Source organism: Lucilia sericata, unplaced genomic scaffold (assembly GCF_015586225.1).
Source record: "Lucilia sericata isolate MDLA Ls3-8-SP2 unplaced genomic scaffold, ASM1558622v1 Contig000068F_arrow, whole genome shotgun sequence".
Classification (NCBI taxonomy): Eukaryota; Metazoa; Arthropoda; class Insecta; order Diptera; family Calliphoridae; genus Lucilia; species Lucilia sericata.
In genome coordinates, this window is record NW_023994102.1 from 29,678 (window position 1) to 101,766 (window position 72,089).

Genomic DNA, 72,089 nt, shown 5'->3' on the forward strand with positions numbered 1-72,089 from the left:
AAATCTGTTTCATAATTGAAGTCAACAAACGTGAAAATTAAGATTTCCTTTACATTGACTAACCTCAAATTATTATGACTAAAGTACATACTATCACTGCTATATTAGATATTCAAACCCAATTAGGACAGACAGATATGTAAAAAAAAGGAGGAGTATAGTTTACACACTATAAAATATTGAAATAATGTAGAGGACTAAACTATTTTATTTATATATAAAAAATCTTTACGGTATTAACCGAAGGCAACACCGTTGGGCGCCATCTCTGTTACCAAATGCCGGTTTTAATTTTATATATTTTTTTTTTATTTTGTGTGGTTGCTTCAGATAGGTCGAGCGTGGAATGTGAGAAGAGGGCTAAGCTCGCCGGTTTGGGAGTGGTTCTTGACCAAATCGAAGCTAATCTCATTGGCAACGGAAAGTTTAAAAAAATCATTCCACTAATTAGATGATAATAGAGTTATACAATTAATACAAAAAAAAAATATGAAAATTATCTCTAAGTTTGTTTGTATTCATAATGCGATTGATGTTTTTATCGCAAGACACTTTATTTATTCCCTCCCAATACCGTCAAATGACCTTGTGTCACTAGTGTTTGTTTAGTCATTCCCAAAACTACTCACTAAAAGAGAGTTAGTTATTATCCATATTACCCTGTAACCACGATTCCCGATAAAAGGTTTCTAGTTCATTTCAAATTTTACAATAAAAATCATTTATTACAAAATATTAAGTTCCCTAACATTCGATTAAACGCTATGAAAATTAGTTTAAACAAAGTATGAGAATAATATTTAAATTCGAAAGTACGTTTGTACAAGATTGATATTTTGTATATAATAATTAATGTTAGTAAATAATTAAATATAAATTGTTTCAATTGTTAACATGTTTGATTTCACAACTTACAGTTTGTTATCCTCAAAGGAGGATTTGGGTAAAATTAAATCAAATGAATGTGTTGTTTACTTATACTTCCTTACGGCGACGATGTCTTGAGCTCAATCCATTCGCAATCGCAGTTACTAGATTTAAAAGAAAGAAATAATTAGTTTATCTGTATTGTAAATACACATCTGATTCATTAGTAAAATTTTTAAAAACCTTACAAGAACTTAACTCAGTCTTAAAACTGAAACAAAAGCTCTGCAAAGAATTTACAAAGTAAATTCAAACATGCTAGTAGTGTTAATTGATAAATTTTTCAAATTAAAAAAAAACATTAAATGCAAAAAGAATCCATTAAAATTATATTATTTTTTTTTTTTTTTTTTGTTTTACTATAATAATATTCACTTAATTATTATTGTTATTCATGTTAGTTAATAAATTTTAATAACATTTATATAGTGAAACTGTTTTATCCAAAATTTGTTTACCACTGTAATTTATTTACTTAATATTCAGAGCATTAACAGTCTCATTATATTTTAATGTTAATTGAGAACACTTATCGGCTATGTTAAATAATTATCATTATTAATGATGAAAAATCTCTGGAGCAAATTGATTATCGGTAGATCTCTCCTGTATATTGATGACGTCAGAATTTTTGGGATGTGTTTACTAGAACTCTTCACTGGTTTTTAAGTTGATCATGATGATGATGACATTAAGAAAGTACCGTAAACCAAGATGATTTTGACATTTTTCTTTTGAACATTTAAAATTACATCATAACTATCTCTTCCAGCTTAATGATCATTATATTTTAAAACCAATGATATTGTACTGATAATTTGGTAAAGTTGAATTTGGACGACAGTCAGCCAATATGTTTTTACATTTATTTATGAGGATGATGAAAAATTCACTTATTGGTGATTTTGATGAAATTTTGTGATAACTGATGAAATTTTACAGAACTTTTTCGACCGAAATTTCATTTTAGGTTATGTCATAACCTCTTTCTAGAAATTTAAACTATTATTTCTTTAAATAAACTTTTTACTTCATTTATTTATGAAACTTTCATTTAATTTGCTTTTGCCTTTTTTTTTTAAGAGTAAATGTTCATCTTATAGAAATTATTCTTTAATAGTTCATTTTAATTAGAATAAATGAATTTTATTTCAAATTTATATTATTTTATTTAAACTTTCCGTGATTACAAGATCTTGTTCAAATGAAGATAAAACCCAGAAGAAATGTTCGTCAAAAGTAATCAATAAGGTAAACCGTGGCATCTCTCTCACTGACCCAAAAGCTCACACAATTTCTCACGTCTCTCACAATTTTACATTTATATACTTTTCTTAAATAAGCATTTCTCTACAAGATATTTGAAAACGATCAAATGTACTGTATAAATATGATCGCGTGTAAAATTAACAATCCCTTACCAAAACGAATAAAAAAAAAAAAATTAAAATATAAAAAAAATGCCACACCTCCTAATTTAACCCCTTTTTAGCATATTCTTTCTTTATGAATAATACAATAATTTTACGTCCCAGATTTTTTAAATATTTTTTTTGGACGGCCAAAATAAAGAAATCCATATAGGTTTTATATCATATCGTTGTAAACTAGTGTTATTTAATGTCAAAATTGCAGCAAAAACTGAAAAAAATCAATGTGTCCTTTTCCAAATGCTCCTGTTAACGTTGCGTTCCACATTTGCTCCTATCCCCAATATATAGCCTCTTTTAGAAAAAGTTTTTCGTCAATAAATTGCTTAAATAAATCAGATTCAAGGTAATATTCAAGATAAATGCTTTATTATGAAAAATAAATCACATTTATTATTCACAACTGGCGTAGGGTATCATATGGTCGGCCAAGCCCGACTATACTTTCTTACTTGTTTTTTATGTATTTTACTAGTTTACCATTTTAATGCTCAAATTAGCATTGAGTGTGTTTGAAAAATTACGATTACCATTAGTTACTTATAACAGTACACTTGAACCCAATTTGGGTCCTTTAGAACCACATTATTACTAGTTCTAATGTTCACTAAAAGTCCCCATAATTGGTGTTTTTGCTCCTTTGTAATCCTCCTGCGTAGTTCCAAATGAAAATAAATACAAAATTAGTTTTAGTATATGGTTTTATTTATAAAAATACCAAAAAATTAATATATTTTGTAAATACATTTACCTAATAATGTAAAATAAGAGTTTGAACAAATTCTGGTTTCTATCCGTATTAACAACGATGATATCGTGGGTTATGTTATGTCTCAAAATTTTATTAAGGTATCGCCATTTCATTATAAAAATATATGTCGTACGATAAAACAAATATTAAACTCATTGCAATTTTTTAAATTTAACAGACTTACTTACATAGGGATCTGCATGCAACTGGACCTACACAGCCCTTCAATATTTATCCTCTGTATTGAAAGGAAATGTTTGCATATGTCGTCTATTTTATGCAAAATGTTTGAAAATTACATTTTAATAATCTTATAAATTTATTTCTTCCAACACATGTAAAATAAAAATCTGTCTGCAAGTGGTGCCTTTTTACAACTAGTGTCTGCTGTTCTAATAATAGTACTAGTGACATTTAGACAATTATCGATTCATTTCCTGCAGGGTATATTGACAGACAATCGATAGGTATTATTTATGGTAGATTATGCTATTTATTCAGATTAGATTATTTTAATTCAGATTATTTAAGTATGATTTTCTATTTTCAGTCATATGATCAGCCACAAAAACTACGTAAGTGTCTTTTCCAACAAAAGACAAAAAATGGACAAAGTAGTCTTAATATACATCAGCAGATGGTGGAACCGGCTCCATTTGATATATATCTGTGCGATAATTGCGATGCGGAGTTATATTCTAAAGAAGCAATATTGGTAAGAGAATTGATTGCATTCAGATTTTTTAAATATATAGAGAAATTGTACAACTGTTAATAAAATCGCCAAAATTAATTAGTTTTCTGTAAAAAATTAAATCACATACATATTGGTATTTCCACTGAAAACTTTATTTTTTGTCACATCACGTCACGCATACTAATTGACAATATCTTAGACCATTCGTTTTGATTGGTCGCGTCTTTATCCTATGCATAGAACTATTAGAGCTCTACATAAAAATATAAACAATTTCAAAACCTCATTTTATATTAAGAAGGGTTAAGCACCATTAAAAGGTCCATTGTGATATCCTTCATAGAAAATAAAGATCCAACAATAAGAAACAACACAAAACAGAGCAAAGATAAGTTTAAACAGGTTAATATCCAAAGGATTGGTTGGTATCAACTTTTATATCCATTCCGAAGAAAAATAACGCTAGGAAATGTAGTAAATATAGGCTAAACAGCCTTATGGGCCATGTATTGAAAATATTTCTAAGAATAACATACAGGAGAATATATACAACATGCGAGGAGGTTATGGGAGAAACTCAATTTAATTTCACGGAAGGTTTAGGGGCAGGAGAAGCATTATTGTCAGAACTGTCAGGATGTACAAAGGGATGTTTATCTATGCTTTATCGACTATGAAAAGGTATTTGATACTGTCAAACACGAGAAATTAATAGATAGAGATAGAATAGAGATAAAATAATTCGATGCATATGTAATCTATATTGGAACCAAGCAGCGCAGATTAATGTCGATGGGGAACTAACAGATGGTATATCAATTTCAAAGGGCGTACGACAAGGATGTATACTATCACTATTATTATTTAACATTTATTTGGAGAAGATATTCCATGAACAGTTTAAGGAGAAAACACTCCCGCTCACTTAAATAGGTTCACTGTTTTGTTTACAATCAAATTATATTTGCAAAAAATAATGGACTAATTAGTAATATTAAAATTTTTAATAATAACGTGATGTCTTAGGTATCACTAGTGAGACAAAAATTATCGCAATACCTAATAATTTTTTTTCTAACATACTACGTTTTTTAGCTATATTTTTTTTGGCTCACTTGATTAGGTTCATTCAGAATAAAATCAGTTTACTGCTGGCATTGTGTAAAATCCATTCAAATTCTAGTGTCTGTGTCTGCGTTAAGCCATTAACTAAAGAATAAAATTACAAAATTCTAGCGTTTTTGGAAACTGTTCAAAATCACACGAATTTGGCAAGAAAAATTTGGCAAGTTCAGAATGTTATTCGCAATTTTATAAGAAAACAATTTGAATATTAAGAAAACATAAATGGAACTACATATAGAGTCAAAACAAAAGCGGACAGAAGAGATTTCATAAAATTTACCTCCAAGTCAAGTGATTCTGTATCAAAAATTAGAGAAAAAGTGGGTGTTACAGCAAGCCTAGCTACAGTAAAACGAACTACAAAAAGGGCCAAGTCTTTAGAAATATTAAAAAATTAATAAAAGCCACTCCAATCCCCACTCGTAATGAGAAATCCTCTTCAGTTTGCACGTGAACATATGGTTATAAAAAGTTATATCAACATCTTGTTTTTTTGTATGAAAAAATGTTTAATTTAGAAGGTCCAGATCGATATAATCATTATTTTTATGATTTTTGAAAGGACGAGCTCTACCTGAGTCGTTTGAGTCTGTGGAGGATGTGGGATGTAGTGGGGGGCAATTTCGTATTATGAAACATGTGATCTATTATATTATTAAAGCATATTTAATTAGTTTTTCATACTTTATCAAAGCAACGATTGGGCATCACTTTTTTACGTTGCGTAGCTGTTAGTCACAAAATTTTTTTAGAAGTTTTTCACATGAACTGTCAAAAAAACGGTGCGGAAAGTAAAGTTTTTAGGAAAAAAGTTTAATTTATGCATGAATTCTATAAAATAATGAAAAAAGTAATGATGTTTTTATAATTAATTAAGACTAAAATTAATATTGTTTATTATTATTAATATTTTTTAGAAAATTGGAGGAATTTCCGATATGCATTTATTGGGATAATTTTATGAACACTTTTCATTTAATTTCTATATTTTTGCAATTTTTTGTTTTATTTTTTTATTTTTATGTTTTTGACAGCTGTTTTATTGGAAATTTGGTGTTGCCTCTTCTCACTTTAAGTTACAGAAATACTTTTTACTCACAGAAACGGGGTACTGGGCTACAAAAGTTATTACAAAAACACTCAAAATGTAGCGAAATAAATGGTATCAAAATCAATATTTCGAAAAAAATACATGGTTATAACCAGGAAAAGTACCCAACCCAATACTGAAATTGATAACGTTGATGTGGAAATAGTGAAAACTTACAAATATCTTGGAGTTTTAGTAAATGACCAATTGGATATGTCCAAGGAAATAAGATAGCGTATAGAGATGGCGAGGGATGCTCTTTTTAATTATAAAAATGTGCTGTATAGCCACGATATAAATCTGACTACAAAATCACGATTTATTAAATGCTACGTTTGGTCCGTGTTGTTATTTGCAGCTGCAAAAAACTACAAAATTACGATTTTATGTTATTGAAAAATATTTTTCATTTCTTTAAAAACAAAATAAGTAAAATTTTCCAAAAAAAAGCTCTAAGGGTAAAAAATGCGACTTTTGGATTGTTAAAAGGAGCTAAATCTAACGCCAAAAAACCAATTATTTTAACCACTTTTTTTACATATTTTACAGAAAAAGATTATGACCATTTTTATGCATTTGTTTTTTTTAATATAAACAAAACAAATTTAAAGATTTTAAGAAAGAAGTTTATTAAAGTAAAGTGAATGATTTGTTTTCTTATTAAAATGAGAAAATTACGTATTTAATTCCCATGTGAAAACTTCTGAACATTTTCGAGTAATTTTGCTAACAACCAATTCCAGTTCTATATGTATTTTGAAAATAATTACCAGTGTCAGAAATAAAAGGCTAAATCGGACATTAAAAAAGGTCAGAAAAGGCTAAAAGGATTAAAAAGTAAGACAAAACAAGTGAGATTGTTATATTCGGCTGTGCCGAATCTCATATACCCACCATCAAACCATATGCCATAAAAGGAATGTAAAGGGTGATACTTGGAAAATATCTTAAGTCAATTATTGACCGAGCTCTTTTGAATTAACAAAATATTTATTGAAAAGAAAAAAAAAAAAAAAAATAAAAATAAAATATTTTTGTTAAATTTTTGAACGGCCCTAACTAACCAAAAAAAAATTGGACTCCTCCGACCGAAAATTAGCGTTTTTATTGACAAAAAACAAAAGGCCCTATCTACAAAAACATTTAAATATTGAAGGTAAAAAGTTTATTTATCCATTTTTATATACGCCATTGTTAGCTATCATAACAACTGATACGTTTCACTATTAAATAATTTGTTTATTTACTACTAATAAATCGCGTTGATAGAAACAAACTTTTCAATTTAAATAGTTTTTTGCTGTAAAATTTTAAAAATGATAGATAGGGCCGTTTGCGTTTTAGGTGACGGTATGTACATATCTATATGGGCAGTATGGACCGATTGTCGTAAAATTTTATAGAAAGGTTTCGGTAGTGCAATACTTATTCGTTGCGAATTTCAACGCTCTACTCGTATTTTTAATGAGCGTTAATGAGCGATCCACACAAAATTTGGTGGAAAGATTTGGGCTTGTCAGAGACTTGTGAAATTTCTTCGCTATACTAGTATTTTTAAGCCAGAAATGGTCATTATAATCATTTTCTGAAGGGGACCTTATATGGGCGTAGGGTCAATTGTGGACCGTTCCCCATAAAATTTGGTATAGAGGTTTTTGTACGTTATACCGATCTACTTAAAATTTGGCTGATAGATTTTGGATCGCAAGAAACTTATGTTTGTCGAATTTCATCGCTATATTCGTATTTTTAAGACAGTAATGGATATTATAGTCATTTTCTAAAGGGGACCTTATATGAGGGGTAGGGTCAATTGTGGACCGATATCGCCCATTTTCAATACTAAGCAAACCTTAATTTGTGGAAAATGTCAATCTTCTATCTCATTCCGTTTGGGTAGATCGTCTTAGAATTTAAAAAAAAATATATATACTTTTGTGGGTCTATGACCAATATTTCCCCAACTTTTTTGATGGTGGGTATAAAAAGGCTAAATTTAGCCTTAAAAACACTGATAATTACAATATTCCATTAATTAAAGATTTTTACGTTAAAAGGTATATAATTTTTTACATATCTTGTACATATAACATATAATAATTATTATTAGAAGTATCCGAATAACGAATATTTTGCGACAAAATAACATCACTATTGCAAAGTTTCTTATTTTCATTGATATTCATATTCATTGATAAATATCTAAATCCACACTAAATCCATCTAAATACACTATGAAAAAGTGAAATAAAATGATTAGAATTTAAAAAATATATATATATACTTTTGTGGGTCTATGACCAATATTTCCCCCATCTTTTTTGATGGTGGGTATAAAAAGGCTAAATTTAGCCTTAAAAACACTGATAATTACAATATTCCATTAATTAAAGATTTTTACGTTAAAAGGTATATAATTTTTTACATATCTTGTACATATAACATATAATAATTATTATTAGAAGTATCCGAATAACGAATATTTTGTGACAAAATAACATCACTATTGCAAAGTTTCTTATTTTCATTGATATTCATATTCATTGATAAATATCTAAATCCACACTAAATCCATCTAAATACACTATGAAAAAGTGAAATAGAATGATTTTGGCCATCATTTCCAAATAGCCTAAAAATAGTGCTGGCCAATTGGAATATTGTTAAATATTTTAAAGATGACAGCCAGTTAAAATAGGTAATTGTCCTATAAAAAAGAGGACGTATGGTCAGCTTAACTAATAGCACCAGTAATACCAAGAGAAGCACACCTTTGATAACTGTCCTTTCTTAAAGCTTTTGATTTAATAACTATATCTGAGACATGGTTGAAGCCTTATGTGTCTAGTTCATCACTTAAGATACTTGGATATGCTTTAGTAAGAAACGATAGAATGGGTGCGTGTGGGAGTGGTTTTGGATTTTCTCTGATGCCTTACGTTAAAAAGTGGTCTTCAGACATTCGGAACTTGGTATTTGTGAATAAAAAGTTTGTGGTAAAAAGGCTCTTATCGGCGTTCGACATTATAATTTACTGATGAGATTCTCTGTTGTAGCTATTGTTGGAGATTTCAATTGCAATTTGTTTGATACTACCAAAGCCTTGTAAGATCAATCTGTCTGAGACGTAAACTAACGGTTTTCCATAACTCTAAACCAACTTACTTTGATGTTGCCCATTCCTCGACATCTTTATTAGACTTTTGGCTCGTAAGTAATAGTTCCACTGTTAACTCCTCAAATCAGGTACAATTTCCCTCAGTTTCACATCATGCCTTGATTTTTGCCTACTTTTATATTAAGGTGGAGAATTCTTTAAGATTTTTCGAATATAGAAACTTTAATGGAATTGATTGGGATGGTATTTCTTTGTTTTTGTCGAATTTTGACCACACTCCTTTTTTTAATTCTTCATGTGTCGATCCAGACTTTCAAGTTCTCTTAGGGGCCTAGCATATTCAGAGTTTCGGAGATCTTCTAGCAATGAGAATTAGAGAGTTTTTATACCCTACACCACCATCAGTGGTGATAGATGGTATATATAACTTTGTCATTCCGTGTGTAACACCAATAAATATTCATCTGAGATCCAACAAAGTATATATATTCTGGTTCCTTATCAAATTCTGAGTTGATTTAGTTATGTCCGTCTGTCTGTGTAAAACACGCTCACGATAAAACGAAGCAATAGAGTTTAACCAAATTCACCCAAAATGTTCTTCATTTTCCTAAGTTGTTTGGTATTGAAAATGGGCAAAATCGGTTAACACCGGGAAAAGTTATGAATCAAAATTTAAAACAACCTAGAAAAAAATAAGCATTTTTTACACATTCTGATGTAATTTTCTCGAAAACTATGCAAGATAATTCCATGAAAATCACCATACTTTCGTTTCTACACAAGAACTTGATCCCTGCTGAAAATTTCCTGGATCGGTCCACAATTTCATATACCTCCCATACAAAAGTACACATTCCCGGAAAATGGGTTTATTGTTAATAACTTCCGTCACAATGTCGATATCTTCACAAAATTTTACAAATTAAAATCCTATGTCAATAGAATTCATTCATTCTGGATCGGTCCATAATTGGTCATAGCTCCCATACAAGGTCCCCTCCCGAAAATCACTTAATCGCACATAACTCATTACTACATTAAGATATCCATATAAAATTTGGTACAGGTATTACTCATATGCACAGAAATATTACTGTGAAAATTTTTTTCGATCGGTCCATAATTGGTCATAGCTCCCATACAAGGTCCCCTCCCGAAAAACACTTAAACGCGCATAACTCATTACTAAATTAAGATATCCACATAAAATTTGACACAAATATTACTGATATGCACAGAAATATTACAGAGAAATTTTTTTCCGATCGGTCCATAATTGGTCATAGCTCCCATACAAGGTTCCCTCCCGAAAATCACTTAATCGCGCATTACTAAATTAAGATATCCGTATAAAATTTGGTACAAGTATTGCCCATATGCATAGAAATATTTCTGTGAAAGTTTTTTTCCGATCGGTCCATAATTGGTCATAGCTCCCATACAAGGTCCCCTCCCGAAAATCACTTAAACGTGCATAACTCATTCTTAATTTAAGATACACATATACTATTTAGTACAAATATTACTCATATGCACAGAAATATTACTGTGACATTTTTTTCCGATTGGTCCATAATTGGTCATAGCTCCCATACAAGGTCCCCTCCCGAAAATCACTTAAACGAGCATAACTCATTACTTAAATAAGATATCCATATCAAATTTGGTACAAGTATTACCGATATGCACAGAAATATTAATGTGAAAGTCTTTTCCGATCGGTTCATAATTGGTCATAGCTCCCATACAAGGTCCCCTCCTGAAAATCACTTAAACGCACATAACTCATTACTAAATTAAGATATCCATATAAAGTTTGGTACAAGTATTGCATATTTACACAGAAATATTACGGAGCAATTTTTTTCCGATCGGTCCATAACTGGTCATAGCTCCCATGCAAGGTCCCCTCCCGAAAATCACTTAAACGCATATAACTCATTACTAATTTAAGATATCCATATAAAGTTTGGCAGAAGTATTACTCATATACAGAGAAATATTACTGTGAAATTGTTTTCCTATCGGTCCATAATTTATCATAGCTGCTATACAAGGTCCCTTTCAGAAAAACACTTAAAGGCACATAACTCATTTTACGATCGGTCCATATTTGGTCATAGCTCTCATACTAGGTCCCCTTCAGAAAATCACTTAAATGCACAATATTCATTACCAAATAATGATATAGATACAGAATTTTGAAATTTTGTCTTTATATACATAATATTTTACGATCGGTCCATATTTGGTCATAGCTCTCATACTAGGTCCCCTTCAGAAAATCACTTAAATGCACAATATTCATTACCAAATAATGATATAGATACAGAATTTTGAAATTTTGTCTTTATCTATATAATTAATAGGCAAGACGATTTTTTGTGACCCCTTTTACTCTTACAGTATACATCTGATCTTGGCAAAAAATATATCATTTTAAAGGTATTTGTTCGCAGATGTGCACAATATATATATTAATGAGATCGGTTCAGAATTTTACGAGCTATAAGCGTTTAAAGTTGTTACTAATACATAGAAACAATAGTCACACGTACGTATTATTGAAATTAAAAACAAACAAAGCAAGAAACAAAACAAAAAAGTAAACCGTGTTGTTTACTTTTTTAAAAAAAGAGAGGAGAGTGCAGAAACGTTTAACTTCTCTGTTACCGTTTTCTTTTTGTATTTTGCATGATATTTGTTTTTGTCGTTGTTTTTAATAAGATTTTTGTAAACAAATATGTATGTAAACAAGCTTAGGCAAAGAGAAAATAGGATTTTATTGTTTTATATTTTTGTGTAAAGTGCTAAATTGTGAATGAGATAATGATCTATTTTGTTATAATATAGTTACGATTGTTACCAAATCGAAAGGAATATTTTTATAAGAATTAGGACTTCAGTTTTATATTCATATTTATATATACATTCCCGAGGAAACAACGAACTGGGAATATAAAAAGATGTGTAAATAATGCTTGGGGACACCTGAAGATATGTCAAACAATGTACTGATATTCGTATTTGACCTGGAAAAATATTGGTAGGGCATTAGTACGGAAATTCAGTAATTTTTTAAATTTTAAGTATTGATATCGTAAAGTAATGACAAATATCGGTTACATTAACGAATTTTCAATTCAATAACTTTTTAACGACCGTATAATATTTTAAAGACAAAGATTGGAAAAATACAAGAATGTCAAAAGTTATGTATTGAAATATTTTTAAAATATAAAATTATTAACGTGAACTTTTTATTGGTCGTTACACTGCCGATACTTTTCGGTTATGTTTAACAAAAAAAATCGGTGAAATAAAATACTGAATTGTGGTACATAATTATTAGTTTTGATTGATTTTGAAGATTTAAATGATGGATTAATGAATTGATTCAGTGTCAGTAAGTAATAAAAAAAGCCTGTAAAAAATATAAGTAAAGTTTAGTTGGTCATGCCGGTACATACCGCAATAAATGGATATGTATATCGCTTATATGCAGGTTTAGCACAGGGAAGATTTGATGATATTTTTCGTTTTTGGGTTATTCTAACCAATTAGGAAATAGTAGTGTAAAGTGAAAACTGTAAGTTGAATAGGTGATGGTTATATGCTTTATAAAAATAGATGAAACTGCTAAATATAAATCATGTCTTTTGGGATGAAGAGTGTTTAACCGTACTTATTTACGTTTATTATTCATTTACTTGCTATTAAACTTGCATATATTAGCAAAAGACTGAAATTTATAGTTAATTAATGTTTTCTTTCAAACAGTACTTACAAAATATATGAAAAATTAAGGCGTTAAATTCTTCTTATGCATATACAAAATCAGTGTGTAATTGGATATGCCAATGCATATCGTTATGCGCTCCTATATGAAGGCTAATAGAAGGCCCATTAGAAGACCTCATAGAATATCTACTTTTAAATTCTATTAGAAGACATTAAAATTTAATAAATGTAGGTCTGCTGAAGTCTTTGTCGAGTGTTATAAGGGAGAATTTAAACAGCATATACCTGATGGATGGTATATGCTGTAAACAGCATATACCTGATGGATGTACTACTAATGACATCCAAATAAAATTTATTTATAATTAGATAAGACATTATTTATTTTAAATATTTTTATTGTTTTGACAAATTATTTAGAACATTTCCACTAAGTGTTTTGAACAGCTAACATTTCTTTACTGGTGTGTACAGTAGAGTACTCCAGCATTGTGAACGTAGCGTAAATATGTAGGGGATAATAACTCGATAGAAGAAATGTTCGTTATTTTTTATTTTTAAAATAGTTGAAATACTTTTGTAAAACAAGTTGTATACCTAATTTTAACAATTGAGGTTTTAAACTTCTGATGGGACTTTTACTAAAACCCATCACATTTTCTAAAAGAAAACATTAATCAAAGCAAATTATACACTTTGATAATATCAATAAAGTTATTTTTTTACCACAGATTTGAACTACAAAAATATGGTTTTATTTTACACATTCATACAATTTTTCCAACATTGGTTCTGGTCGAATTTCGACCGCTGGGCGAACTCTAGTATACATAATTGGTCATAGCTCCCATACAAGGTCCTTTTAGGAAAATCTCTTAAACACACATTACTCATTACCAAATAAAGCTATTGATACAAAATTTGGCACAAATATTACGATCGGTTCATAACAAGGGTGCGGTCGGTCCCATACAAGGTTCCCTTCAGAAACCCGTATTTAACTAGTTGCATTATCATTTTGTGTAGAACAAAATTATATATATGTATTTTGAAAATCCTTAAATCTTTCACACACATGCATACATGCAAATTACTAAATATTGCTAAGCGCTATAAAAATGTAAAAGAAAATGGCGTTTGCAATGTTCAATAAATCTTGGAATTGTAATAAATTTAGGTTGTTTAAATACTGGGATTTTTCTATTTAAGACATGACAAAACTTATTTCTACAAATATTTGATCAATTAGAAAAGTATTAACATAAAAGTAGGTGGTGGAGGGTATTTAAGATTCGGCTCAGCCGAATATAGCACTCTAACTTGTTGTCGTTATAAAAATAGGGCCAAAACTATTATTCGTAGAGAAAGGAAAAAATATTTTTCATCCGCTATGAGGAAAATTGAGAAAGGGCGTGGATTTCCTGGTGACAGTAGAGCAGATTGTGATTTGAGTGTGGATGAGGTTAATGAATACTTTGTTGTCCCTATTTCGAAATATGGTACTGTTGATGACTTAAGAACCATTTCGATTTTACCTGCACTCTCTAAAGTTGTGGAGCACATACTTAAAGATTAAATTCTATCGTTTGTTAATAGTAGCATTGTTCCTTCACCATATGCCTTTCGTCCTGGTCATAATTCTACCTCTTTACTGATTAATTTGACAGATTATATTCGTGTTAATGTCAATGAGAACAGATTAACTACTCAAATTGACCTTGATTTGACTAAAGCTTTTAATTCCATCGTTTACTCGGTAATGATTAACAAATTGGGTGAAATTTTTGGGTTTTATAGATCTGCATGTAAATTGGCTTTTTCATACAATTTGTCGTTACTGATGGAGAATATTCTAGGATTCTCCCACTTTTTCAGGGTTTCCCAAGAGATTTGTTTTGGGTCCTCCTATACTTTCTGAGCAACTTTCCGCTATTTTAAATATTTTCCTTGTATTAAAATTGCTTTTGTTGACCAGCTTAGATGTTTAGGTATATATATTGATGACCGTCTCACATTTGAGGGACTTGTTGACCATGTATGTCCCAGAGCATTTGGAATATTTCGAGGATTTTTTTTTCTAATAATGTATATTTACCTTTTCATGTTCGATATAAACTTACATACGTTACTGATGCATTACTGATTACATACGTCATATTAGTTATGGTCTTGAGGTGGCGTCTAGGAATCTGCCAGGTTGAAGCGTGTCACGAATGCCATTGTGCGCTAAGTCTATAAGGTTAGACGTAGGGTGCATATTTCTCGATATGTTAGTGATTTTCTTGGATGTAGTTTTAGACAGTTTATTTAGTATCGTAATTTAATTCTCTTCTTTAGGGATATGAAAATATGTGTACCCTCACAACTTTGCTCTAGATTTGCATTTTCTCACTCTACTGGGAATCCACAAATCAATATTCCTAGGATCAGGTGTAGTTGTTTTTAGCGGTCTTTTATTGTCAGAATAGCTCGATATTGGGATAGTTTACCCTTTAACCTCCTCATATTTTTATTAAAATTTAAGGTAATTTTGTATTTTAATTAATTAAACTTTAATTGAAATTATGGTTAGAAATATGGTGTTAATAATTGAAATCACATTTCATTTTATTTCTGTTATATACATATGTAATTAAAAAACTTCCACTTCTTTCTGAGCACTCTTATTGAAAAAAGAAAACATTTTTTTATCAATGAAAATTTTGGTGGTTATCTTTTGTATTTTTCTTGTTTTGTTATGCATAATTTCTTAACTTTTTACATTTCTTTTTTTTCGATTAACAAGAAATTAAATCAATTGCACTACAATTAAAATGCATTTATTTATAATATAATTTTATAATTTTAAAATTAGTGAATGATGTAGGACATTCATTTTATTTTTCACTACATTTTTATCTTTTGTTGGGGAGCCAGTAGTGTTTCCATTGATTTAATTATTTTTTATGAGTTATGTGCATATACACTACCGCTCACTTTGTTTGTTTACATTCAAATGAATTTTTTTCAAAAAATAATGGACTAATTGGTTATATTAAAATAATAATTAATAGCATAATGTCTTATATATCACTAGAAAGTAGAGTTTCTTATTTCCCGTACATTTTACATTCCCGGGAATTCCAGGGAAATTTATACAATTTTTCGATATATGACAACCTGCAACTTTTTAAAGACACGTTGTATTTTTTATTAGTTTTCGGTATCATTCAGACGTGGAAAAATTATAATTAATTTTTACGGAATAAAATTTAATTTATTTTACATATTTCGTCTGTTATATTAAACGATTATTATATGAATTTAGTTTATTTAACTTTAATGTGTAAAGCCTTCGTTTCTGAGATCTTATTATAATTTTTAAATAGTATTTCCTATTAAATAAACTCATCACCAGTAAAAATTTTAAATTTATACAGAATTTACTTTAATTAAAATTTTTAAAAAATTTATGAAAAAATCTTCAAATGGAATTCCCGAAATTTCCCTAATAGATAGACAAACATTAGTGCAATACTTAATAACCGACGTTGAATTTTTTTTTTTTCTAAAACACGACGTTTTTCAACAATATATTTTTTTTTGGCTTATTTTAATATGTTCATCATCTTTAATTGACAAAATCAACAACAAAATGAATTTTTCATGAAACTTTTTAATTTTTATAAAAATTTATGCAAGGTTTTAGAAAAAATTTTGTAAGGAACATATCCGCCGTTACTTGATATAATTTCGAAAATTCGAGGTGATAATGACTTAAAGTAATGACAAGAAAATTTCGGTCCAAGCCTTTTTAGTTCCTCAATTTAGGCTTCTTTTTTGTCATACTGTCTGCCCGACCAATACTACTTCGAGAAAGAATATCCGAAACATTTTCAATAATAAATAGGTGAGAAAATTATCCAAAATTTTTACATTGTGGCTTCGAATCAATCCTTTTACAGCCCTGGCGGTATGGATCGGGGCATTATATTTTTTAAATATCCACGGCAAGGGTTTAAAGATATCCGAAAATGTGAAAAAAACTGTTTCCAGAATAACATTTCAATTTATTTCATTTTAGACATTTTGAATGTGGAACCCCGTGAATCAGCTATCAGGAATCAGTAAAGCTATGTTCACAATGCTGGAGTACTCAACTCTGCACTCCAGCAAAAAATACAGGTTGGAAAATATTCAAAGTGTACAAATTTTACAATTTAAAGAAGAAATAAAAAAAACAAATGTTTATCAAATCTTATTCAATTTTGTGCAATTTGACTGATTTTTCAGTTTAAATATATTTCAAAAGCGCGAAAATTTGCACAGAAATATTTATTACCGCATTTTCCACGAATTATTTGCAAAAATTTATTAAAATGAGTTTATAGTTCCTATGATAGTGAGTTTATAGTTCCACAGATGGTCTTCACACCTCTATGCAGTATGAACTATGTAAATGTGTCCATTACTCTGCAACCACCCACCCATACGTCTTCGTAACCAATTCGTAATGAAGAATGTTGAACATTGTTCCTCAGCCTGACCCAAGTCCCATTGTAACCGAAACCTGTCCACTTCTCTGCATACACATGTCTCTTTGGCTAATGTTATTTTATTATTAACATTTGTCATGTTAACAATAAAATTAGTATGTTAACTCCAGAATGAAAATAACCTACACTCTAGAGTAGAAATTGTTGGACTCTGGAGTGATTTAAAAGGAGATAGACAATTTGAAATTCTGTATATAAGAAAAAATAGAAATAGAATTTGCTGGAATTTGGAGTACTCCAGCATTGTGGACGTAACTTAAGAAATCAAACTTTATCATAAAAAAAGCAAAGTAAAAATTATATTTTTATATTAAGAACTTCATCTATAATTAAAAATTTCAAAATTAAATACAAAAAATCCATTTAGTAAATCTTACCTTAGTTTATATTATTTTTTCCAATGCCAATTTTTTTGAATTTCAACAAAATACGATGAAGCAAGAAAATCTATAAAATATGTATATCATATTAGCAATAGGGGGCGTGGCAAAAATTTGTATATCTAGGAAACGCTTAAAGCTAGAATCCTCAAATTTTGCACAAACAAATATGTCAATTATAAATTGTCATTAATAAATTGGTTAATAAATTGGCGGATTAGAAATAGGGGCGTAGCACATCCCATATGAACAAAATAATAAATTTCGTATATCTGGGAATGTATTTGAGCTAAAATTCTAAAAGTTTGTATGGGTAATATTGAAATCCATATAAACAATTTGAAGGAAAAATGGAAGGACTAGAAATAGAAATGAATTAATAACAAAAATTCGTATATCTAGGAAAGTACTACAGCTAGAATTCCTATAAGAGCATTTGGAAAAATAGTTGAACTAGCAATAACGAGCGTTGCATATAAATTAAATACTAAATTAAATATGTACTAAAATACTAAAATTAAATGCTAAATCTGGGAATCTGTAAAAGATAGAAGACTAAAATTTTATGTGGGAAATTTATGCATCCATATAAACATCTATGAAAATGAATGGACGAATCTTAAATAATGGTCATGATACCTTTCTTACAAAGTGAAAAATGTGTACAATAATAGTTTTTTCTCCCATGAATTGTAAATATGAAAGGAAAAGAGATTTTTATTTATCGTCCCTGTTTTGAATAATAGTACTATGTGGGTTTTAACAAAGTTTTCAGAAAAGCTAAAAACAGGTTAATTTAGCTGCATGTTTGCTATATCACGTTGCTTTAGAAAAATATGTATCTTTTCGGATACGTTAACTAATGTAATTAATATGTATCTTGAAAAATAACCGATTTTTTAACGCGTTTCAGCGCAATTCAAAAAACTCCACGTAGGACTTTTTGGAAAACAGTTTTTATATTGAAATATTCTTCCCATTTTATTTACAGATTTTAAGATTTCGTTCGAAATTTTTATTAGGGACTTTAAAGGGTATATTTGACCAATTATATTACCATGCATCGGATGTAAGCAATACATCTATAACATCAGAGATATTTACTTTGCAAACGTAATCTATCTAAATTAGAGGACAAATTGACCAAAATGAAGATTTAAGACGGTAATATAAAAACAGGTATACAGCATCACCTAAACAATCTAAATAAAGAACTAAAAGTCACGGTCCTAATGAGATAGTGGAAGTCAAAGATCATATGTATCAAATCTTTGCATATATCTCTATTATTGTTCGTCATACGACTTTTGATGTTTATTACAACTTTTCATTTTCCTTAGCAGTGCTATATAAAAATATCAATGAGGTTAGCACTAATACAGATACTGTGGTTACGATTCTTGCACAAATTAGCAAAAAATACTTATTTAATTCTTATTAAATCATTTATCTTAGAATTTCGACTTATTAGCACAGCATCAAAATTTCAAATAGGTTTGAAGTTGCAATTAAACTTTCAATTTGAAATTTTATTTGGTGGACTTAATCTACCAAATACGTAAATTAGTCTCAAAAAATTTCATAAAAATCGGTGTGCGAAATAAAGCCTACTTCATTATTTCATATATGTAAGTACCGCACGACACTCCAAAGGAAAAAATCGGACACTCTCACAAGATCTGAGGCAAAAAGGATCAGGTCTCCCGAGGAGTTGACAACTGAGAATAAACCTAAGAAGAAAAAGAGCTCCCCGTCTTCTAATACACAGTCGAAGCCAAGCCATACTTCACTCAAAGGAACCTCAAGTGAGAATCCTGCGAGTAAGGGTGACAACGCCAAGCCAGATATTCCGAAGACGAACACGTCGGCGAAATCAACCTCGAAGGTAAGGGTATATCAAAAGAAGGAGAAGCTAGACGGAGGAAAACGAAAAGAGCCGCCATCTTAGGCCAAAGTTGCCAGAAGTAGGCACCGGGACGATCTCCGCTATGCAGTTTACGATGCCGGTAATCCGACAGGCAAAATTCCAATAGACCAACAGAGTAAAATAGAAGACCTGGTCAACAATAAGATAGTGGACCATGCAATCGCTTCAAAGGGTAAACAACCAATAGAGAGTGAGAGCTGCGAGTTCAGCATGGGCGTGATGTTGATGAGGTTGGCATCTCATCGCACCCTAAAGAACTTGGTGGAAAGTATCCCTCCTCCCTGGGACGGCGCTAGGCTGGGACTGGCAAAGAAGAGCGAGCTTCCGGTGCTCTTAAAGTCCACTGTCTACATAAAAGGATGGGGCATTAAACTGGCTAATGAACGTATACTGGAAATTCTTGGAGGTCAAAATGCTGAGCTGGCCGTGGAAAAATAGGATGTCTTTTACAGGAAAGAAGAACCTGAGGGAACTTTATTTGTAATAGGTATCGACCAAAAATCCATGGCTAGTCTTGCCAAGAATAGAGGTAGGGCTTCTAAAGCTGTCATATTCAAAATTGGGAAGGTGCCGATTGGAAGGGCTGTTACAAAAAGCCTCGAAAAGGACACTAAAAAACCTAAGAACACAGCATCAGTATCCACTACTGATAACGTTGAGGAGTCAAATCCTAAAATCGAGGAATTTACCATTAACTCGCCAGAAGAAAGTGTAGTTGCCCTTTCCAAAATTGGGAAGGCGCCGATTAAAAGGGCTGTCAAAACCGGCCCCGACAAGGACACTAAAACACCTAAGACAGTACCCAAAGCATCATTAGCAAGTACTGGCAATGTTGAGGAGTCAAATCCTAAAAGCGAGGAGGAAATCACTCACCCGCCAGAAGACAGAACAGCAGTGCTCTCCAGAATTGGGAATGTGTCTATTAAAAATACTGCTATTCCTATGCCTGATAAGGACACCGCAGAGCCATCAACAGTACCCACTACATTAATAGCCACTTCAGGCTACCCGGAGGAGTCAAATCCAAAGAGCGAGGAGGTGACCACCAACTCGCTGGAAGACAGTTTAATCGATGACCATGATTGAGGTTATCCAAATAAACCTCCATCAGAGCGAGACAGCTACCTACGCTCTGATGGCTAAAATTAACACAGGTAAAATACATATAGCTTTAATCCAGGAACCTTGGATGATTCGCAACAAGGTTTCTGGATTAAATCACGTAAATTTCCAACTTTTCTACGCTGATACAGGGTCTCGCCCGAGAACATGTATCTTATGTCACAAGAACATATGTTTTCTCTTCTCAACAGGATTATCAACATCGGATGCAACGGTGCTGAAGCAAGGTCGTGGCAACATATTCCTTGCATCTGTTTACCTGCCCTTCGATTCTCCGACACTACCACCAACGTCGGATCAAAATACTAAGGCCACCACCAAAGCCGATAAAGTTTCGGAATAAGTCTAAAACAGCCAAGCGCAGAAAGAGAGACGCGAAGAAACTGTTATTGTAGTGGTGAGAAAATACTAAAAAAACACTTAGAAAAAATATTGCCTAATTACGCTTGTTATGATCAAATTTCATAACAAGGAAAATAGTAAATTTTACAGATAAAACATATTCAAAGAAAAGAAAAATATATATTTCTTCACAAAGATAAAGTTTTTTATTTAAAATGTGTAAAAAAAGTATTAAAAATACTGTTTTTATGTGTTTTCATTCTTATGCATTAGTAAAATTGTTTTGAAGTGTACGAGTTTTTTTGCAAGTAATTCTCTTGTTTACAAATTGTGTTGTTGTTTTTATAAATTGTTTTTGCAATTTTTGAAACAAAGCGACATCAACCTACATTGTTGAATGCTGTTAAGCAACTGAAGATCATTTTTTGTATTTTTACGCTCTTGCTATGAGTTTTGCTTACGATCGGGTAGTGTACGTGTGAATTGCCGAAAATCTTCGTAATTTGAACAATATGAACGCGCAACGCTGGTCTAAAACTTGACAATGTTCGGGACCTTACTAAAGAACCGTTTAGGTCAGGACACTTTTCAATGTCGAAATAAAGAGGATATAGATGCCAAAGTGGAAACGTTCACAAGTGCCCTAGTTGAATCGTTCGAGCAGAGCTGCCCTCTGCGATAGCGAAGATCTGCCCAGGAAAAACCCTGGGTAACTGGGGAGATCCGGAACCTTGGGAAGACTCTTCGCAAACTATTTAACCGGGCACGGCGTAAAAAGACCGCAGTATACTGGGATGAGTATCGTAATAAACTTGGTGAATATAAGAAAATCGTTCGAAAAGACTAACGAGACTTCTTTAAACTTTTCTCTCAACAGGTAGATAGCGTAAATGATGTACCGAAGATAAAAAAATTCCTATCCAAAACTCATGTCCAACCGGAATCTATGATCGATGACACGGGCAGGAGGCTTGAGGATATGGAGGAGACAATGAAACTCCTACTTAAAACCTTGGAACGGATAGTCGATAGCATGGTTAAAAGCAGTATACCATACAAAGACCTTAAACATAAGCAGCATGCTTATGTAAAGGGACGATCGGTGCAAACCGCTTTAAACGAAGTCGTCCACTACATAGGTGAATCTTTCGATAGCAAACTGTATACACTGTCGGTATGCATTGACATCGAAGGCGCTTTCAATAACGTGCACACTGATACCCTTATCCAATCCCTAGACCAGTTTTATGTTGACCGGATGCTCCGTAACTGGATCAACTACATGCTAAGGAACAGATGGATAAGCTTCGAGATGTACGATATAACTATCAGGAAAAAGGTATTTCGCGGTATACCACAGGGTGGCATTTTGTCACCTTTACTCTGGGTTACCACGATTAATAGCCTCCTAAGGACCCTAACCGAGAAAGGACTTAGACCTGTCTGCTATGCAGACGATGTCGTATTACTTTTAAAGGGAAAGGATCCAAATTACTTGTGTAGAAGAGCTGAGGAGGCTCTGAATACGGCCTTGAGCTGGGCTCACCCGAGAGGCCTCAATGTTAACCCGGCGAAGATGGAAATCTGTCTTTTCACAAGAAAGACAAAAATTTCTACATATACTGAACCTTGCTTCCTGGGCAAAAAGATACCGGTGACAGACAAAGTTAAATACTTAGGTGTAATACTTGACCGGAAATTAAATTGGAGACACCACATAGAGGATAGGATCAACAAGGCACATCGGTGCTGGACGATATGTAGGAGAACCATAGGCATGAAATGGGGTCTTAGTCCTACTATGACAAATTGGCTTTATAAAAGTGTAATTAGACCAATTCTAGCTTATGCTTCAATAATCTGGTGGACTGCTTTGGACAAAAAGTGTAATATCAAACTACTACAGGGAGTTCAGCGTACATGCTGCTTGGGTATAAGTGGCGCCATGTGTACTACTTCAACCAAGGCTCTGGAAATGTTGCTAGATATTCCACCCATTGAAACATATAAAAGATATGAGGCGGCGCTTACAGCCGAACGGCTCTTTACTTTAGGCGAAATGGCCAAAAACGGTTATAGGACACGTCATCAATGTATACTGGACACATTGGAAGGTTATACACATTCATCGGACGTGCCTGATCGCATACCAGACACAGAATATGTCGGAAACTTTGAAACGCTAATCCCAGATAGAATGTCTTGGTCAAGCGGAACATTGGAGCAACCAGTAGGAATTCGTTGCTACACGGATGGCTCTAAATTAGGGGACAAAGTGGGCCTGGGGTTCTATATCGAAGACCCAGAAACAGAAACATACCACCGTTTACCTAATCATAACACAAGCTTCCAGGCAGAAGTACGAGCAATAACGGAATGTGTAAATTGGATTAGAATAAATATGACGCCCACAGGGCTTAATATATTTACCGACAGCCAGAAAGCAATTAGGGCGATATCAGGTGATAGAACTAAATCTAAGACCGTATTAGATTGTAAGAAAGCTTTAACTGAATACTCTCCCAGAGGTAAGGTTTACATAAGCTGAATTAAAAATATGGATGAGAGAATCCCATAAGGCCTCTTGGAATAATGAAACGGTGGGTAGAACCACAAAGATTCTATGGGGTGACCCTGATGAGAGCAAGACGAAAAATCTCCTCAAAATGAGCAAGTCTGAGGTATTCTGAGTGGAAACACAGGATTACGTGCACATCTATACAAAATTGGACGTGCGTATTCAGACGAATGTAGAGCATGTGGAGAGGACAGTGAAACTCTGGAGCACTTTCTTTGCCTCTGTCAGGCATTCGTCGAAGTTAGATCAAAGTATCTTGGAAGTGATGTTATTCCGGAAATAACATTCTTAACCAACACTGATTGGAAGATTCTTAGGAATTACGTCCAGGAAACTCAGTTTCTGAACATGGAAAAATAATACATTCAGTGAACAATTTTTTTTTTCATGAATTGGAGCGCACAACAGTCCCGATAGTGGCCTAGGTGTATTTCTTCGGATTTGATGTAGTATACATCCTCCTATCAACCTAACCTAAGTACCGCAAGTACTTTAAATAAAAACTTCCAGAGGAAGGACGGACGAGATTGAATCGACCCATAAAGTGATTTTAAGGCGGGAGACGATCCATTTTTTTATTTCTATTAAATTAATATAATTTGAAACACATGTTGGAGCATTTAATATATGGAAATCACATAGGTGCTTTTGCTAAATCCTAAACCAATTAAGATATCGATAAATGCCTTTGTACACATAAATGTCCAAACAAAAACAATACTTTACGACGAACTGCGACTGACAGCTACGCAACGTAAAAAAAATAATTAAATATGTTTTAATAATATGAAAAATATTCAATATAAAATATTTAATGTAAACAAGTTAGAGTGCTATATTCGGTTATGCACAATCTTAAATACCCTCCACCAGCAAGCAACTTTTCATTAAAACCCATTTAACTATAAAATTTTTTTAGATAACTTGACAAAATATTTGTTTCCGTAGTGAGGGTACTAACATTTATGCATATGTGGAACTAATTTTGATTAGGTTCATAAAATTTTATATTAATAAATATATATAAATTATATTTACAATCTATACAAAAAACACATTTATGTCGAATTTTATCCCGAAGACTTTGATTGTCAATGTGCGTTTAAGTAATTTTCGGAAATTATCCTTATATGGTAGTTGTGACCAATTATGGACCGATCAAGCAATTCTGTAATTTTTTAATTGTAACTACCGATATCGTAAAGTAACGACAAATATCGGTTGCATTAACGAATTTCCAATTCTGTAACTTTTTAACGACCTTAGAATATTTTAACGACAAAGATCGAAAAAATATGAGAATGTCAAAAATTTTTGTATTGAAATATTTTTCAAATATAAAATTATTAACGTGAACTTTTTGTTTGTCGTTACATTGCCGATACTTTTCGTTAACTAATGATTAACGAAAAAAACCGGTGAAATAAAATTCAGAATACCACATAACGACAGTTATTGTTAACTTACGAATATTTACTATTTAACGACAAAATATTGTAGTTAAAAAGTTACTGATTTGAAGAACAGGAAAAATTTCGTATAATGATTTATATGCAAAAAAAAAAAAGTCGAATATAACATATAATAGTTTTATTAATTAATGAAATATGTGCGTTTAAGTGATTTTCGGAAGTGGACTTACATATACGAGCTATGACCAATACGGGCCTCTCCAGAAAAATTTGGTAGAGAGATATGTGATATGTATGGACACAAAATATATTTGTGTCGAATTTTATCAAGATAGCTTTATTTGACAATGAAATATGTGAGTTTAAATGATTTTCGAGCTATGACCAATAATGGACCGATCCGGGGAAAAATTGGTAGAATGATTTAAGTAGTATATTTATAGCGGTTCTAGGCCACTTTTTAATGACAGACATTTGGGAGGAATTTTTGAGAGGAAGTTTTTGGGAGGAATTTTTTTAGAAGAACATTTTTTTTTGTGGAAAATTGCAAGAATATTTTTATTGGACGAATATTTTTTGTGGGAATATGATATTTTTTAAGAATTTGTGTAAGGAAATTTATTTGGTTTGTTTCCCTGTCTTGAGAGTAAGTTGTTTTTATGAAATTGAGAATCAATGAATTTATTTTTGAAAAATTTTCTTGTAGAGGAAAAATTATTTTGCATTTAAAGATTTTTTTGTATAATAATATGTATGTAATAATGTTAAAAGTACATACAAGCAGGGAGACACATTTTTTATTTTTTCACTTTTAATTGTGACGAAATTAGAAACTGATGACTTGCACAAATAGCGTTTTGATAGTTTTTGGTTAAAAAACGGAACATTAATTTTCGTTTTATTTAACCTTGAATATGAACACGTATACAGTCCCATGGAGTTGGGTTGTTGACCCAAATCAATTGCATATTCAAATAATTGTAATTACCCTAAAACTCTTTTAAACAAAATTAATCTATAAAAAATTGATTTGTATAAAAACTAAAAAATGTGGAGTAAGCTAAATTTTTTAACTTTTACTGACACACATATAAGTATGTACATATGTATCTGTAGATTGTTGTTCGCCTGTTGCTATATTTGAAATCATGTTCGTGCAAGATTTTTAGATTGAAATAAGGTGAACGTTAAAGTCTGAATCGATTCGATTTACTTGAGCTATTTTTGTATGTTTTTTATGTAATTTTTCTTGTATGTTTTTTATGTAATTTTTCTTGTATAAGCATGAGGAAAAATTATTTTGCATTATCCAATGTATGTAAATGCACTTTTGATTGTGATGAAATTGGAAACTGATGACTTGCATAAATAACATTTCAGTATTTTTGGTTTGTTTATATGAAAAAAATAACCTTTAGAACTAGCATAAGGCAGTTTATATGAACTGCTGTTGACATAATGAAGGTAAATTTTATCATGTTGGGTATGGTCATGATTTATTTATAACACTCTAATAAGTTTAATTGTAATTAAAAATGTTCATTTAAAACACAAAGAATGATGTTGAGTACGGTCATGATTTATTTTGAACACTATAATAACAAAATAATGGAAGTATTATTTTCTATTTACATTAAACATTTTCTTCTCTATAATACTTTTAAAATTAGCATAAGGCTCAATATTTACCACATTTTTAAATAGATTTTGTCATTACATTTTTTTTATTTTTTATTTTTGATGATAACAAAAATTTTTTTTATATAAATTAATTTAAACTTTAAGTTTAACTTATAAAAATCATATTTTTTTAATAAATGTAGCATTTTATTTAATTTAAACATTTTATTATTATACATTTGTTTCTTACTATATTATTGAATAAACTTATAATAAATTAAATAACAATTTTTTATTTATTATATAAATCAGAAAAAAACCTAATACTCTATTTCCATAAAATATTCATCATTATTGGAGTCATTAATAAATGAGTCTTTAATTTAATCTATTTCTATTAATAAATTATCCCCATCTATATCATCAAACAAATTTTCTTTAAAATTTTCCTCATCTTCTTTGTCTACGTATATGTGGCATAAAATGATCATCATCATCATTATTTCTTAAAAATTCATGCTTGTAATGACCCCAAGCAAAAGTATTAATATTTTTACTACATATAAATCGTTTATAATCTACACAGAAAAAAGTTTCAGAATAAATATTATGAACTGCTTTCATTGACTAATGTTAATATTTAAGAATAAGTTCCTAAATTGTATGAATTTTTTAATTTTTATATTTCTTATAAGCCTTGACTTAAAATATTAAAATTTTTCTTTATATTTTTTCTATTTGTTAAAAAATTTTTGAAATTTTCATTGGAAAATTTTTTATTTCTTAATGATTTTTAGATTGAAAACAATGAAATATGTTCTTAACTTGCAAAATTTTCTGAGTAATGGATGTTTGGCTATATTTGCTGATGTTTTTTATTTCATATTTTGTTTCCCAATATTTTTATTTATTTACCATAAAAATTCGCTAATATGTGATTATTTTCTAAAAAAATGGAAAATATTAATAGGTAACGAATATATATTGCAATTTTTTTTTTTTTTTTTTTTTTTTGAAAATCAAAGAAAAGTAGTAAAAACAAAAAATCTTTCATGTACAAATTCATACATTTTATGAACTTTTAATATTCTGAATGAAAATGGTTTGGGAAAAAATGTCATGTTCGATTCATGCAATTTATTACAAAATTCATTCCAGTAATGTATTATTTTTTCTGTGTAAATAACTTAAACTAATTTTATTTAAATGTGCCGTATATAACACATGTAATTTTGATTTAAATACAAACATATTACCATAATAATTTTTTTTATTAAATAAACAATTTTCAATTTTATAGTTAACTCGACTTCCCCAAAGGTGAACTTATCTTTGCCCTCACAGAAGTCTACCTGTCCTCTGTCATCTGCATCCCAAAATTGGATTTTATCTCCATCTCTAGTACTTCGTCATACCAGCGATCATCTTCCGATACAAACATAAAGGACAAACGTTCCATTAAAAAAAACAAAATATTTTTTACTTTATTAAAGAGTTGAATATTTGAATTAATTAAATTTCTTTATTAAAATCCCTTTTTATTTTAAAATTTGACCATAATTCATGCATTTCTTGTCATTAAAAAATATCACAAAAAAGGCGTTTTAAATTACATTAAATTATGGGATGAGACAAAAAAAATTTTTGAAATGATAACTAAATCGAATAAGTAAATCAACAATGCAGTGTTGGAAAACAACCCAACTCCATGGGACTGTATACGTATTCAAGGTTAAATACAACGGAAATTAATGTTCCGTTTTTTTTAACCAAAAACTACCAAAACGCTATGTGTGCAAGTCATCAGTCTCTAATTTCGTCACAATTAAAAGTGCAAAAAATAAAAAAATTGTTTCCCTGCTTAAAATTGTTTGTATGTACCTTTAACATTATTACATACATATTTCAACTTACTCTCAAGAGAGGAAAACAAACCAAATAAATTTTCTCACACAAATTCTTAAAAAATATCATCTTGCAAATTCCCACAAAAAATTTTCGTATCATAAAAATCAACTTGCAATTTTCTACAAAAAATTTTCTTCCCAAAAAAATCCTCACAAAAACTTTCTCCCAAATGTCTGTCATTAAAAAGTGACCTAGGACAGCTGTAAATATAGTATAGAGGTATATTTTATTATTAAAACAATCTTTCTTTATCAAAAGTTAAAGCAAAATTAAATTTATATTTTATGAAAATATTTGATTTATACAAAATGGATAAATTGATTATATATTTTAATCCCCTCCTAGTTTAATTAATATTAAACGATATAAAATTTTATTAATCGAGGTTTCAACAAAGGCAGGTTTGAGTCGATCTTTTGAAACACTGTCTGTTCGAGCTCCAATTTTAAGTTTAAAATATTTTTCATGTCGCTCTAAAACTTTATATGGTCCACTATATTTTGGATCTAATGGTTTTCGTACTTCACATCTTAACCAAACATGAGTACATGAATCAAGATCTTTATGAATAAATGATGCTTGTTTGGAGTGATTGCTAGCTGGTTTAGGTCGTAGTGTTTCCATTGTGTGTTCAAAATTCGAAAGAAATTCAGAAAAATGTTCATCTTTTTCAGACTTTTTAAAAAATCTCCTGGTAAACAAAGTGTTTCGCCATAGACAAGCTCCGCAGGTGATGCTTTGATGTCTTCTTTAAACACTGTTCGTAGACCAAGGAGAACGATTGGTAACGTTTTTGTCCATTGTTTATTTTTATGTGAAATAAGGACTGCTTTTAATGTTCGATGAAATCTTTCCACCATCCCATTTGCTTGTGGATGAAAAGATGTTGTTTGTTGCAAATGTGCACCGACCATCTTTGCTACATCATTAAATAATCTTGAATGAAACTGTCTACCTCTATCTGTATTTATAAATTGCGGACATCCAAAATGACAAATCCAGTTTTCAAAAAATGCTCTTCCCTCCAATGGGACAACTTCGACCCATCTTGTGAACCGATCAATCATTGTTAATAAGTAACGATAACCTTCCGATGGTTGTAATGGGCCGACAATATCTAAATGAATACTTGAAAATCGTTGAGTTTCAACAGGAAAATTACCAACTGGAGTTTTTGTATGTCGGGAAATCTTTGACGATTGACAATCTTGGCATAATTTTACCCACTGTATGCAGTCTTTCTTTATTGAAGGCCAAACATATCGATGAGTTACTAAACGTTTTGTTGCTCGGGCACCGGGATGAGCTAAACCATGAATATTATTGAATATTGTCTTTCAAAATTTCAATGGTATGAATGGTCTTGTTCGATTTGTTGAAAGGTCACAATATAGTTTAAAACTACTATTAGGTATTTGCACGAGTTTCAAATTTAGGCCAGTTGATGAATTTTTCAAAATTTCTTGTAGTTCTGTATCCAATTTTTGCGCTTTAGCGATTTCTTCGTAGTTAATAAACGAAATTTCTTCTACTCTTGATAATGCATCCGCCACTGTATTATGTTTACCTGAGATATGCCGTATATCGGTTGTAAACTGGCCGATAAAATCAAGATGGCGAAGTTGACGAGGACTAGCTTTTTCAGGTTTTTGACTGAAAGCAAAAACAAGAGGTTTATGATCAGTAAACAACACAAACTTACGACCTTCTAACATGTGTCTAAAAAATTTAATCGCATTATATGCAGCCAACAATTCTCGATCGTATGTGCTGTAGTTACGTTCAGTTATCGATAATTTTTTTGAAAAAAATCCCAAAGGTCGCCAAACACCTCTTTCTAGTTGTTCGAGTACTGCCCCCATTGCTACATCTGAAGCGTCTACTTTCAAACAAATTTCTGCGTTTGAATCCGGGTGTACCAATATAGCTGCATTTACTAATTCGGTTTTGCACATATTAAAGTCGTTCTCCAACTCCGGAGACCATGGAATGAGTCTTTTATCATTTTTAACAGCACCTTTTGTTGGGTCATTGAGTCTTGCTTGAATTTCTGCTCCATTTCGTAGAAATTTTCTATAGAAATTTAGCATTGCTAAGAATCTTCGTAGTTCTACGACAGTGTTAGGCTTTTTAAAATCGATTATAGCTTGAACTTTCGATTTCATTGGCGATATACCATCTGCAGATATTTTAAATCCAATGAAGTCAACCTCTTTTACACCAAATGTACATTTTCCAGGATTTATTAATATTCCATGTTCACTAAAACGTTCTAGCAATAAACGAAGATGTGAAAGATGTTCTTCTTCATTTCTTGAAGCGATTAAAACATCGTCTATGTAAACAAAGACGAAATTTAATCCTCTGCACACTTCATCCATATAGCGTTGGAAAGTTTGAGCTGCATTTCTGAGTCCAAAAGGCATCTTAAGAAACTCGAAAAGTCCAAAGGGCGTAATTATCGTCGTTTTTGGTACATCAGCAGGATTAACTCGTATCTGATGATAAGCACGTACAAGGTCCAGTTTTGAAAAAATTTTACACCCTTTTAAATTATAATTAAAATCTGTTATGAAGGGAATCGAATACTTATCTGGTACCGTTTTTTGATTAAGAAAACGGTAATCTCCACATGTGAAGAGGATTTGACCATTCACTTTTCGATGGTTGGATTATTCCTTGATCTAACATAAACTGGAACTCTTTCTTTGCAATTGACAAGCGTTTAGGATCTAATCGTCGGGCTTTTGCCGTCACAGGTCTTCCTGTTGTCTCAATAAAATGAAACGCTTTAGTGTTTTTAGCTGTTAGAAGTGATGAGTTAATGCTCACAACATCAGGAAATTCCTGAAGTAGTTTCTGATATATAGAATAATATTTAATAATATGAGAAATCGTGGTAGATGATGATTGAGTTATTTGTGCCGATGATTTCATCAAAGTTTTCCCATCTATTAACGTACGATTATGAAGATCCGGCAAAAGGTGGTGATATTTTAAAAAATCCGATCCAAGAATTGGACGAGTAACATTCGCAACAATAAAAACCCATCGAAACGATCGCCTTAATCCAAGGTTCAGCTCCAACAATTTTGTACCATATGTTTGGATTTCTGTGCCATTTGCAGCATAAAGTTTTAGTGGACAACCTAAATTTGATTTTATAATATTTCTTGAATAAGGAATTACTGACACGTCTGCACCTGTGTCTATTAAAAAATTCCATTTTGTGACGCGATCTGCTATAAGTAGGCGGCTTGTTTTTGACAACATTGTTTCGGATGCCGCATTGTCCGAAACAACTTCTAGTTTTTTGATTGTTGATTATAAGAGCATGGTGGTATACATTTTTCGTCTATTCAACCACTTCGTCTATTACGGCTTTTGCTGCGACGTCGTTGGTTACTGTCTTCACGAAAATTACTTCTTCTCCTGGAAGATAAATCAATTTTCTTTTCCAAAGCTTCAATTTTAGCTGAAATTTCTTGAATAATGTTGTCTGTAGGTGATATTGCAGATACCTGAGGATAGCTATATCCATTATCTTATCCGCCTGTTGTGCAATAGTTGGTAAATCTGCGTTGCTTGTAACCAGAACTGAGCGTATGTTGTCTGGCAGTTGATCTAAAAATAATGTTTAAGGACATTGTCCCCTATATTATTACCAGCAGCAAGAGCCTTCATTGACTGCAAAAAATGTGACGGTTTTTGGTCACCAATTACTAAACCACCAAAAAGTTTCTTAAGTTTTGCCTCTTCAGAAACAGCAAATGATGAAATAAGTCGCTCTTTGATTGCGTTGTATTTTCCGATTTGCGGCGGTGATACCAAAATATTTCCCACAAACTTAAGATATGTTGGATCTAAATTCGCAATTACATGGGAAAATTTAGTTTCATCTCTTGTTATATGAGCTAGGGAGAAAATGCTTTCGATTTGGATAAACCATAAATGGGGTTGCTCCGACCAGAAATGAGGCAACTTCTGTACGTTTGCAGTCGCTGCAGAAATTTCTGGAACATTTACATTGTCATGTGGTTGATCCAAGACGGACCTCTCTTGAGAACTACCAGAACTTGAATCTCCAATAGATTCACGTATAGGTGAACGTGTTGTAGGCATTTCGGGGTCACCAAATTATAGAGGTATATTTTATTAAAGTTAAAGCAAAATTAAATTTATATTTTATGAGAATATATTTGATTTATACAAAATGGATAAATTCATTATATATTTTAATATTAAAGGGGTTGCCACAATAGTACTGATTCATATGTACATAAAACATGTTCAAGTTGAATTTTATACCGATAGCTTTATTTATCAATGAAATATATGCGTTTAAATGATTTTCGGAAGTGGACCTTATATGGGAGCTATGACCAATTATGGTCCTATCCGAAAAGAAATTTGGTAGAATAATTTGTATGTACACAAAACATATTCAGCTCGAATTTTATCACAAAAGCTTTATTTATCAATGAAATACACTCCTCGCCACTTGAATAGCATACATATAATTTTTTTTCAAAGCTTATATTTTTGGATCAGGAATTTTTGGAAACTTATTTTTTCCCCTCATTATAATATTTTTTGTTCTTTATAAAATGTGATACGAATGGTTGTCATATCTGTAATATTTGATTTTATATATTTTTTTTTTTTTGTAAAGTAACCGAAAAAAGCTAGTAAAAAGTGATTTTACAGCAACTTAGATTATTTACAACGATATAAATTAATCTAAGCTATTTTTGTAATGTGTTGAACCTCCTTAGTTGGCTAACACTTCACAAATCCTGTTTGGAAATGTTTCATATAGCTTGGCCATGTAATTCGGTTGTTCTGAGCTCCAGACTTCTTTAATTGCATAGATTAGTTCAGGAATTGTTGAATTCGGTTTTCCAGACTCATAAACTTTTCGGGCAACCCATTCCCACAAGTTTTCTATAATGTTTAAGACCGGTGAATATGGAGGCCAGCTCAACAATTCAACATTTTGGAACTCTATATAAGATTTTACGATCCGGGCAGTGTGGATCGGGGCGTTATCTTGTTGTAGGATCCAAGGGCTAGGTCCATATAGGTCATTGGGGAGCATGGGGAGCAATTTCCTATTATGGCACATTCGAGCATCAGTTTTTAAGCTCAAGAATAAATGCTTAGAACTACATTGATTTAAAAAAAAGGGTTTTTTTTCGGTTTTCAATGACCTATATGGACCTAGCCCTTGGATCCTACAACAAGAGAATAAAAATTTCAGACTACCTCGAAAAAAATAACGTTTTTTCCCCAATTCTTAAGTAATTTTCTCAGAAACTACGAAATATATTTCGATGAATTTTGTCACACATTAGTTTTTTGTGCCAGGGATCAAGTATGTTCAAACTTATAATAAGTGATCCAATATTTCCCATAGCCCCCATAAAAAGGTGTATATTCCCGGAAATTAGTTTATCGTTAATAACTCCCTCAAATATATCGGTATCAAGACAATATAAGATCCACTTCCAAAAGTCACCTAAAGGCACATATGTATGTGTGTTGTATACAGCTTTGTATGGGGGCTATGGGAAATATTGGATCAATGAGGAGTGAGAAGGAGAGAGAGAGACGAGACTGAGACGAGACGAGACGAGACGATACGACGTAGACGAGACTAGAAGGAGACGAGACGAGACTGCGACGTACGAGACGAGACGAGACGAGACGAGACGAGACGAGAGAGACGAGACGAGACGAGACGAGACGAGACGAGACGGACGAGACGAGACGAGACGAGACGAGACGAGACGAGACGAGACGAGACGAGACGAGACGAGACGAGACGAGACGAGACGAGACGAGACGAGACGAGACGAGACGAGACGAGACGAGACGAGACGAGACGAGACGAGACGAGACGAGACGAGACGAGACGAGACGAGACGAGACGAGGACGAGACGAGACGCGAGACGAGACGAGACGAGACGAGACGAGACGAGACGAGACGAGACGAGACGAGACGAGACGAGACGAGACGAGACGAGACGAGACGAGGACGAGACGAGACGAGACGAGACGAGACGAGGACGAGACGAGACGAGACGAGGACGAGACGAGACGAGACGAGACGAGACGAGACGAGAGACGAGACGAGACGAGACGAGACGAGACGAGACGAGACGAGACGAGACGAGACGAGACGGACGAGACGAGACGAGACGAGACGAGACGAGACGAGACGAGACGAGAACGAGACGGACGAGACGAGACGAGGACGAGACGAGAGACGAGACGAGACGAGACGAGACGAGAGAGACGAGACGGACGAGACGAGACGAGACGAGACGAGGACGAGACGGACGAGACGAGACGAGACGAGACGAGACGAGACGAGACGAGACGAGACGAGACGAGACGAGACGAGACGAGGGACGAGACGAGACGAGACGACAGAGGAGACGAGACGAGACGACAGACGAGACGAGACGAGACGAGACGAGACGAGACGAGACGAGACGAGGACGAGACGAGACGAGACGAGACGAGACGAGACGAGACGAGACAGAGACGAGACGAGACGAGACGAGACGAGACGAGACGAGAGACGAGACGAGACGAGACGAGACGGACGAGACGAGACGACGAGACGAGACGAGACGAGACGAGACGAGACGAGACGAGACGAGAGACGAGACGAGACGAGACGAGACGAGACGAGACGAGACGAGACGAGACGAGACGAGACGAGACGAGACGAGACGAGACGAGGACGAGACGAAACGAGACGAGACGAGAGAGACGAGGGACGAGACGAGACGAGACGAGACGAGACGAGACGAGACGAGACGAGACGAGACGAGACGAGACGAGACGAGACGAGACGAGCGAGAGACGAGACGAGACGAGACGAGACGAGACGAGACGAGACGAGACGAGACGAGACGAGACGAGACGAGAGACGAGACGAGAGACTAGACGAGACGACTAGACGAGACGATACTAGACGAGACGATACTAGACTGACTAGACTACGAGAGACGAGACTATACTATACTATACTATACTATACTATACTAATATATATATACTATCCGACAAAATACAGTGCAAAAGTACTCATGTATATTCTTTCAGCGAAAAATCGGTTAAATTATTATTGAATATAGAATTTTTCCAAAATCATTTAGTTTATATACAATGCTACAAAATAACAATAAAACTAAATTATTGTACTTAAAATTTTTTTGTATAACATCTAAAATTAAAATAAATTCACTTTTTTGTCGGACAAAATAAAGTGTAAATTTTATATATCATTATTTAAATTTCTTGTATATCAAAATTTTTTATCTATTTTGGTTCTGATTTTAATATTTCTATCTACTTAAGCCATTTTGGTCATTTTGTTCTCAATTATTCGCAATCGCCTTCTCTTCCCCTTGCTATCCCCATATGATAATTTTCAAAAGAAATACGTTTCTGATCACTATTTCATCGGAATTTTTTGATAAATTGTGGTCCAAAATTAATCTATTTCATTTAGGGCGGTGCTCTGAGCAACTTATTTAAATTTTTCAGTGATTTTTCCTACAGTAATGTTATTTTTTAACATTATCAAGTGCTTAAGCTTATTATCTTGCCGAAATATAAAGTTGCCCAAGTCCATTTCGAAGGCACTGATCTTAAGATTTGACTGTAATATGCTCATATAGTGTTCATTGGAGCTTTTTGAATAAATTTCACCTAGGTTCCCCACACCTAACGTTAAAAATTGGACACATACGAAGAGTCAATTTAAAAGCTTAAAAACTTTTTTCTATTTTAGTATTTAATTTCGTATTTTTAGCTCAAATTTACGTAGTTGGTCAGATGAGTCCCAATTTCTATTCTATTTCAATTTTGAAATGTCGACAATGAGTGTGAGTTAAGCCCTTCAATATTCAAAATTTTTATAACAATACCCCAGGTTTTAAACATTATGGTGGAGGGCTATCGGTATTGTTACATTATTCAACTTTAAGAGCGAGAATCTTAGTGAAAATGGAGTAAGCAATAACAAATGAGCAATTCACGAGCGTATTTAACCCTTTCCGTGGTTTTGTCGAATATATTCGACATTACAATAGACTCTGGTTTTAAGCATTTTTTGGGTATAATATTTAACATTAGTTTTAATTTTTTTCTTTTAGATGAAAATGAAGACTTTATTATATTTATAATTGAGATTTTGAAAGATCTTCCGTATTTTAAAAGTATTTAAAAATCAGATTTTAAGAAATTGTCACTTATGACTACTTTTTAAAAAGTGCTTTTTAAGAACGTTTAAAAAACAGCTTCATTTAATGGCCAAAAAAATTGTATTTTAGGAGATCGGACTATGTAGATTTAAATTGTATTGTATTGAAAGAAGTTTAAGAAGATATTTTACAAAAAAAAAAATTCATAAAAAATATTGGTGGTACTTTTTGGAGACTGTTTTTCGAATGTCGAATATATTCGACATTTAACTTTGACCTTCTATAACTCACTAGGGAAAACTCAAATGCAAAAAATATTATTTTTCCCGGATTCAGCATACTCAAATTATCTTAAATATAAGTTTTCAAGTTTTTTTTCTAGACATAAATTATTTTTGACCCTGAAAGGGTTAATAAAAATTTTGAAATAAATGCCGAAAAAATGGGTTTGGGAGACTTAATGCCTCAACCGATTCATGACTTCAAACACACGACTAAGGTTTTTTAACCTTATTATTGTAAGAAAAAAAATGAAAAAATTTAATGACCTGCTCAGAGCATCGCCCCAAATCTAATAGATTAATATTTGACCACAATTGATCACAAAATTCCGCTGAAATAGCGAGCAAAAACGGATTTCTTTTGAAAATAATAGTATGGGAGAAAGCAAGGGAATGTGAAAGCGATTTCGAATAATAATGGTAAAAAAATTACAAAAATGGCTTGAGTAGATCCAGATATTCAAATCAGAACCAAAATAGATAAAAAATTTTGATATACATAAAATTAAAATAATGATATATAAAATTTACACTTTATTTTGTCCGACAAAAAAGTGAATTTACTTTAATTTTAAATGTTATACAGAAAAATTTTAGGTGGAATAAATTTGTTTTATTGTTATTTTTGTAGCATCTATATATATAAAAATGAAAGTGTGTTTGTATGTATGTATGTATGTATGTATGTATGTATGTATGTATGTATGTATGTATGTATGTATGTATGTATGTATGTATGTATGTATGTATGTATGTATGTATGTATGTATGTATGTATGTATGTATGTATGTATGTATGTATGTATGTATGTATGTATGTATGTATGTATGTTTGTTTGTTTGTTTGTTTGTGCTTTATAGACTGCTAAACGGCTGGACCGATTTTCCTGAAATTTTCACAGTTTCTTCCTGTATGTCTGGAAGGAACTATAGGCTACTTTTTATGTTGAAATTTCATGTGGGCGACGTGCCACGCCCATATTAAGAAAATATTAAATTAGTATATCTGAGATAATATAATAGTTAGAGTCTTCAAATTTTGTTGGAGCAACTTTAGTACCGATATAATTATTTAAGATAAAAAGTGGACAGATTAGCATTAGGGGGCGTGGCACCTCCCATATAAATTAAATTTTGGGAAATAAATTGGCGGACTACCCATGAGGGGAGCAGCACCTCCCCTGGTTTATCTGGGAAACTAATAGAACTAAATTCTTCAAATTTTGCACTAAGAACTTAAATATTCATCTGAACATTTTTGAGAAAAAAGAGCGGACATTCGTCATGGGGGGCTTGGAGCCCCATATAAATTAAATAGGAAAATTATTATATCTGAGAAACTATTAGAGCTAGAATCTTCAAATTTTAATTGAAGAACTTTGACATTCATGTGAACATTTAGAGAATAACGGGCGGACTTTCAATGGGGGACTTGGAACCTCACATATGAATTAAATACAAAATTTCGCTTATCTGGGAAACTAATAGAACAAGATTCTTCAAATATTGCAAGAAGAACTTTATTATACATATGAACATTTTGAAAAAAAAAGGGCGGACTTTCATCTGGGGGCTGTGAGTTCCCATATGAATTAAATAGAAAAATTCGTATATCTGAGAAACTATTAGAGCTAGAATCTTCAAATTCTACATGAAGATCTTTGACATTAATGTGAACATTTAGAGAATAACGGGCGGACTTTCAATGGGATCTTGACACCCCCTATATGAATTAAATACAAAATTTCGTATATCTGGGAAAATATTAGGTTTTTTTTAATTTGTCATCGATTACATTAAAATCTTAATTAACGTTCGGAAAAAATGCATCTCTGGAAAACATTACAGTTAGAATCTTCAAAATTATTAAGAAGATTTTTTATTTATATTGCTTTTAGGGTAGCAAAGCACACTGGGTATAGCTAGTTGTATATAAACTAAATGAATTTAAAAAAAAAATCCACCCAATAAGCAAAAACCTTTGAAATGATCAAACAAATTTGAAAATTTTTGTTTTCAAATGGAAAATTAGGGCCTTCTCAAACAAAAAGGCTGTATGTTATAAAGCATATTCCTTAAATGTTTTTTCATTTCATAAAAGAATTGTAAAAAAAACAATAACTTTCAAATTTAATTTTACACTACGTATTTAATTTAGATCAACATTTTACCTCCAGTAAATAAATTATTAACTATATAATATTTTTCAAGCATTGTTTCCAATGGGTTATATTCATTTTACCTTCAGTAAATAAATTATTAACTATATAATATTTTTCAAGCATAGTTTTCAATCTGTTCTCAACTATAATAGCGATTCAATTTCTTATTATTTGAAAATAAATTTTACTTTTAAAAAATTGTTTTTTTTTTTATAAGAACTTTATTTGCATCAAACAACGAAATAAACAAAACGTTACATTAACTGTTTCATTACAAACATATGTTATAATTAAAGTAAAGTAATACAGAATTAAAAAATGCAAAAATTTCATAAATTATTTAAATCAAAACAAACTTGATAAATAATAAATAATTGTTAAGAAAAATCTTTAAATAGAATTTGATAGATTATGATCTTTTTTTTTTAATTAAGTTTTTTTTTTCATATCGCCCACCGGCATCATTTCCGAATTTCTTAAGGCAAGCAGCTGTAAATATATAAAAAATAAGTATATACATATGTATTAAGTATTATTCAATTTTACGTATCGTTAGCCTAGTACGCAAACGTTACAAGTCCTATTAAGTAAATTTTATAGGAGAAGCTACAAAACGTAATAACTTTGCTTATTTGAATTTTAAAAATCTGTAAACGCAGTTTTCTTTCTTCATTTCTCTTTTTCAATACCAGTTACGACGTGTTTCTTCTTCTCCTGTAAAATTTTCTGAATAGGACTTGGCACGTTTGCGAACTAAGCAACGATATGTTCTATATAATTTTTTCAAATTTACCTTTTAAAGCCTGTGTGACTGTTAATGATCGCACATTCATTTTCTTTTCCGTACCTTTCTAGCACATTTGCTGGGCAGCTTTATAATCCATAAGTTTGCGCCAACAGGTTTTTACATAATTTTGAATACAGGGTGCTGTATTTTCTTCAAAATCAGAAATCTGAAAAGACAGTGAAAGTTTTTAATTAGGATTTAAAATAACAAGTTAATTTTAAATATGTGACTTACCAATTGATTGTATTTTTTTCGTCATTTTGAACTTCTGCTTCAAATTTGGCGAATTCTTCAAGAAAAGAAAACGGCTTTTTTGGTATTATCTTTCTTTTTGGCATCGTCTTCATATTTTTCATAAGTTTTAGTTCTTCCAAAATTCGAATTAATACCCCATTTACACATACACGAAATCTAGTACTTATGAGATTTCGAGCCAAATCTACTTGATTTTAACTAGATTTCCCATATAAAACAAAATCTACTTCGTAACTAGATTTCATTAAAATCTACTCAAAATCTAATAGTTTTTAGTGATGCAACTCTGTTTTTTCATAAATAATACTAAAAAATACGACACTACACAAGAAAAAAGAGGAAAACAAAACAAACAAAAAAAATTAAAATGTCGACAAAATTTTTATAAATTGAAAAACATGAATGAAAAGTTAATCTAAAATAAAAGGTAATGTTATATTTAAATATCTATTTTTTTATTTTAAATGGAATTTTGATAAATATCCCATTTTTCCTTCTTATTTTTCATATCACACACTTTTCCAAGAAATATTAGAAAAAATGAAATCTTCCTAAATGTCAAGAATAGTAAGTGTAAACGGACTAGATTTGGAAAAAGATTTTAAATGAAATCTACTAGATTTCGTGTATGTGTAAATGGGGTATAAGACTCTTTTGGTAGAAGAATTTTGTTCTTTAATTTCTATAAGAATGTATGTATGTATTCGATATCTAAATGTTACATAATTTTAGATGATAAGACATATTTTTGAATACCATTAATTACACTGTGATACAAAAGTGAAGAAAAATAAAATGCAGGCGTTCTCATATACCAATTCTATTTCGTTATAGTTCATAGAGTACGAATATATTTTTAGTTTTCCCCTATCACTTCGTTAACTTACTTTTTAAGAGCAAAAGATGCGAAAAAGAGCCATTTTTGAAGTTTTAAATTTGAAAAATCATAAGTTTAGTAGTTTTCGTCCGATTTTCAAATCCGATATTTTTTTAATGATACAAGTGTTGCCTTTTAATCCAAAAAAAAGAAATCCAAAATTTATGGTCAAATGTCTGAGTTACGGTCGTTTAAGTAAAAAAACTCACACTTTTTTAAAAAAAATTTCATTTTCATCATGCTCTACTTTGGCCATGAGGCAGTGAGTTCATCTTTTATTACTTTCCTGAAGAATCACATAATGGAAGGTTTCTAAAACTTGTTATTTCATAAAAATCTATGAAAAACTGGATGAATTATGCCAATTTTTCTAATAGCATGTTCCTCGAATTTTTGGTTTTCTCCATACAAATTAATTTTTATATAAAAATGTTTATAAACATTTTTTAAACTTGTTACAAAGAAAACCAGAAACATGAACGTTTTTGTATGGAAGAAATATTCAATATTTTTATAAAACTTAGCACAACTCATAACCTTTTTCATCGATTATTATAAATTGTCCATCACTGGAAACCCAATTTAATGTGCCTTTTTTCAAATGTAATAAAAGCTAAAGTTACTGCTTCATGGCCAACGTAGAGCAGTATGAAAATTAAAAATTGTGAAAAAAGTGTGATTTTTTTACTTAAATGGCCGTAACCAAGACATTAATCATAAATTTTGGATTTATTTTTTTGGGTTGAAAGACAACACTTGTATCTTTAAAACAAAATATCCAATTTGAAAATCGGTTGCAAACTACCAAACATATATTTTTTTAAAGTTAAAACTTCAAAAATAGCTCTTTTTCACATCTTTTGCTCTTAAAAAGGAACTAAACGAAGTGATCGGGAAAAATTAAAAATATATTCCTACTCTATGGACTATAACGAAATGGAATTGGTATATGAGAACTCCTGCATTTTTTTGCTGTATCACTGTGTTATTCTTGTTTCCATATTTAAAATGTCTTTTTTAAGTTCCTTTTTCATATTGTTTAAATCTAAAAAATATATTTTATTTAAAGAAAAAATCTTAAAACATAAATACTTACCATTCATAGTTGTATAATTCAAATTTTGACTATCTTGATTGTTTCTAACTGAAAAGTTTTGGGTTGATGTTGATGGGCTTGTGTATGGGATTTCTTGATACATTGGAAAGTTTGAGGGTAATGTGGATGAGCTTTTATAGAAAGAATTTTGATTCATGTTAATTAACTAAAGGAATAAAAACAAAAGTACTTTTTTCAAAATTATGAAACACTAAAAATATCTCTTCAATTTCATCAACGGAATGAATAACAATGTCTTCTGCATATTCTATATAGGTGGTACTTCTTATTCCAAACATTACCATTTACCTTTTTATTGGTAAATTAAAAAAGTCCGTCAAGTTTTTTATTTGTCTACTTTTAAAAAATGTTTAGGTAAACTAAAATTTGGGATCGAAAATAAACTCTCTTCTACCAGTCTATTATAAAGCTGTGCTTTTTTTTTTTAATTTTCTCTTTAATTTGGATAAGAAATTTTCAAATTTAAATGCACTAAATTTTCTAAAGAACCAAAATTTAACACATCAGTGGATAAATGAGTTAAACAATGAAAATTAAATGTTAACAGTGTGTCTGTATAATATTCCGATATATTTTTAACAAATTCTCTCAGCAAAATCTTAGCACAGTTATTATTTTGTATGCAATTCCTAGGATGTAAAATAATTCGCATAGCTAAGCTTAATTGTAAAAAATGTGGGCATCGCATATAAATGCACGACAAGAAACAGTGTATAAAACGTTACCGTATGAAAATCCATCTTCCATGAGATAATTTAGTTCATTAATAAACTCTTTTAAGAATACGTTACTGTTACTACTATACGCTCCTATAACAAAAACACTATCAGTTGTGTTTATGTTTACTAAAATGGGCCAGATTTGTAAATTTGAACTCTTCGCTAACGGTAATCCATCTATATTTATATTGAGTTCAATGTTTTGCTGTTGGAGTTTTTGATGCATTAAAAAATCAGTCAAAGCATCTGCTATGCCATAATGAATATATTCTCCAGAATCCATTTGTTTAACCGGTGCATATCTGGGGGTTTTTTTCAAGGTGCGGATATCTCGGGGAAGACCAGAAATCTTTTTTGAAAGAATGTTTAACAAATCATTTCCAGCATCATTTGCGATCCCATACTTTACAACCCATGCTGCTAATTCCCTTCTAAACCTAAAATCTGCTTCCAATGAATGTTGTTCGTCAGTACATTCATCAGAATCAGTAAAATTAAGTGAGGACTAGCTATCTATATTACAGTAACTAAAATTGTCATCCGAATAGTCTGAACTTTCACCAGTTATATTTTGTTACGAAATTGCGGGTGCGTTTGAAAATGAGTACCACAAATTGTTGCTTATTGCGCATATTCAATAATCATTTAACTGATTTTTCGATGAAATAATGTAGCATGAGCATGAGATATCCGCACCTTGAAAAAAACCCAGATATGCACCGGTTAAACAAATGGATTCTGGAGAATATATTCATTATGGCATAGCAGATGCTTTGACTGATTTTTTAATGCATCAAAAACTCCAATAGCAAAACATTGAACTCAATATAAATATAGATGGATTACCATTAGCGAAGAGTTCAAATTTACAAATCTGGCCCATTTTAGTAAACATAAACACAACTGATAGTGTTTTTGTTATAGGAGCGTATAGTGGAAATTCAAAACCTGGTAACAGTAACGTATTCTTAAAAGAGTTTATTAATGAACTAAATTATCTTATGGAAGATGGATTTTCATACGGTAACGTTTTATACACTGTTTCTTGTCGTGCATTTATATGCGATGCCCCAGCTAGATCATTTGTACTCGGTGTTAAAGGCCACACAGGTTATAACTCATGCATAAAATGCAAACAGACTGGTGATTACATTTTACGAAAAATATATACATTACAAGATAATGAACACAGAACATAAAGTGACCCAAATCATCATAAAATTATTGATGAAATGTACATAGAACAACTTCCTATCGATATTGTGAAAAGTTTTCCTTATGATTACATGCATGTTGTTTGTTTTGGAGTAGTAAAGTCAATGCTTTTATCACGGATCAAATGTCGTAATCAAAGCTTTTCATTATCACAGCAAAAAATTCGTGAGCTGGATAGTTCTATTTCTAAAAAATCAGATGCCAAAAGAATTTGCAAGAAGTCCTCGAAGCATTCAAGAGGTAGAAAGGTTTAAAGCAACCGAATTTAGAACATTTCTACTATATACTGGGATTTTCGCATTAAAAGATATTTTGTGTCCCATACGTTATGCACATTTTTTAAAATTAAGCTTAGCTATGCGAATTATTTTACATCCTAAGAATTGCATACAAAATAATAACTGTGCTAAGATTTTGCTGAGAGAATTTGTTAAAAATATATCGGAATGTTATACAGACACACTGTTAACATTTAATTTTCATTGTTTAACTCATTTATCCACTGATGTGTTAAATTTTGGTTCTTTAGAAACATTTAGTGCATTTAAATTTGAAAATTTCTTATCCAAATTAAAGAGAAAATTTAAAAAAGCACAGCTTTATAATAGACTGGTAGAAGAGAGTTTATTTTTGATCCCAAATTTTAGTTTACCTAAACATTTTTTAAAAGTAGACAAATAAAAAACTTGACGGACTTTTTTAATTTACCAATAAAAAGGTAAATGGTAATGTTTGGAATAAGAAGTACCACCTATATAGAATATGCAGAAGACATTGTTATTCATTCCGTTGATGAAATTGAAGAGAAATTTTTAGTGTTTCATAATTTTGAAAAAAGTACTTTTGTTTTTATTCCTTTAGTTACTTAACATGAATCAAAATTCTTTCTATAAAAGCTCATCCACATTACCCTCAAACTTTCCAATGTATCAAGAAATCCCATACACAAGCTCATCAACATCAACCCAAAACTTTTCAGTTAGAAACAATCAAGATAGCCAAAATTTGAATTATACAACTATGAATGGTAAGTATTTTTGTATTAAGATTTTTTCTTTAAATAAAATATATCTTTTAGATTTAAGCAATATGAAAAAGGAACTTAAAGAAGACATTTTAAATATGGAAACACAGTGATTTTTAATTTTTCCCGATTACTTCGTTTAGTTCCTTTTTAAGAGCAAAAGATGTGAAAAAGTGCTATTTTTGAAGTTTTAACTTTAAAAAAATATATGTTTGGTAGTTTGCAACCGATTTTCAAATTGGATATTTTGTCTTTCAACCCAAAAATAAATCCAAAATTTTTGATTAATGTCTTGGTTACGGCCATTTAAGTAAAAAACTCACACTTTTTTCACAATTTTTAATTTTCATACTGCTCTACGTTGGCCATGAAGCAGTAACTTTAGCTTTTATTACATTTGAAAAAAGGCACATTAAGTTGGGTTTCCAGTGATGGTCAATTTATAATTATCGATGAAAAAGGTTATGAGTTGTGCTAAGTTTTATAAAAATATTGCATATTTCTTCCATACAAAAACGTTCATGTTTCTGGTTTTCTTTGTAACTAGTTTAAAAAATGTTTATAAACATTTTTATATAAAAATTAATTTGTATGGAGAAAACCAAAAATTCGAGGAACATGCTATTAGAAAAATTGTCATAATTCATCCAGTTTTTCATAGATTTTAATATACCCTAAAAATCGGAAGATTTTGGAAAAAAACGCTTTTTGTTGACTAGACAGACCAAAAAAATTATATCTCAAAATTTTCTTAACCGATTTAATATTTTTCAACGGTTTTAAACAGACCCTCCCTTCTTCTTTTTAAAAAGTATACACACTTTTATATTTTTTACGGAAATGTGTAAAATATTTAGATCTAAATACAAATTTTTATATATTTTTTTTTTTCATTTTTTTACAATTCACGATTATTTTTGACCCACACTTTATTTGAAAACATATTTTTTAAATATTTTTTTATTTTAGCCCATATTTCTATGAATAAAATATGATATGAAACGTTGAAATCGGATAAAAACTGACAGAAATAGAATTTTTTTTCGTAAAATCAAAAATTTACCAAATCTCTCATTTCTAAAGTAAATTATCAATTTAAATAATAAAGCTTACATTTGTGTTGCATATCTTAAGTTAAGACATTTTTCAAAATGTCAACTATTCGAACTATTCGAAACCCGGTTTTTGAAAAGTGTCGAATAATCGATCACCCTAATATTTCCGTTCGTCAGCAGCGAAGATGCAATAGACCTGGGATGTTCTAATGAAGTTTTTTTTCATGGAAATTACAAAAATCGTTTTTGCTTAATACACCTCACCATACCTTCCCTCAACAAAAACAAAAAAATTAAGATCTCATGGCAATTTGATTTTAAGAAAAGGCAAGAATGTCTCAAACAAGTGGTAACATAAAGAATGTTGTAAAAACTCTTAATAACTGCTAAAATCTAGTTTTGTTAAGTAATTTCGAAACTCTTTCATGGATTTTGTGATAATCTTTGAAACTTTACATTGAATTTAATTTTTGCGTTATAACAAAAATCACATTCTATAAAAAAGTTGGTGTAAATATAATAGGGTATTAAATATACTACCTAGATTAAAAACGATATTATTAGACATACATATAGCCTGATTGAATATTTGAATTTTTTGGGGCTTTTTGTTCTTCAATTGGTACTTTTTGAGTCTTTTATAATATTGAACCTAAAAAATACAAAATTAAAATTGAATTTAAATTTATATAAGGGGAAATTCAAGTACCTTTTCGTCATTCATATGTTATTTTTCTGATTTTTTGAATTATTGAACCTATTCGTCATTCATATGTCATTTTTCTGATTTTTTGAATTATTGAACCTAGAATCATACATATAGGATCCTGATGGAATGCATATTTATAAGGGGTGTGTCACGTTCAATATATATCGTGAAAAAATAGATCCAGTTTGCAAAAATGTCAAAATCTAACAATTTGTAGACAATTTTCAAAATTTCAAATCCAAATAGTAAGTTTAAGCAAATAATATTTATTACAAGAATACGCATCTCGAACTGCGTGTGGGTTGTTATGATTTACACGTAGTCTTTATGTATCACGACCCGCTATTGAAAGTTTATCTTGTATGTGTAACGTGACCAAACATCATACCAAAAGCGGAATTATCCCACTTTTAAAAGGTTGATTCCGACTTACCCAGCAAAATCTTTGCTTACAATGATTACCATTAAGTACTTTATTAATGACTTACTTTGTATGTAAAGTCTTTAAAATCTCAAAATAAAGAAACAAACAAACATAAAACAGTTACTTTTTCTTTTTTTCCTTTTTTTGTGCACACGATATCAAATATCTATTTTTAGACAAACAGAAAATAAAATAGTATTTGTGTGTGAAAACTATTATTTGACGCATAATAAAACAGCTAAGCAGTGGTGTAGTGAGTGGAGCATCCAACTGGCAGACGGAAGGTATTGAGTTCAACCCCAGTCTGTGTCGACTTTTTATTTTTATTTTTTCATAAATATTCTATAAATAACTCTACTAAAAGAACAACTTATTTCCAACCAAATAATATTGACTTACTTTTGGAACATCTCAAACAAAAATAAGTACTTTTTCTAGTAGAATTGTAAGCGCTTTACTCGATGAATTCTGGTGATTTTTCTAGTGAATTTGTAAGCAAATATTTTGCTGGGTAGATTTCAATCCCGCTATTTGTTACATAACAGGTAAATCGTCCTTAATTTTATTGTAGTCAATTTGGGATTTACTATTTAAAAGTTTAAAATTTAAACTTTAAATTAAGAAATTTAATTAGAAAATAGATATTCGAAAGAAATATAGTATTTTGTAATAACTTTTCAAAATGTGGGTAAAAGTAGACATCCACTTTTAAATAACAAATTTTCGGGTTGATTTTTAAAGTTAATGATCTAAAATAATCATATTATTTTAAGTGACAAGTGAAAATGAACTTTTTGGACCCATGACTTTTAACTTAAAAAGCTGTGCTTTATTATCGAGTTACAAAAAAATATCAATCCAATTTTTATGACCAGTATTTTAAAGCCTCTGGAGAATTTAATTTATCCTCAGTTAAAGGGACTGTGTATCTGATCCGTCAGAACACACTAATATTTAACAATCAGGAGAAATAAGTAGGTCAATTTGTAGTACCATTCTAATTTGTTTTATTTTTTTAACTAATATTTCAGAGGGATTTTATCGAATTTTTCTTATACATTATGTTTCCTCAGATTTTAGTCAGAATTCTCGAGGAACATACGAAAAATGCTGTATAAAAAGTTTAATTTATACTGATTTTTTAATAACACAGCATAGTCGGGCGTGACCGACCATATGATACCCTACACCAGTTATGAATATTAAATGTGATTTATTTTTCATAATAAAGCATTTATCTTCTATTACCTTGTTCCGATACATTTAAGCAATTTATGGATGAAAAACTAATTTTCTGAAAGAGGCTTTATATGGGGGCTAGGGGCAAATATGGACCAAGCCGGTAAAATTTTGTGAATATATTTATATAATATTAATTTGTGCTGAATTTCATCGCGATATTTGTGTTTATTAGTTAATTTTGGGACATTCAAGTAATTTTCTGAAGGGGACTTTGTATGGGGGCTAGGGTCAAATGAGGCCCGATCTCTATGAAATTTGGCAAGGTCATCAAGGCTTGTATAAAACTTAGTTGTGCCGCTTTTTATCGATATACAGGTATATTTAACATAATTATGAGCTCAAAAGCCCATTTCGGGGAGTTCTGTTGTATGGGGGCTAGGTGAAATAATGGACCGATCTTAACCATTTTCAATAGGCTTCTTCCAAAAAAAGCGTGTGTGCCAAATTTCATCTAATTATCTTGAAAATTGTGACCTGTACCTTGCGCACAAGGTTTACATGGAGCCAGACGGACGGACATAGCATAGGACCCAATATACCCTCCCCACTAAAGTGGTGTAGGGTATAAATACAGCGCTAAAGACCTCGATCTAACTAAATTCAAGTAAAATTGTATGTGTTAAAGTCCCTTCTAATAAATCCTATTTTGGTTAATAATACATATCAGAAGAATAGTATCACTTCCCAGGTATTCCTTTTTTAGTTTATTTTGTCACACTGTGGAATCTTATATAAATGTCATAATTAAAACACAAAAGTTTAAATGGAATATGGGAGTTATTAGAAAGGATTTTAACCTATTTAATTTTAGTTGTACTAAGTTAGATCGAGGTCTTTTGTGCTGTATTTTTATTTATATTTATAAATTTTTATATATATTAATGGTAATGGAAAATTAAAAGGTACATTAATTTTATTACTTATTTAATGTTAATGTAAAATTAATGCACTAAATTAAGAAATATTTAATGTTAATGCTAAATGAATGCATTAATTTTAATAATATTTAATGTTAATGTAAAATTAATGCATTAAATTCAAAAATATATAATGCTTATGCAAATTTAATGCATTAAATTTTACAAGTTTAATGTTAATGCAATATTTTTTAAATTAAATTATTTTTTTTAATTTAATGTTAATGCTAAATTAATGGAAATCGCCCAGGTCTGATTTGCATATAGTTTATTTGCAAGAAATATAATAAAAATCATAAAAACATTAAAAAATTACCTTTTTATACAGCTCATCAAATGGTTCTTAGAATAAACTAAATTTTCACTTTAGGTGGGAACATCAGCAACTTTAATTTTGGGGCCGGCCACCCTAATGTACATATGTATATAAGATCCGTCTTAGTCGAGTAATATTTTTACTTGTTTTGATATTAAGTTTTATTAAATCCAGATTTAATGTATGAAAATTTTGAAAATCCCTTTTTTTCAATAGGGAAAAATTAACAATCTAAAAAACTTACTGTATGTATATTGAGACTAATTTTTGTTTTTAATAAATTTGTTGCAGGAACATGAGAAAGCATGCATTGTTGAAGATGATGATGTTATTTTGTGCAACACTCCAGAAATGTGTGATGATCAACGATCGGAAAAAAATAATATGGAAGATAATGAACAACGCATAGGGTTTATGTTAAATTTTAATTTACAATATAAGTACAATAAAATAAATAATAGATGTTACGATAGTACATGCAATACCGTATCATCCGAAATTCTAAAAAAGGAAAGTCAATTTATGATAATTGATAAAAAGAAACGGATATCTAGAAGGAATCGCGCAGTACATTCAGTGTCACGTTGTCCAACAATTCCTTTATCTTCTCCTGCAGGCCAGCTTTTATTAAGAACTACTAAAACTATTATTAGTCCTGAGTATCTGATAGAACGTCTGGACCGCATTGAAAGATTTTGTCATGCTCCTCTATCGATAACATCACGAACAAAGTTTTTGGAAAAGAAAAATGTTACATTTAGTACTCACTGCACTTTTAAAAGACCACAGGAATATAGCACTCATTTATATATTTTCCCTCGTCGGCAGTTTTCTCAGAAAAGAAGAATGGAGAATATTTTGCTTATAAATTCTACACTGTTAAGGCGATGTCGTCCAATATCAGTAAGATTAAAGAAAATTTCTGATATCAACAATAAGCAATGTGCATCATCTAGTAATAAATTAAACATAAAACTTACTCGCGACAATTCCCGCAGTTCTAACTGGAAAATATCCTCATGTCCATCAACAGAAATAATAGTAGATACAATTGATTTATGTACCTCTGATGAAGAAGACAATCAAATTAACGCTTGTGCTACAAATCATTCGTTTATTGCTAAGAGTAGTGTCGAATCAGACATAAACCCAAACAACAACATTAAATCTTGTATAAATCCATTATCAATACATACATCAATAACCCAAATAAGAAAGCAACTAAATTTATCAATGGAATCTCCTTTATTAACCAGTAACTTAAATAGTTCACATAACGGTATTGCAAATTACAACAGTACCTCGTGTTTATTGCAAATTGTTCCCAGCAATGAAAATAAAACAAAAGGGTTGGTAAGAAACAATAACAGTATTAAGTCTGTTGCCAGCAATGAAGATATTGGGGTACACTTAAAAAAATCATTTCTACCGTCTTTATATATACTATCCAATTGTTCCACAACATCACCTCTAACATTAAACCAAAATTTAAACACAAACATCGATGGAAATATTGAATCAAATAGATATAAATCTATAACAAATAGAACAACTGATGCTGATACGGAAAATTGGATATTATCTCAACATAATGTAAATAAAGTTCCAAATATTGAAGAAAACTCGGTAGGAAAAACTGATCTTACAACTTCCAATACACTTACGGAAAAAGAACATGGAAATGGGACATTACCATTGCTGTTACACAAAAATCATATAGTATCAATAGATTTAACATCTTGAATTAATAAAACAAATGTTTCTTATTCTCATCATATCCATTTTATTTAAGTTTATTTTTTGTTAATATGTTTTTAAAAAGGCCTTATAAATTGTTAGTTTTATTACAATATATTTTCCTCCAAAATAATTTTCCATCGAATACACTGTGCAACAAAAAAATATCTTGTATATGGCCGATGACAAATAAATGAAAATATCTGCGTACCAAATCCTTAAATGGCTTTAAAATTTATCCAAGCAGAAAGAGGAAAATTAACATTGTGCAGACTCAGCAGAAATTATGGGGTTCCTATATATATATATATATATATATATTAGGGTGGTTTTAAAAAATCTATGTCGGATTTCTTTAGGGGCACCCCTCTTAAATGTTTCATTCTGTTAGATTTTAAGATTGACAAACTTTGAGCACGATTGAAAGATGTTAACACGTGCTACTGGGCCTCAAAGTTTTAAAAATTCCGATTTTTGACAGTTTGGCGACATTGCCGACCCATTTCTCTAGAACGGTTTGACATATTTTCCCGTGTAATACATCAAATTGAAGCCGATATTATTTATAACATTTTATACAATAAAAAATATTTAAGTAGTACTAAATTCGAGATAATGAAGCCAATGTCCCTAAAACCGTGACTATATACCCCTTAGAGCGAAGATGGAACCTATTGAAAAAAAAACATTTTCCTTTCTATATTATAAATTTTTGGAATGAAAACAATTTAAAAAATCAAGTATAATAAATGTATTTTTCATTTGATTCTTATTTATAATAATCTGCTTGACTCCTCGCTCTGCCATGTCGTTCACAACTTTCAAGTTGTTTACCATCCCACAGTGGTATAGGAAAAAAAAAAGAGGGAAATAATTCGATAACTTCTAAACGGTTAATCCGATTTTAATGAAATTTGGTACGCACAAAGAGGAGGTGTTGTCGAGTTTAGGTTTTGAATTTGGACCTTATAGGCCAACCAGGGGCCCGGCGGGGCGTCCTCAAATTAGGACACCTCGGCTATGTTAAATTTTTAAAACGATCCTATTTCTTCATTTGAGTTCCGATTTAAAAAAAATTTCGTATATAGAATCTCCTCATCGAGCACTATAAAAAATGTCGTCATAGCAGTAAATTATCTCTTATAGTTTAGGAGATATTCGCATTTGAAAATTAAAATTTTAAAATTTTTACCGTCCTTACTTTAGTTTTTTGATAATAGCGGGTCCAAATATTCCCGATTTTCGCCATTTTTTTTTATTCGCTTAACAACAAGTTTATATATCAAGCAGTGAAAGAATTATGTAAAAATCATGACTGAGTCCAAAGTTATAGGCATTTTAATTTAAAAAATTAAAAAAGGCGATTTTTTGCCATTTTTTTGGGAAAAAAGTATCTTTTTCTTTTTAAGTTATCTAAAAAGTTTCTAAGAAGATGTATATAGAATTTATACTTTTTGGAAAGCTGACTTTACATAAAATACGATAAATGAAACAAAACCTAAAAATTTTTGATACCGAGGGGACCAGGTCCATCCAACAAAACCCTATTTTTTATGGAAAATTCAATTTTGAGCAAAAATTCTCAAATCGCATAGTCGATATCAAATTATAGTGACCTGTTTTATATGACCCAATATGTTCTTAATCATTTTGTAACGGGTTTCGATAACCCCGCCCCTGGTATGGATATAATAGGCAAAAAACCAAAAATCCCATTTTTGGGATTTTTTAAAACTTTTTTGGGAATTCCGGGATTTCTAATAAGAAAATTCGAAATTTTTATTTAATTTTGGATTTTGAGTAAAAAAATCTACCTAACTGTAAAATTTCATCAAAAAATATTCATAAATAAAATTTTTATTGCAATTTGAAAAATTTGTATCTTCGCAAAAACTGAATAAAAAACATTTTTTATTTTTTTTTTTTTAAAAGTATTCCGCGAATTTTTTAATTTTCAAAAATTATATACAGTTTTGAAAAATAGACAAAATTACCTTTCCATTGATATATAACATGCCTACCTAATGTTTTTTAAGTGACAAATTAATTAGGGAAAACTCAACATCTTTTAGAAAATTTACCTAGCACTATTATTTTCATCCATAAGGTTAACTCTTAAATTTGTTACATATATGGATGAAAATAATAGTGCTAGGTAAATTTTCTAAAAGATGTTGAGTTTTCCCTAATTAATTTGTCACTTAAAAAACATTAGGTAGGCATGTTATATATCAATGGAAAGGTAATTTTGTCTATTTTTCAAAACTGTATATAATTTTTGAAAATTAGAAAATTCGCGGAATACTTTTTTTTTTTAAATTAAACAATGTTTTTTATTCAGTTTTTGCGAAGACACAAATTTTTGAAATTCCAATAAAAATTTTATTTATGAATATTTTTTGATGAAATTTTACAGTTAGGTAGATTTTTTACTCAAAATCCAAAATTAAATAAAAATTTAGAATTTTCTTATTAGAAATCCCGGAATTCCTAAAAAAGTTTTAAAAAATCTCAAAAATGGGATTTTTGGTTTTTTGCCTATTATATCCATACCAGGGGCGGGGTTATCGAAACCCGTTACAAAATTATTAAGAACATATTATTAAGAACATATAAAACAGGTCACTATAATTTGATATCGACTATGCGATTTGAGAATTTTTGCTCAAAATTGAATTTTCCATAAAAAATAGGGTTTTTTTGGATGGACCTAGTCCCCTCGGTATCAACAATTTTTAGATCATACATGGGAGTAGTTAATTATATCGACTAATTAATTGACGATTTCATTAGCATTACATTGAAAAAAATTATAATTATTTTTTTTTTCATTAGCATTATTTTGTCTAATGGTAATGGTTTTTAATGAAACGATTTCATTAGTAATTATTTAAAAATAAATTTTCATTGCCATTATTCAATGGATTTTAAAAATGTCCGAACATTAGTTCGAATTTCGAAATTAATTTCGAATATCCGAACATTATAATGTATTGTGATTAGGTGAAATCATGTATGCCAAATTTCAGCACATTCGGACTAGAAGAACTAGTTTTAACAGCTTTAAAAATTTTTCGAACACGAGTTCGAATTTTCGAAATTTTTTTTTTTAGGTTTTATGACACAGAGATTAATTTAAAAACATAAAAAAAATTTCGAAAATAACTTCGAATTTTCGAACTTAATTTCGAATATTGGAACATATTATTGTATTGTCATCAGATGTACTTATGACTGCAAAATTTCAGCCAATTTGGGCTACGGGAACTGGTTTTAAAAGCTTTCAAACCTCGAATCTTCGAAAAATTTTCCTTAATATATTTTTCGACATAAATACTAATTAAATTCGTTTTTGAAAATTCATTATCAAATTCATTACCATTATCAAAAAAAGTTATAATGAAAAAAATATAATTTTCATTAAATGGTACTTAAAATATTTTTCATTACAATTTTTTCTATAAATGGTAATGAAATTTTAATGCTTAATGAAAAATTCCCATGTATGTTTTAGATTTTGTTTCATTTATCGTATTTTATGTAAAGTCAGCTTTCCAAAAAGTATAAATTCTGTATACATCTTCTTAGAAACTTTTTAGATAACTTAAAAAGAAAAAGATACTTTTTTCCCAAAAAGATGGCAAAAAATCGCCTTTTTTAATTTTCTAAATTAAAATGCCTATTACTTTGGACTCAGTCATGATTTTTAAATAATTCTTTCACTGCTTGATATATAAACTTGTTGTTAAGCGAATAAAAAAAATGGCGAAAATCGGGAATATTTGGACCGCTATTATCAAAAAACTAAAGTAAGGACGGTAAAAATTTTAAAATTTTAATTTTCAAATGCGAATATCTCCTAAACTATAAGAGATAATTTACTGCTATGACGACATTTTTTATAGTGCTCGATGAGGAGATTCTATATACGAAATTTTTTTTAAATCGGAACTCAAATGAAGAAATAGGATCGTTTTAAAAATTCAACATAGCCGAGGTGTCCTAATTTGAGAACCCCCCGCCGGGCCCCTGGTTGGCCTATAAGGTCCAAATTCAAAACCTAAACTCGACAACACCTCCTCTTTGTGCATACCAAATTTCATTAAAATCGGATTAACCGTTTAGAAGTTACCGAATTATTTCCCTCTTTTTTTTCCTATACCACTGTGCATCCTTTGCCCCTCCTGATAGTTGAAGTTTTGCAGCCAAGTTGCAGGATCTTTATCAAGATAATATTAGATAATATTCGATGACATTAATAATAACATAGATTACGATTTAAGCCTTTTTCATGTTGTTTTTTGTTTTTGTTTCTAAAAAAAAAGAACTAAAGTACCGTTTTATTTTTCTTTTGTATACTACATGAAAAGATTTTTTTGTTTCAGTTTAAAGTTGATCTTTCGTATGTGAAGTTGTGTATTGTTAAAAAAATTATTTTATTGTAAAAATTTAAAATAATTGTGGTGATCTAAGTGGCAGTAACGGATTTAAAAATTGGGGTAAATTTATTTCATACATTCTAGTTTTAATACTGACAATTTCCTCTTGATTGTTTACAGGATCTGTAAAGAAAGATGGCCGAAAGTTTAAAAAGAAAATTAAGATTCATTTCATTTATCTTATCTTAAAATTGTTTAATTATATTTTTATTGAATTAACTATAATACATGCTTATTATTTGATAATCATTTTTGAATAAACTCGCATAATTTTGAAATAAATATAAAAAAATATATATTTTTTCTATAACGAAATCGGAAGTCATGGTACTTTAACTTACAAATGCAAATAGGATTGTAATCTACATACATTGCATTCTTATTTGCAATTGCTTATAGGCGTCTCATTAACCTCGCTTAGAACTCCACACATTATGTAAGTAAAATTTTAATTTGTCTTAATGATATTGTGGCTTACATTCTAAGCGAGAGCACATAGATGAGGCAGCCTAGGACACTTTTATGTTAAATCTAAGTGGAAGAATAAGTGAAAACATCACCACTGACTACCACGAAATATCACTTAGATAAGCGAGTACATAATGTGTATTTTTACCGCTGGATCTTTACGGTGTTTTGCACTGTTGGGTCATACAAGTTTAGGACTGATACCACAGTTGATTTATCATTTTGACAATTTCTTTTTCTGATATTTTTTGCCAATGCTTTCGTATTTTAATAGAATTTCAATGAGGTCTAGGTCTTGTTTTGCCGCTAAACACGCTCTGGGGACGTGGACGATGAAAACACAAAGTGCTTCTAGGGCCTCTTGTTCTTGGTCACGGAAGAGTTGTATTTTCAGAAGCTATTACTAAATATGGACCGATCCGTAAAAAATTTGGTAGAATGGTTGATATGAACACAAAACATATTCAAGTCGTACTTTATCCCGATAGCTTTATTATTCAAAAAATATATGCGTTTAATTGATTTTCGGAATAGGCCTCATATGGGAGGTATAGCCAATAATTGACCGATACGGGAAAAAATTTGTAGAATGATTTATATGTACACAAAACATATTCAAGTCGAATTTTATCCCTATAGCTTTAGAATTCAATGAAATATATGCGTTTAAATGATTTTCGGAAGTAGACATTATATGGGAGCTATAACCAATTATGGGCCTATGCGGAAAAAATTTGGTAGAATGATTTGTATGTACACAAAACATATTCAACTCGAATTTTATTACAATAGCTTTAGTTATCAATGAAATATTTGGGTTTGGGTGATTTTCGGAAGTGGACCTTATATGGGAGCTATAACCAATTATGGACCGTCTGAGATCTACGTTAGAAGTATGATTTCTGTTCACATTATATTTGCGTGTACAAACTTTTTTGTTGATATCGACATATTTTGGGGAGTTATTAACGATAAACTACTTTACGGGAATATATAAACTACTTTACGGGAATATATAAATTACTTTACGGAAATATATAATTTTTACTCATTACTTTTTACGTCGTGAAGCGATTTTGCTGATTTTCAATACCAAACTGCTTAAGATAATAACAAATATTTTTGGCGAATTTGGCTGATTCCCTTTTCTTAGTTTTAACGTGAGCGTATTTTACACAGACAGGCGGACAGACAGACGGACATAGCTTAATCGACACAGAATTTTATAAGGACCCGGAATATATATACTTTGTTTGGTCTAAGATGAATATTTCTTGGTGTTACACACAGAATGACAAACTTATATATACCCTCTATCACCACTAATGGTGGTGGAGATTATAAATAGACATAAAAAAACATTGTTGTGGTTCTTAAATTAACGGTATAACATAAGAAACATATTTAAATGGAATGAGATTCCAAAGTAAAAGTATTTGTCCTTAATAAGCAATAATAATACAAATAACGCATCTTCGCTCTCAGGGGTACCTAGTCACGTTTTTAGGTACATTTTTTTAGGTTTCGGTACTAGTTGCGGATTTATTGCGTAGAATATAAAATATTATAAACAGTATGGTATTTAATTTGATGTATGACACGAGCAAATAGCTTTAGCAGATCCAAACTGCCAAAATATCGCGATTTTCAAAACTTTGAGGTCCCAGCGGAACAGGTTAACATCTTAAAATTGTGCTCACTTTGGCAATCCTAAAATCTGACAGAAACAAACATTTTAGGGGGTGCCCGCAAAAAATTCACACATTTTATTTTACCATATGAGATAAAACCACCCTAATGTATATTATAGAACTACACTATAATAAAAAACAAGTAAGAAATTATAGTCGGGCGAGGCCGACCATATAATACCCTACACCTTTGACAAAAATATAATGTGATTTAGTTGCCATAATAAAGCATTTAAGTTGAATTGTACCTTGCCTTAGATATACAGCCGTTTATTGTTAATAAGCCGTTTATTGTTAAATAAAATTGTGGACATTTAAGTGAAATTTTGATGGGGGCTTTTCATAGGGGCTAGGGTCATATGAGAACCTATTATTATGGAATTCGTGAGGGTCATCAAGTCTTGTATACAACTTGGTTTTTGCAGCTTTTTGTCGAGATATGAGTATATTAAACATAATTATGAACTTAAAAGCCCTATTCAGCAGGTTCAGTTGTGTGGGGCTAGGTGAAATAATGGACCGATGTGAACCATTTTCAACAGGCTTCATCTACGGTACCATAAAAGATCATGTGTTCATTGAATTATCTCCAAAATTGCGACCTGTAGTTTGATTACAAATTTTAAAAGCCCTATTCGGGGGTTCAGTTGTATGGGTGCTAGGTGAAATAATGGACCGAAGTTACCCATTTTCAATAGGCTTCGTCTCCGATACCATAAAAGATCATGTGCCAAATTAGTTTGATTACAAGGATTACAAGCCCTATTGGGGGATTTAGTTGTATGGGGGCTAGGTGGAATAATGGACCGATCTTAACGATTTTCAATAGGCTTCGTGCCTGGAACAATAGAAGATCATGTACCAAATTTCATTGAAACATCTTCAAAATTGCGACCTGTAGTTTGATTACAAGGTTTACATGGACGGACGGACATAGCTAAATCGACTCAGAAAATGATTTTGAGCCGATTGGTATACTTTAAGGTGGGTATAGGACCAATATTATTTTGCGTTACAAACATCAGCACAAACCCAATATACCCTCCCCACTAAGGTGGTGTAGGGTATAATTATTCTATCATTAAAATTGTCTCTGCAAAAAATATAACACTCATCAAATAGATATATACAGTTGTTTAGGAATGCTACAGGAAATAATTTGGTATCTCGTGAACTTTTGGATATATCGCAACGAAATTCATAGACATGGTGTTTTAGAATTTAACAGTTCTTTAGTTTTGAAGGTAAAATGGCGGCCACTTCGCACAGTGCTTTGTCCCATAGGCAAAATTCATTTTTGTTTTTGTTTCGAGGATATTGATGAATGTCCTAACTAAATACATATGTAAAATAAAATGTGTATTTGCTCTTTTTAATGTCGCTAGAGAGCACTAAAGTCAACGAAATTTTAGCGAAATATGTTTGACAGAATAATGCATTTCAACGCTTGTATGAAAAAAATTTGCCAAAAAATTAATTTTTTAAGGAATTATTACAAAGTAATTTTTTCTGTACAATGGAATATTTTTAAGGAATAAGGAAGGTTTTGGACAAGAAAATAAAGAGTTTTGGTTCTTTTTGTTGTATTTTAAATTATAAAATTTTTTTAATATAAATATGAAAATTTCCAAAGTTTTATGGAGTAGCAAAAATTTGTTTTTAAAGATGAGTTATTTTTTATTTTTGTTTTCGATATATTTTTACGTCTTTTAACATACAAAATAAAAACAATTTAAAATTTCGATCCACATCTTAGAAAATTCTGCATTTTTGTTTATGCCTTAATTCGCATATTTCCAAAAAGAGCCATGTATCTAAAATAAGTCTATTTTCGTAGTATAGCCAAACCAAAAAATATTTATATTTTTTAAGTGTAAATTTTATATTTTCTTAGCCCCGTTAACTCCACCTCCGGTTATCGTTTAAACTGTAGATATTCTGCCGGTTAAACTATTTTTTGTACGAAAACTGTCAATTTAACATTACGATAAAATATAACCAGACATTGAAATAATGGGGGTTAGGGGAATATATAGAGTTTTATATACTGTTGAATTTTTTAGCAAGAAGTCACTTAATTCATTAAAAATATAAAATTGCGTTATTTTTTATTGTTTTTGAATCTCATTTAGTTATATAATACATTATAAAATAAAAATTTGCGATTTCGAAACACAACATCAAAAAATGCATTTTACTTATGTACAAGCTACATAAAGTTTTCAAAAACAATTATTATAACTGTGCGTCGCACAATGCTTCGTTACATGGACAAAAATACCAAAAAAAAAGTTAATCGGAAAAGAAAAAGTTATAGTTTCAGATTCGTAACTAAATAACTAACGAAAAAAGTATATTTAACTTTTCATATCTCTGTTTGATGGCGCCAAAATCAGAAGAATATGTTAATAAAAACTGTAAGGGAAAAACTTGTATTTTTATGTTTTAGGAAAAAAACATCAGTCAGGGTCTTATTAGAAGCTTGACTATCAGTATAAATTCTGATATCCCTATTGGATATCCGATAGTACCTCAGCCAATTTGACAAGAAGCTTGACTATCAGTATAAATTCTGATATCCCTATTGGATATCCGATAGTACCTCAGCCAATTTGACACCCTCTTAATCGCTGGAGGATTAAGTCTAAAAGAGATTTTTGTCCCAAATTCTTCAAGAAAATGCCTCCTCCTTTCATTGTCTTGGATCCGTCTGTATATACACGGAAGCAATTTGCAGACTAAAGGAGGGATTCTTGAGACTCCGAAGAGATGGGATATCGGAACTGCCTCGAAAGAGACAGTTTGCTAATGCAGTAATCAACGGAACGGAGGTATTGCGGTATAAGATCAACAATCTTCGCATGACCCCTAGAACAAGTGTTCCAGTCAAACTTCATCTAACACCAGTGCACATTTCCAATTATTTGGCTAAAATGTCCGCTTGAGTCCAATTAAGTCTTAGTAGGAGTTGTTCTCATAGCACCGGTGATGAGAAGGCCAGACTATCTCATAACCTTTTCAAGGTGATGTCTGTGGGAGGCCTTTTCATTCGCATGCCACCATACAACTACCTTATACAACACGATTGGCTTTACAGCCTCAATGATCCAATTTACATTTTTGCCATTGGCATGCACTGCGGTATTAGTGCATGCCAATGGCATTTCTGCACACATAAAGAGCCGTTATGGCCTTTTGATGTTCTAGAGAGTACATACTTCAAAATAACATTTTATCTAGGATTACGCGCAGATATTTAGCGCTATCCAAGAGAACCTCTCCATTCAGTCTAGGAAGAGGAAAGAAGGTGATCTTGTATTTTTCAGAGAATAATACAAGTTCCGTTTTGCCCGTGTTTACACTGAGACCACTTTCAACGCTCCATGAGCTAATAATCTTTAAGGCATGAGACATAGTCTCAAGCCAAGAGAATCTAGTTTTGCTAGAACACCGTTAATGGCCAGGTTCGATAGGGGATATAGTACATCATCCTGAACGGTACCTCGTACCACTTTTTTGGAGATCGGTCCTGTCTGTTCTGTAAACCGAATCCGAGTATATTTCTCGTTTAAAAACGAATTCTCATATTTTTTTCTAGTTTTAAAACCGTGTACACAAATCTAGTCGAAAGTAAATCGATTTTAATTTTATTCAAATAAATTAAAAATGTATTTTTTGCATTTTTTAATATAATTATATCTTAAAATAATTGCAATGGGCATTTTAAACTCCTTTTCATTTAAAATATGATTATTTTTCTGAATTTTAGTAGAAGCAGATTTTACGTTAATAAAAGCACCTTCTGTGTCAAGGAAGGTACACAAGGCAAAGTTTCCACATTCCATGGATTTCTCGATATAGCCAACAAGGGCATGGAGGGCCGTCTCAACAGATTTATTTTCTGTATATGCGAGTTGAGAGGGAGATAGAATGGATTTATCAATCGATGTCCTTATGTAAATGTCGATTATCCTTTCCATGATATTAAGAAGAAAAGATGCAAGACTTTTATTTTTTAGTCTATAGTCTTTAGCTTTCGTGTGAGATGCTTTACATCCTTTGGGGATAAATATCACATTGCACTTGGTCCATTGAATGGGAGTATAGGACCAGGAAAGACAGGCATGATATATTTTATATAGCCATGGAATTACAAGATCCATATTGTATTGTAGATCTGCTAGTATGATACCATCAGGGCCTGGAGCCTTGTAAGGATCAAAGCTTTTAATTGCCCAACGAATGATGTCATTGTCAATTGGTACACATGTTTCCATGCGAACTGAGTTTTAAATATAATTAGTTAACTCTTCAACAGAGATACAACCGGGAAATTGAGTATTAATCAAGAGCTCTAAGGTTTCCTGACTACCAGAGATCCAACTTCCGTCCATTTTCTGAATATAGCTAGGGGCAGAAGGAGATTTCGATAGGATTTTACGAAGACGACTAGTTTCGGAAGAGCTTTCGATATTACTACAGAAGGCTCTCCACAATCTCCGCTTCGCATTCCTTACTAAGTTCCTAAATTTATTAGCCTCGTTAAAAGATCTACGACATGTTCTTCTAAAGTTCGCAATCTCGGAATCCCACCACGGTGGCTTATCCTTTTTCACTCCTCTAGATAGTTTGCATGCTCTCTTCGTAACTGCACTTAGAGAAATTTCTATCCAGTTTGCAGCTAACTCCAAATCTCCTATGCTCTATGCGGTTCAGGAGGGAGAATAGTGTTCAGAGACATTCTAAGTGTCTCCCAGTTTGTTTTTCTTCTGTTTAGAAATGGTTTAACTGTCTTAACCTTAACTATTATGTCAAAGTCCAAATAGCAATGATCGGAGAAAAAAACAGTCTTTGAAGACTGTTCGTCAACGGACGCAACGGCTGATAGCAACAGCCGTTGCGTCCAGTTCCTCCTTTCTGTTTTTCACGATAAAGGTAGGTTCTGAATATCTATTCACAACTACAAGATTATATTCAAGTAGAAAATAAAATAAACACTCACCTCTGATATTGGTGTCTGTTGTGTTTGGTAATAATAGATCTTGTTACATTTTTGTTGTTTATCTTTTATTTCATAACAAACAAAAAAACATATAATAAAAAACGTGCCGGTGACCAACTAGGCCTAGTAGAACGCCTGCTACCTCCTTGTCTTGGTGTACCTTGAGTTTCAGGAGGTTGTTGATAAACAGGTGGCTGATGAAGTTCTGTTACATTTTGAAGTGAATTTGCAATCTGCCTTCGTTGAATAATAACTTCGATCACGTACCTGTGATTTGTACAATTGATTGATGTAGCGTTTTAAAATATAGTTATTATCGAGCTTAATTTGATAATGAATTAGGAATGAATTGAGCGTAATATGTTACCATTCCCAAGAACCTTCTCACATCATCAACACTTTCTGGACGTGGAAGATTGGTCACAGCCGCTGTTTTTGTAGTACATGTTGACTTATGACATAACCAAAATATTGAATTTTCTAATTAAAGTATTCGCATTTATCTTTATTTACGTGAAGTCTCTCAAAACATTTGATTAGGCGTTGTTCACATACAATTTTTGATTCACCATGTACAATTATGTCGTCAAAATAAGATATTGTGCCCTCGAGACCTTGTAGAATTTGGTCTAATATGCGATTAAATTCGCTTGGAGCTGTTTTAATACCAAAAGATTATCGATTCATAGTATGAATTTCATACATACCTCTGTGGGTTGATATCGTTTGAATTTCCTTACTTTCATCATGCATTGCTACATGTAGGTAGATCCAACTTGCAAAAATTTAGAGTTCTTTAATGTGTTGAGTATCTCATCAATTTTTTATAGGATAATGGACTGGCTTTAATTGGGGATTAACACCTATTTTATAATCTACGCATAACCTACCGTTGGCATCAGGCTTTGGTATGACCACCAGCGGTGATCCCCAATTACTGGTATTTTTTTATGATACCATCCTTTTCAAGAGATTAAAGTTCCTTTTCAACATTTTCGCATAAAGAAAAATTAACTTGTCTTTCTTTAAGGAACACACGTTAAGCACCTTCCTGCAATTTTAACGAGCACCTAAAATTTATAATACATCCCACCTTCTGTTCGAAAATTGTTGAATATTTTTGTATTATTTCCTTTATTGATTTTACAGATGTGTGATTGAATTTTGTTTTAACTCCCAAGTTTTCTAAATCAAGGTCTTCTAGATCAATTTAAAGGTGTCGTATCCATACACGTCCAAGTAGCGGTAAATGTTTATAGTCAACTACAAACATTTGTTCCATTGATTTTTTCTTTATACCGTACGTTAACTTCAACCATTCCAAGAATCACAAAAATATTGCCAGCGTAAACATGCTTGGACATACTACTTATCTCTTATAATATCCGAGTTATAGGCATTTAAAAATTTAGTGATACAAAATTTACCATATCTTGGTCCGCCTTTTTTTGAATACCGGGCGTAATTTTGGACCAAATGGACTCAATTTTTTCTTGTTAGTTAGACAACAAAATTTCCAATAATATACAAAAAATTTCAGATCAATATCATTTACAAATTTTTAATTTAAAAATTCAAAAAATTTTAGATTTTTGCCGTTTTTTTGCCCAAAATGTGTCTCTTTTATTAATAAAATAAAATTTTCTTTAAGAACATATAACAATTTTATAGTTTTCTAAAAGGTATCTTTACGCAGAACGCTTTGGCGTAAAAAACTTGTCCTATTTTTTGAAAATGTTGCCACTGCGTCCTTCCGAATATGACCTATTTTTTATCAAAACTTCAACTTTGGGCGACATGTTCTAAAATCCCAAAGCTGGGATCAGAAAACTGAAAGCAGTTTTGGAAACCTCAATATGTTTTCTATTTACTCCAAAAGTATTTTCCCAGCCCTGAAAGAAATGTGGACCCTATGGGCAAAAATGTAAAAATCCCATTTTTGGGATTTTCATTCCTATTTTTGGGAATTGCGGTATGCCCTTTGACCTTTTCAATTTTTTTTGCATTTTCTTATTTGAAATGACAAATTTAACAAGCGTTGAAAATTTCATTGAGTTTTGTTCATAAATAAAGATTTTGTCTTATATTACATATTTGTTAAATTTCTAAAACTATGATTTATATCAAAATTTTAATAGGGTCGCAGATAGCTACAACTATTTAGTCCATATTTATCTCTTAATATCATTTTTTAGTTAGATATGGAAATTCTCGACCCTTTACAAAAAATTTCAAGCCAATATCTCAATTACATTCAAAAATATGTTCATTTAAACCTGTGTCCTTTAATTTCATCTTTTTCATATTTTAGTATTAAGTATGACAGAACATACATTTGGTGTTGAATAAAATATTTGGACAATTTTTAAAAATTATTTAATTAATTATTTTATTAAAGACTATAACATTGTATATACAATAAAAAAAAATATAATTTTATTATGAGCCACGCACAACAACACCTAAATCACCCCACACAAACCACCTTTCCCGCCCACCGAAATATAAAACACAATTTAATACAATATCATCAGTTAGTATAATAGCTATTTTTATTTGAACTGTTTATCTTAAACATAATACAATTAATTCTTACAACCTACTTATATAGTTAATTCCTAACACTACTTATTTTCTATAAAATAATCTGTCATATCGGTATACATATCCAGAAGGTAATATAAGTCCTTTAAATTTTCCTCGTTTTGAGATGATAGAGTTTCATAACAAATCCATCTTTTTCGCATAGTTGAAAGAACAGGATCAGAAGATAGAAGTAAACTATTAAAAATATCTTCATTCTGTGATTGCCTGGAGCATTTTCTTGAGCTGAAAAGTTGAACATGCTTAAAATCTCGATTCCTCGCTTCCTGGGCTTCTTCTGTTAACTCTCCAAGTGGCAGAATATTCGATTCAATTATTATTTGACCATGACACAATACTTTGTGTACTGTTGGTGTTAGTTCCCTCCATGGATACAGAGATACAAGTAATTTAGAAATTTCAGATGTATATTCCCCAAATCGATTTCCATTAATTTTATGTTTACTATTCAGTGCCATTAAAATAGTGTTAACTCTTCGAAGCAACTCCTTGTCGATTCCAGTTATTTTTGAAGTAATTTCAAAATCACGACAAAACCTTCTCGCCGTATTACCGTCATTTGTACTACCGCAACTTGGAAGTGGTTTGTCGATGTTTAATCCCATCTGAACTTTAAATTCTTCTTGGATTCTGCTTTTTTCCGCAGCTCTCAGTTCTTTCAATTCTTCATTATTTTTTGTTGATTTAGTAAGATTCTCTGGCACACTTCTATATTTGAGGTCGTATGCTATGTGTAAAAAGTAATCCAAAAATCGTATTCTGGCATGAAGTGGTGAAATTCCGAAAGACAGGACTTCTTCATTAATACTTCTGCTTTTGTTTATATTTGAGAATTGCGACTTTTTCTCATTACATATTGAGCATCTCCAGAAGGAAGAAGTTTCTGTTATGGCATTGCTGACCTTTCCATCAATCATTGTTAAGCTTAGCTGATATGATACGTTAATAGAGAGTTCCTTTATTTTTATGCAAATGGGCTCCATTGCATTTATTTCATCTTTTAAATATTCCACTTAATTTTTTGTTGTTTTCTTTGACTCCTTTATATATTCAAATCCAATGGGTCTACAAAAATTTTTTGAACCCGGAGTTGTATTGATCCATATATCTTCAAATGAATTTCCGATGCTTGACGATGATGGATTAAGGGAATATGAACGAATTCGTAATGACACTAATGATGACATAAATACACTTTTGTAGTCTGCTAATGTCCGACTTCCACAAGCTTGTTTGTATTCTGGAAGTGCTGATAAACCGTCACATCCCCACTTACACATTAAGACAACATCACAGTTATGAATTTTCCTTAGTTGGTCTTCTGAAAAGTCTGACACAATTCTTGATGCTGTGTTTTCGAGCAAAGATGATATATCAATACAAGCTTCCACATCATTAACAGCAATAGGTGATGGTAGGATAGTTTGTTTTTTTCCTGGATCGCCTTGTATGATGGTAATATATTGTGTCCTTTTTCATGCAGAGCTTTCCTTAATATTTGGTACTTATTTCGACTGAGACCCAGTTCCAACATAAGGGCTATTGCTTCCTCTTCAGTAAAATATGATTGTGATGTTGGAGTTGGTATACTTTCCACAATTCGCTTAAGTCGTTTTGGTGATGCATTAGGAAGAATAGTTGCAATATGTACGGCATCCATAGGTTGGTTTTCCTTTTTCAGCATTTCGTTAAATGTATCAGCAATTTCCTCATTTGAGATTGAAAAAAGTTTTTGGTGACCCTCTTTTTTTTGACCTTGAACATAAGTCTTCGTATGACTAGCAAGGCGCTCCTGTTGATGTGTTGTAAGTTGAGATTTCCGTAGTAGTTTCCATCCAACTACAAAATTTTAATCGAAATTTCTTTTGATTTCCATCCACAGACTTACTTTTTACATCAAAAAGTTTTAAAAAGTTTTCAATTTTTGATATGCCTGTTTTGTCTACTTTTCTACCAAAGTATAACAAGTAGTCCGACTCTTTGACATCAGTACCTAACTCTAAGCATGTGTTAGTGAAAAAGTACCTAACTCTAAATATGTGTTAGTAACAAAAATGTATTTGTATTGGTGCATTCTAAATACACAGAGTTTTATAAAAAATTACAATTTTAAATTTGTTTGAATTTTCAATACCAAAAATTGAAACTCTGTTTGTAAAATAAAATTCAACAACAACAAAAATGAAATGTCAATAATTAAACAAAAAAAAATTTCCAGTTCAAGAAAATTAAACAAAATTCCAAATCAAAAGTGCGTTAAAACTATTTAAAAAAATTGCAGTTTTTTTGTGGATAACTGCAATTTCGCGTACGATCCTTGAAAGTGGCCAAAAAGTAAGTTAAACATTTGAGTGTTTTGACAAGTTTAAATTTCTTACAAGAGAGTCGAATTCACACGGCACTTGTAGATGTGAGAGAGTAATTTCCTATATATGAGAGTCGGAATACTTGTTATGCTTTGTTGTCTACTATATGTAGTTTTTATATAATTTGAAATGTCTTCAATTCTTTCTGGCCCTTTTGAAGATACACTCCATAAAACGGAACACTACTCTTCGTACTTTAATGTAATCTTCATTGTAGATTTATTAAATATGGTACTTAAAATCTGAGAAGTTTACTTATATACCAATTCTTGTCATTTCCGATACAGGTATTCCAAAGTAAAAAATTACGAACTGTCTACCTATTAACATTTAGGACTATATTACTATAACCTGTAATTCAGTCATTGATATTTCTTATTAGTGAATAAATCGAAATTATCATTACCTGTATATTTTTACCTACATGATCATAAACGAAACAGAACGAAATGATCTGTCGAAAAAATTTAGGTAAAAAATAGTTATAAATTTCTGAAAATTTAAGCATAATAGGACCTTTCAATTATAAGGATAAGCAAACAAATAGAAAATAGGTAAATATAAGATTTAAACATGTTCTGTCATATTTAATACTAAAATATGAAAAATATGAAATTAAAGGATACAGGTTTAAATGAACATATTTTTGAATGTAATTGAGATATTGGCTTGAAATTTTTTGTAAAGGGTCGAGAATTTCCATATCTAACTAAAAAAAGATATTAAGGGATAAATATGGACTAAATTGTTGTAGCTATCTGCGACCCTATTAAAATTTTGATATAAATCATAGTTTTAGAAATTTAACAAATATGTAATATATGACAAAATCTTTACTTATGAACAAAACTCAATGAAATTTTCAACGCTTGTTAAATTTGTCATTTCAAATAAGAAAATGCAAAAAAAAATTGAAAAGGTCAAAGGGCATCCCGCAATTCCCAAAAATAGGAATGAAAATCCCAAAAATGTGATTTTTACATTTTTGCCCATAGGGTCCACATTTCTTTCAGGGCTGGGAAAATACTTTTGGAGTAAATAGAAAACATATTGAGGTTTCCAAAACTGCTTTCAGTTTTCTGATCCCAGCTTTGGGATTTTAGAACATGTCGCCCAAAGTTGAAGTTTTGATAAAAAATAGGTCATATTCGGAAGGACGCAGTGGCAACATTTTCAAAAAATAGGACAAGTTTTTTACGCCAAAGCGTTCTGCGTAAAGATACCTTTTAGAAAACTATAAAATTGTTATATGTTCTTAAAGAAAATTTTATTTTATTAATAAAAGAGTTAAGACACATTTTGGGCAAAAAAACGGCAAAAATCTAAAAATTTTTGAATTTTTAAATTAAAAAACGTATATTTTTGGATCTGTAAATGATATTGATCTGAAATTTTTTGTATATTATTGAAAATTTTGTTGTCTAACTAACAAGAAAAAATTGAGTCCATTTGGTCCAAAATTACACCCGGTATTCAAAAAAAGGCGGACCAAGGTATGGTAAATTTTGTATCACTAAATTTTTAAATGCCTATAACTCGGATATTATAAGAGATAAGTAGTATGTCCAAGCATGTTTTTTCAAGATCTCGTCGAGTGCTTTCACAAAAACAAAAAATGGCACGAGTTTAAAAATTTTACATGTCGTAGGTACCCGTCCCTGGGGCATCTGCAGGGTTCATCTTCAAAACTTAAACTCGAATACTCCTTGGCTACGCTCACGCCAAATTTTATCCCGATCGGATCAGCCGTTTAGAAATGCCAGATTTATTTCCAAAAAATTTCCATTCTGCCCCACTGTGCACTGTGCGGCGGTATTTCCCTTTTGTGGTATATGAGCAATTAGCAAAGTTTTTTAATTTAGAGTTAAAAAAAATCAAAAAAATTTTTTGATGGCACATTCAAAATATTTTGTTTGAATATAAACAGACCATAATACGTGATAAATCCGTTCGCGTTAATCATTTGATCGAGGGGCGCAAAAGTTATAGCGGGTTTCAAATAAATATTAAAAAAAAATCTTAAAAATAGTATTTATACTTGTAATATTTGAAAAAAAATTGCACATAATTGTAAAAAAATTAAAATTTAGCGCACTAAATACATACCATAAGATTTATTTTAAAAAAAATTGAAAAATACACAGTAAGAAATTTCATTTCAGTAATTTTTTAACTTGATGCTTATGGTTTTTGAAAAATCGCGAATTAGTAAAAATTAAGAAAAAAACAGTTAATATCTGAATTCTACGAGTTTGATTTATAAGGGAATGCATTTAAAAAATTATAGTGTGAAGGAATTAAATATTTATAGAGTGATGCTTTTTGATGCTAGGTACATTTTATTTGGCCCACAAAAACTACAATTATTTAACTTTTTTGATGCGCCCCAGTTTTACATTGAAGTATTAAGAAAACTTGCAAATGATGATAATTTTGACATTGTGCCTTGGCAAAATGTGTTTAGATAAAAGTGACGTCTTTGTAGCTTACAAGGACATTTTAAATACATATATGATCCCAAACCATTGTGTTTGTCATTATATTCATGTCTATTCATTAAATGTTTGTATAAGTCGATGTTTGATATATAAAATCGCAAAAATAAAAAAAAAATTAAATTTTGCAATATTTTTAAAAAGTTCATAAAATTTTTGCATTCGAATATTTTTGCATGCTCCTCCGATTTTATATTTCAAAATAACAAAAAACTCAATTTACGCAATAATTCAAATTATTTCCTATATAAGTGCGAATGTGCCGCGCCAAAAAGTGATATTTAAAAAAAAATACGTTCAAGTTTTCCAACTTTTGTAGCTGTCGTACCGATCTCCTGTTCAGGGCACATTAACGAGATATATACCATACTGTGTATAATTACATCAGCTAACAACTGTTGTCCCAATTTATGTATTTTATTAAGGAGCGTCAGCGCCCGGTCAAAAAAACTGTAAAAAATTCAAAACTGGAAAAATGTTGACAAATTTCAACATCCAAGTTCTAATACGTAAAGTGATATTACAAGGATAAGGTTGTAAAGAATTCCTCCTAAGTGCCTTTAGTTAGCACTATAACGAATAGTGTCCAAAAGTTTAAAGCTATGGACCAAAAAATAAAAAGAAGGTGAAAAAATTAGTTAGTGACACACGTTTTTTTAATTTTGTAAATTTTCAAACCCGATTACGTTTAGAAATGAAAACCTAGAGTTTTACAATTTTGCAATTTTTAGGCTGGAAGTCTTGTGTATATAATCCTGTAAAAAATTTGTTTGACATTTTACTCTTACCAAAGTTATTAACAATTTAGTTTAATTTCAAAGGAATTAAAAAACTATGACAATTGCTCATATACCAATTATTTGGTTTATACCAAAAGTCTCGTCTTCCACTAATAATCATCATCTGAAGAGCATGAATCAACGATATGTAAGGACTTATTTGATTTTTGAGCAAATTTCGATTTTATGCATACTTTTGCAACATAGCCTGTTTTATTGCAGTTTGTACATTTTAACTTTTGTACATTTAAACTTTTTGTTGACTCTGCATACATTTGAAAAGTGATTATTTCTTCCGCAGCGAAGACACAAACCTCCCAAATCCAGCTCACGGTAATTAATTTTCGCTGAAGTTTGGCAGCGATTTTGCTTTTGACCCTTATATGATTCATTTGAATATGTTTGTTTTATATGGTTAACGTCACTTGTAGATGGATTATTCGTTATTTAGTTATTATTAATTTTTGCTGCTTCCAATACTT

General features: G+C 31.0%; 1 protein-coding gene across 1 annotated transcript; it reads left to right on the forward strand.

The window, feature by feature from the left end:
* Nucleotides 1–3,640: 3,640 nt before the first annotated feature.
* Nucleotides 3,641–51,803, forward strand: LOC119616354. The gene is made up of 2 exons (XM_037972715.1): nt 3,641–3,823; nt 50,318–51,803. The coding sequence occupies exons 1-2, from the start codon at nt 3,641–3,643 to the stop codon at nt 51,767–51,769; spliced, it is 1,635 nt and encodes a 544-aa protein (XP_037828643.1). The 3' UTR covers nt 51,770–51,803.
* Nucleotides 51,804–72,089: the final 20,286 nt, after the last annotated feature.

What these genes read in the sequence shown, in the direction of transcription:
- LOC119616354 (XM_037972715.1), top strand. Translation starts at nt 3,641, where the DNA reads ATGATTTTCTATTTTCAGTCATATGATCAGCCACAAAAACTACGTAAG. An exon ending in ATTCTAAAGAAGCAATATTG is followed by an intron (nt 3,824 to 50,317) that starts GTAAGAGAATTG and finishes AATTTGTTGCAG; the next exon opens with GAACATGAGAAAGCATGCAT.